The sequence below is a fragment of the Boleophthalmus pectinirostris genome, unplaced genomic scaffold, assembly GCF_026225935.1.
Source record: "Boleophthalmus pectinirostris isolate CB_2022bp ecotype Guang Dong unplaced genomic scaffold, ASM2622593v1 HiC_scaffold_1, whole genome shotgun sequence".
Taxonomy (NCBI): Eukaryota; Metazoa; Chordata; class Actinopteri; order Gobiiformes; family Gobiidae; genus Boleophthalmus; species Boleophthalmus pectinirostris.
In genome coordinates this window covers 21,162,882-21,234,970 of record NW_026570970.1, presented here as the reverse complement: position 1 = coordinate 21,234,970, position 72,089 = coordinate 21,162,882, and the positions used below count along the sequence as shown (strand labels likewise).

General features: G+C 38.7%; 1 protein-coding gene and 1 long non-coding RNA gene across 4 annotated transcripts in view; both read right to left on the bottom strand.

Annotated features, from left to right (window-relative positions):
• Positions 1-19,546, bottom strand: part of ccdc80 (coiled-coil domain containing 80) — a 24,077-nt gene extending 4,531 nt beyond the window's left edge. The window contains exons 1-6 of one of the 2 annotated variants that reach the window (XM_055152950.1): positions 19,324-19,546; positions 6,910-7,107; positions 6,151-6,632; positions 5,254-5,586; positions 4,004-4,160; positions 1,335-1,471 (exon numbers count right to left, since the gene is read on the bottom strand). In XM_055152950.1, the coding sequence (XP_055008925.1) occupies positions 1,335-1,471; positions 4,004-4,160; positions 5,254-5,586; positions 6,151-6,632; positions 6,910-7,096 (1,296 nt within the window). In that variant the 5' untranslated portion in view covers positions 7,097-7,107; positions 19,324-19,546. Of the gene's footprint in view, positions 1-1,334; positions 1,472-4,003; positions 4,161-5,253; positions 5,587-6,150; positions 6,633-6,909; positions 7,108-7,523; positions 9,271-19,323 lie in introns of those variants that run through there. The other variant, XM_055152943.1, reaches the window with a different exon arrangement.
• Positions 19,547-44,066: 24,520 nt separating this feature from the next.
• Positions 44,067-67,467, bottom strand: LOC129408985 (uncharacterized). 2 transcript variants are annotated; one of them, XR_008632214.1, is made up of 4 exons: positions 67,084-67,467; positions 63,634-63,723; positions 59,951-60,151; positions 44,067-44,591 (listed from the first exon to the last, which is right to left on the bottom strand). It is a non-coding gene; the product is annotated as an uncharacterized LOC129408985 (long non-coding RNA). The 2 variants fall into 2 exon arrangements; XR_008632215.1 differs by lacking the exon at positions 67,084-67,467 and adding an exon at positions 63,967-64,088.
• Positions 67,468-72,089: the final 4,622 nt, after the last annotated feature.

The window sequence follows — 72,089 nt, the reverse complement described above, 5'->3', positions numbered from 1 at the left end:
CAAGACATGAACAGTGAGCTCTTTAACAAATCTGCCCCAGAACAGCTCTCTGGTTTACTCTGGCACACACACACTCAGCTGTTTGGCCAATCTCCTGTTGAAGTGAATCGTTGTTTTCATCAAGGCACCCACATGGGATAAAAGTGGCAGGTAGTTGGTCGGCCTTTAAATAGCTGTCCAGACAAGTCAAACATTAAACAGGGAAAGTATTTGGACTCTGTAATTGTACCACATTTATAGTGTGGTGTCTCATCTACTGTCCACTGCCAATGAAGTGAGATGTATCATCAGGTAGTTTTAGTGCTGCTATAATCATGTCTCATAACAACATTAGGATACGAAGAACATGGAGGTGCAGCATGTGATTTTATCAAATTAGAGGTGTTATTATTGTTAAAGGCCCTATATTACACAGCATAGATTGGTGTGAGATTTAAGCCATGTTATAATGCTGTTACTGCATCAAAACATACCTGCAGTTGTGTTTTGTTTCATTCACCCATGTTTGAGTAATCCTTTATTATTACTCATCATATTATTACAGCTCCAAAGCTCTAAATGCTCTGTTCCACCTTGAGATGTCATGAAGCTATAGTTTAAGTTAACAGTTACCTTTAACTGTTTGCTCAGCAGAGATTGACAATTTGCATCGCTGAAATCATCCAAATGATTCTAGTGAAGGTGTATGGTAAAACAATGGAGCACTTCCTGTATTACCACATACCATCACAAGCTGAAACAGTGTGAGTATTTTCTATTGTTTCCTTGTTTTTGACAAGGAAACAACTTTATAACATGGATCAGAGAATAGTTTAATATGGGTCCTTTAAAGGATATTTTTTAAATACATGCATTCTTCTTTTGAGTGGGGTTGCCCCTCCAAAGATCTGACCTGTATCTTGGCCTGAGGGCATCCCTGTTTGTCTCCATGCATGGATAATCTTACTGCCATAAAGTGGGACATTCCAGGCAAGAGACAAGCAAGTGGTGGACCAGAAAAGTGACAAAGTGAACCTTTAAATGACTTGTGACAGAGCAATAATCTGGATTTGAGTAGTTTTGACTCATTGAGTTTCACTGGATTTGAAGACATTTCTGATTGGTTAACAAACAGTTCAGCTTGAATAAAGAAAGTAAGTTTGCAATTTTCTTAAATAAACTGACTTGTAATAAGAAGTAATGTAATGAAACAAGCACTAATAATTTACAATTTATAACAATTTAGGTCTATCAAGTAAAAACTTGTCAAAACAAAATGAATTCAAGAGATATTTTGACTTATCTAGACATTATTGCTTGCACTGTACCTAGTAAATGTAGTGTAAATGTTGTACCTTGACTCTCATGTCAGTGTCAGTGAGGATCATGTAGAAGTCCTCGTACATCATGCTGAACTCTCTCCTCAGCTCAGTGATCAGCTCCTGGTTCACCAGGTCCTCCTGACGCAGGCCTTTCATCGGTTTGTCATTGTCTGAAAAATATACAAATGAAATGGGAAGGAACATTAACACATTTTCTGCTTGAACTTGGACCACTCGGGTGTAACAACACAACCTATAATTAAATATTATATAACTATAATAAACCCTTTCTTTAATTTTGTCTATTTAGTGCTTGTATTCAACCATTTGAAATACAAGATTGTTTCTACAACTAGCACTCACATCGCTTTAGAAGGCTGACATTGCATGCTGATTCTAAAACCCTCACTTGAAAATAAATAAAGAGCTGCTAACATGTAACATTCAGATGAATTTCTGGGGTGTATTTTCTTTTGACATGTTTGTTTAAGACTTTTCTGACTGTAAATAGGAAACAGAGAGAATAAACCAGGGGCCTTCTTGCTGTGAGTGTAAGCCACAGTGCAGCCTTTTTAGTGGTTACCAAAATGATTTGGAGAGTGATGAAGATCTAACATGATGTTAACAGCTGTGTAACTGTAAGTATTTCAGTGTTATTTATACTCTGTTTAACTCTTTTGAAGCGGCCACTATCCATCACAAAACTCAGAATAAATTGAACTAGTTACAATAAAATTGCAGCTGACATCTCAAAAAGCTATGATGTCAGCTCAAACCGAGGGAGGGGATGCTGTAGAATAATCATTTATTTGTACACATTCACTTAAACTGGGCCTTGGGCTGGAACGTGAGGGTGGGACACATGACCTCACTAAAACAGCATTTTCCAATATTTCCATCTGAATAAAACCACTTACAGACTAAAGTCCTTGTTTTCCAAGCATCAACACTCAATTAACTTGAATTAACATCAATGGGTAATGATGACACAATAAAGTTGGATATGTCAGTGACCATAAACCTTATAATTCACAGTACTGTCAGAATGAAGTGTCTCCGTGTTGTGCAAGTGTGAGTGCTGGTATTTCTCCCTCCCCCTGCTCTGATACATGTGGGAGTTTGTGTAAACACTACTGTATTTAGACAGGTCCTGCGCGACTCCACATGAAAATATTTAAAAGATTGTTTTCCAAGTATTTGGTAACCTCAGTACTACTACTACTACTACTAGTGTATTTGTAGTAGTAGTCATAGCAGTAGTAGTAGTAGTCGTAGCAGCAGTAGTAGTAATAGTAGTAGTAGTAGTATTGGTTGTAGTGAAAGTAATAACAGTAGGATAGTGAATTTGATGCCTTTGTTAAATAATAAAGAAACTGAGCAAACTAATTTAAAATTTTGACAACCTCTTGATGATAATTACATGCATACACTTACTTATATGAGACCTGAAGTCTTTTTGTCCAAAATATGACTTATATGAGATGTCTTTTATACCAAAGTCGGTGAGTCTAGTATTACCTGCAGTAAACTTTCCACATCAGGACTGTGGTTTTGGCTAAGTGAGACTGCACTGTATATTTAGAACATTTTCTTGGACCAGAGACGGAGGAGAAAAGCATCTGACATGATGTGAAAGGAAGATAAAACAAGAATAGAACACAAACGTGGCAGATGACAGTTTGACAAAAGAGGTTGAGTGTGTTGTTTTTTTTCTTTTTTTGATTGCATTGTTCAGTAGCCAAAAGATAATGTTTTTTTCTGAGGCAGATCTACATAGCATCAATCTACAATAACTTTTCCAACACAGTGTATACAAATTCAAAAGGACTGGACTACATGATGATAAAAATTGAATTGTGGTCTAATCCCCTGACAACATGCTAATTTGTTTATATTGTTGCTGATAATGTTATTCAATGCTTTTCTTTTTAATGCTCAGAGACACTTTTCCTCACTCAGTCCTCCTATTGGTCATTCGTCATGCTGCTCTGAGTGAGTGACAGGTGGATTCACCCAATCACTGTGAAGTGTGAGCTTTCAGAAGCAGCACATGGTCACCTCTTAATGGGCCCATATTACACAAAAATGACTCATCACTAGAGCTCATACCTCATCAAAAAACATACCTGGAGTTGTGTTTTGTTTCATTCACACATGTATGAGTTATCCTTTATTATTAGGCTGTCTGCATTCCCAAAGCTGAAAATGCTCTGCCTCACCTTGTGATGTCATGTATAGGTACTTTTCAAGTTACCCTTTACCTTCATTGGCATTTCCAGGGCTGGAATCATCAAAATGTTTCTAGTGAAGGTACATTAAGTTTTAAAACACAGTTGAGTACGTTCTGCATTACGGCTTGACATCACAAGGTCAAACAGACTGCTGAGAGAAGAACTCAGGCTAAATGTGTAGGTTTGTGCGTTAAACATGTGTGAATGAAAGAAAACACAACTCCAGGTTTTTAATGAGGAAACAACTATAATATAGATAAAAAGTAATGTAATGTGGGCCCTGTAAAAATAAACTGAGGATACCAGATTTACATGAACTTTGATCAAACTGAACTTGTATCATGGCCCTAACACAATTGTAGTGTTAATTCTTTGGCATATTGTCCTTCTTTTTGCTATATTTTTATTATTAGTCTCTAAATTTGCCTCCATAACTCTACAACATTATACAAAACATAACTTTTTACATACCTAGCTGGTAGTGGTCAATCTTCATGGTAGAGTTTGTGAAAGTGCCAAAGATTGTGATAATTGAGACTTTCCTGATGGCCATTTCACACACAGACTCCAGGTATTCGTCCCTTTGTTGGACATACATACTGTTGTCTTCACTGGGCGTTGTGATGAGCTGAAGGAGCAGAGACACAGCTTTGCGTTAACCTGCAAAAGACAAGTCAAACTCCCCGGCCTGCCCATACCACCACTGTGATAAGAATCTATAGCAGCTGGACCAGAGACACACAGTCTGTTAGCATGCTGCTCTGATGCCCCAAATGAGGCTGCCTGACATAGTTTGAGAAGAAAGATTTTTGGCACCATGGCCAAATTCATTTGTTTAATTGTTGTCAAATGTACATGTAGCTGAACAGTCTTGTTACCGTTCCAGATGTTTCCTGACCTTTCATTCGAAGAAGAAAGTCTAACAAACAAATCAAGTTGATTGCCTTCCTGGGTTTCACATTTTACAGTGAATCTTAAGGAAGTATTGAAAGGTAACGTGTTCCTTTAGGCATCTATCACACGTGTTTTTGATAAGGGAAACCAGGGCAAACACAGATACAAGCACCAAACAAATTCAAAATTTTCCAACTAAAATGTAAAATTATACACGTGTTGATATAAACAAATTATATCTAAACATTACTGATGAGATTTATTTTTTTTTGATGAGAAGTAATTATTATCAAATTTAGAGTATGTTTTCTCCTTTTGTATTCAAGCAACTTAAAGGTGCATTGTGTAACTTTTCCCATGGGGGGTCTGCTACCTATAATTATACTACTTATACTTATAGTACTACATCGCTATGGAGATGTCTGTCTTCATGGAGACAAGCAGATGACACCACCTGGTCAGAACTATGGAGAGGCTACCACACACAGTTTTTCAAGGTATTTAATTAGGAATAAAATCACCTGTATTTGAATAAATCCTACATGGATAGATTTAATGCCATACTGTGAAACATCTCAGTGACAGACCCTACCAGAAAAGTTACATAATGCACATTTAACTGTTAATTTCACTTTCATAAATCATATTTCTGTTAACAGTACTTTGTTGTGCATAGATTTTCTGCATAGTTTCACCTCTCACTACTGATATATTATCCCTCACTCATCTTGTGTATGTATAATCTGTCGAAACATTTTCCACATTTGCAGAGTTATAAACCAAAGGCCGAGTGGTTGAAGTGCTGTGCTGTTATGTCACGCTCTTACCAGCAGCCTTCTCCTGTTCTCAAAGTAATCCAGGAACGTGGCCAGAGAGCCCTTCGGCGGGGGCGTAGGTCTCTTTGTCATCTTTGGATATTCATCTATTTCAGGATACTTTGACAGCTTCTTTCCGTTTTTCTTGCCTCCACTCTTGCCCTCCTTCCCTCCTCTCCTCTCTGATTTCTTGGCAGCCTTGTCAGTCCTCTTCTTCTTCTTGTCAGCTTTATCTTGCTTTACTTTGACTCTTTTGATGGGGCTGGTTTCAGAGAGAGTTTCCTCAAGGTCACTGTCCGTTGGCCGGCTGGGTTCAAACCTGTCTTCATACTCATTGGTTAAGACCTAGGAAGAGATAAGAAAGCTTGAAAGATAGGTTTCTTTTATGAATGTACGTTTTACTACAGGATAAATAACTAAATGAATAGTGAACAGTTTTCTTATCTCTACACTAACCACACTAGACCGGCATGTGATCTATCCACAATTAATCTGCAAAAATAAAAATGTCTTAAATGAAAATACTGTTGAGTAATTTGCCATTCAACACCAAATTGTAACGTATTGTGACGTAAAAAGTTATCAAGTAAACATTTATAGTAATTGGACCCACATAATTCTATAACCTTGAAGTATTGTGAAATAAAAAATACATATATATTACTGATTTTATTATTATATATTTTTTTTTTTATAATTTCAGTATTTTATGCTAGTATTGGCTTAAACATTAACCACACAAACAGAAATCTGGCATGTTGGTAGGTTGTTGTTGTTGTAATTTATGTTAAGAGAGAGAAATAGTTGATTGGATTAAGCCGTTGTTTTGAATCCACAATTTTACATCAAGCTGTAACAATGATGGTTAATACAAATGTGCCGCCAATACAGGTTTCGTAATCTATGTACCTTTTCTGTTGGCATTTTCTTCTTGTTTGGCTTGACCCTTGTTGGTTTATGCAGAGATGGCACCTGCTTACGCCCATGAGGGTCTCTGTTGTCTGTGCGGTTGTCTCCTGCTGGGGTAGTCCTGGTCCTGTCTCTCCTGATGTAGTATTCTTCAGGGTCTGAGGTGGTCCGGGGCAGAGGGAGCCAGAGCGCAGTGGTGTGAGCTCTGGTGGTCCTCTGCGTAGTCGTGGTGGTGGGTCGTCTTGTAGTAGTTGTGGTCCGTCTGGTTGTAGTAGTAGTAGTAGCTCTTGTTGTAGTAGTAGTAGTCGCTTTAGTAGTCGTAGTAGTAGCTTTAGTAGTAGTAGTAGTTGGTCTTGTAGTAGTAGTCGCTTTGGTAGTTGTGGTGGTGGGGCGTGGGGTTGTCATGGTGACGGTAGTTGTGGTCGTAGTTGATGTTGGTTTTCTCCGTCTTGGCGGTTTTCTGTCTTCTGGAGTATCAACAGCTAAATACAACCAAAACAAATAAAAGTGTGCACATTTTAAAGCAGATATAATCCCTTGCCCATACCATTGTAGATATCAGATTAAATTTATACTTATAATGCCTTCACTTTCAATTAATTATTTAGTGTAGAAAAAAATATGCTGGTAAAAAAAGCCAAAAATCAACACCATTTTAGAAATGGTCAGGTGTGTTACTCAGTGAATACAGGTTTTAAGAGTGTTTATTTAAGAAGAAGTTATTGTAAATCCTATTCAATAAACCTGAGTCTTTTGTACCTGTGAATGTGCCCTGCTCCACTTGGCCCTCGACTCCAGCTCCTTTACACTTCTGGACAAATCCTTTCTGTCTCATCTTCTCCAGTCTCCGCACTGGTGACTGGTCGATCACCTCGTACACAGCCTCCAGTCTCACAGGGTATGGGTACCTCTCCTCCACCTGCAGAGTCTTCCTCAGCAGCACCATCCCAAATTTACCTGCACACACACAAACACACACACACACACACACACGTGGAAATCATTGTGGAAAAACACAGGCCTAATATTACAAAGATATTTTTAATCATTAAGAAGCAATAGCAAAGTTCGAAGCAAGGCACAGAATGCAGGGTACTTTAACCAATCAGGGTAGACTGGACATCTAAGATGGGCGGAGCTAACATCACTCATGCTTTAACCTTTATACGGTAATCAATAAGTGAACAGTAGGCTACTTATAGTCAGTAGTGAGACAATAAAGGCAGTGTAAGGAAAGGTCCATCTGGATGCCCTACATGAACTGTAAAAAAAATAATAATAAAATAAAATTGCCCAAATATAAAATATTCAACTTTTCCCCCCAAAATGCCACGATTTAAACGGACCTGGTACTCAGTGAAAACATGCTTTACCTTTCTCCATTTTGAGGAAGCTCATGAGCCTGGGGATGAGCGCAGTGTCCAGCGGCTCCTCTATGACCTTGCCCTCCGTTGTGATCCTCCGTACTTTGCCTCCCAACTCTCCTTCCTGATGAAACATGACGATTTGATGCACGTGCCGCTCCGCCAGCTCACAATACACGTCCGGTTTGAGGAGTGACATCATCAGGCGATAATACCCGTCTGACTCGTGGGGTGCAGTGATCACAAGCACCCTGTTCTTACCAGCGAAACTGGCCAGCAGGTTTGGGGAGCCCGCTCCGCTGGGCATGCGGGCCACTCTAGACCTGGCCTCATCTTGGAGCATGCCGCTCCTTGGCACCGTTCTTCTAAACACAGGGGCCCCTTCATCAGCCTGAACATCATCCACTATACTGGGGCTCTGGTCTGAGGGGTCAGAGGGAAACCTGGGGCGCGCTCGCCCAGTCACACGCTCCTTATTGTTAAAGGCACTCGCTAAACGTCCTTGTCTCGCTCGTCTAGAGAGCTGAACACGGTGAGGGTGCGTTGGCTTATCAGTGAGCCCTGTCCAGCTCAGTGCATATAAAAGCATCAAACTCAACACAAAGGACCTGTGCATTCTGTAAGTAGTTCAAGTACTCACTGTAAAAAATTATGATCCGGGATAGACCCGTAAATCCTGACGCGTCTTAGCGCATTGGAAGGAATTCAATCCAGATGACGCCACACATGAGAAGTGTTCTGACGAAAAGACATTCAACCCTCTCAATAGTGTTTATTACACAAACTGATTAGATAAAAAATGATGCGTAAAGATCCAAAACCTTCATGGCAGAAACGTCTAATTAGAAGTTCAATCCCAGAAGATCATGGCAATTTAATAATCCACTTTGATTTTCCCTCAAAAAAGTTGTTAGAATAACAAAATGCACAAAACAACTTTTCATGAGTCAGCTATCTTTCATTCTCCTTTTGCGCGCATTGGAGCACGAGAATCTTCCAGACAATGTAGCCCAACTAACGTCCAGTTATTTATTTTCCCTGAAGTCGACATACAACGAAAAATGTGTTGATTCGGCCCTGTTCAAAAAAGAAAAACAGAAGAGCGCACAGGAGGCTTTCCCAGAAACACAACCTCAGCGTCCGGACAGTTGGCGACGCAATGGCAGGCCGTGCCCCAGGACTGCGTCTGCCAAAGGGTCTGCCAGAGCTACTCCCCCTTTCACCACGGATGACTCTGCAGCAAAGCCTCTGGTCCTCCAGCTGCGCACCGTAATCAATCACATAAGTACAGCAGACTCGAGAGAAGTTTGAAACATGGAGCTGAGTAACTGAATCTGCCCCCCGCTGGCCGCTGAAGAATCACCATCAGGCTCAGTGTCAAGTTCCTCCTCAACACAGATACGCCCCCGGGCTTATCCCCATCCCTCACTACTCACTGCATATCATCTTTTAGCTCCAGGAAAAGGAACGGTTTTAAAATAAACACTCCACTTTTGGAAAAGAACAACATCTTTATGTGGCTAAATATTTTGAGGTGTATAGCAAAAGTCTTTCTCCTGATCTTTTTATGCAAAGTTTTCACTTCGATTTTCCAAGTTCAGCTTGTAATTACAGTTGAACTGAAGAAAAGTGAACTTGTGGGTTGAAACCACATCCACTCTGAAGAGGAAAACACACATGGTACACTACAGTCATTGTGTGAAGAACAGTGATGCCAGTTACTACAGATAAAAAGAGTGGTTTCAATGTCTTGCCCATGGATACAACATCTGAGCTCAAATGCACTTCCCAAAACACGTCATTTGAAAACAATTAATATGCAACACCAGATGTCTGTTTTGAAATTGTGTCACAAAGATTGATTGCATAACCTACACATAGTATTCAGTACAGCCTAGTTGAGAGAATTTGCTCATTAGTGATGGAATAATATAGTATAGCACTAAAATAAATTCAGCTTTTAAAAACACTGTTAGACAAAGAGGAGGCCTACTGTAACCCTTTGACTCTGATCTGTTTTACCAGTGAATTTCTGTATATATTAACATGGTTTGATAATTGGCAAAGGAGACAGGACAGGCTGATGCTTGGGAAGACAATGAGCTGCTGTATTAAGTCATATACAGTGAGGTTAAAACAGTTTAAAGGTCCTATATGACACAAAATTAACTCTAGTGAGCTTTAAACAACATTAGAATGTTGTTACCTCCTCAAAAACATACCTGGAGTTGTGTTTTGTTTCATTCATATATAATTCATTCATACATAATGCTTTATTATTAGTCTCTCTACATCTCCAAAGCTCTAAATGCTCTGTTGTGATGTCATGAAGTGGTAGTTTTCATGTTAACTGCTACCTTTCACCTTTTGGTCAGTAGAGATAGACAATTCCAGGTCTGAAATCATCCAAATGATTCTAATAAAGGTGTATGGAGATTAAAAGCACAGTGGAGCACTTCCTGTACTACCACATGACATCACAAGGTGGAACGGAATGTTTTCTGTTTGAAACAAAAAAACAACTCTGGGTGTTTGTGAACACAGTTTAATATGGGACCTTTAAGCATTTGTTCTCACAGTCCAGAATACCAAAAACACTAGGGGTCTCCAGTACATTTGACCAACACAAAATATATTTTTACAGTTGAGCCTAATACAAATACTCTTCATTGTTTTTTACTGTACCAGGGAAGGAAACTGCTTGAATCACCAGGAAACTGTAAAAAGTTCATTTTTTCCTGCACCACCCTTCTACTGTTAAACCAGTCTGTACCACATCACACACAGCGCCATCTGTGTCTCATATGTTCTCATCAAAGACCTTCAGCATGTCTGTAACTGTAGCACTGCAGATTGGACCTGAGATTTAGAGCTCAAAGAGTTGGGATAATCCTCAGATGTGCCATAAAACAGCTGCAGGTGTCTCAGGGATTGACCTGCCACCAGTAAAGAGATATGATTAGATGTGATGAGATCATCTGAGGTTAAATTGAGCCTATTATATTTGTATTAATCTGTTGAGAATTATAGTAAATTACTACTTTTACCACCAATCTGACTATCTGCACCATTGCCCCTCTGAATGCCACCAATCACTAATATGCAAAACACATTAGCAGTGGTGGAAAGTAAAAAAAATAAAAAATAATAACTAAATAAATAAATAAATAAATTAAAATAATAGGTATCTGTACTTTACTTTGGTAGATTTTAAAGTATCTGCACTTTCTACTCCACTACATTTTGAACAGGACTGAAAAGTAAATGTATTTTTTATTGTGTGAGACCTGCTGAAAAGTCTACAGGTTTATTTTTAACATGTTGTCTGAGCAAATAAAAGTATACAAAGAAAAACAATAAGGAAAAAACATTTTTCATCAGCATTATTCCACTAGTTTCTGCTGATCAAAATTCAGCACAATTCTTTATCAAAATCATTAGATTTGGATATTTGTTAGATCTGAATATCTGGACACAATACTGTTTACTCTTAAAGTACATTTTTAAGCAGGTAGTTTTATACTTTCACTTAAGGCTTTTTCATGTGATACTTTTACTTGAGTTTTTTTTTTTTTTTTTCTCCAGTGTGTGTACTTTTACTCAAGTAACAAAATTGAGTACCGTGCTTCCATGACTGATTACAAGGCAAGATTGGTGAAGTGTCTTGCCTAAAGGCCTTTCGTCAGATCAGTGCATATGGTAAAATACATTTGTTTTGTGATGTTGTCGCCTTTACTTCACGGTGACATCCTGACCCTAATGAAAGTTGTTGACACAGCACAATCCAGCTGAGGTTAACATTCATAAACAGTGTGACCTTTGACCCCCTCTTCTGACCCCAGCCTTTCCCTTTTGTGGGTGTCACCATGGTAACAAGTCATCAGAGATAGATGCATCCTATGCTACACACATTTTAAATTTTTTTTAAATAGAGCCCATATTATGCTGTTTTCTGATCTATGTTATAATGTTGTTTCTTCATCAAAAACATACCAGGAGTTGTGTTTTGCTTCATTCACATGACTTCAGCCCTGGAATTGCCAATCTCTACAGAACAAAAGGTAAAGGGTAGCTGTTAACAACTACCACTACATGACATCACAAGGTGGAACAGAGCATTTTGAGCTTTGGAGATGTAGACAGACTAGTAATGCAGGATTTCTCAAACATGTATGAATGAAACAAAACACATCTCCAGTTATGTTTTTGATGAGGTAACATTATAATATGGCTCAAACCTCACAAGAGTCAATTTTATGTAAAACAGGATCTTTGAGCAGTAATACTGACCTAAATGACATGGAAAAAGTGCTGACCCAAGTGAAGTTCTGTATTAGGCATCCAGATGTTTGTTTTTTTACATGCTTAGGTTTGCTATCCTCCTCCCATTCTCCACTTGAAAGAAACCATAATAAAATGCCATTCTAATATAGTCAGTGTGGTCTAATAATATTCATATGCCATTATTAGTGGATCTAGTGGTCTGGCTACACCTTTAACATTAAGGCTAACTCTTGACTTGTGTAATAATATGATCTGAATGTTTTCAATTAACTGGGTGACTAAAGAGAAAGGTAGTACAGAGATAGCTTTTACCAGGGTTGCAGATCATTTGAACACTGGTGATGGGACTATTGCCTCCTTTGTGTGATCTGACTCTTTTGGATCGGTTCATTTCCAAGAGCCGTTCAAAGGACTGGCTCTTTTTATGTTTATTTATATTGCAGAAGCCAATGTGAGGACTCATTTGATCTACAAACTAATCACAGAGAGAATTGACCAAAGCTCAGATCTGTTTAAAATGGTTCAAACTGAGTGGGAGTGTGTTTACACTTTGAAATTACGCATAATCTAAATAAAACGTTGCACTACAATAATAATATATAAAAACAGACTGTTATTATGATGCCACATATACATTTTATGCACAAAGGTCACTCTGCTTCTGTGCTTAGTTTTGTGTTGGTTCAGGCATAGACTGTGAAGTAATATATACAGTGTATGATTCAGGGTTAATTGGGATAAAAGTGCATACAAATTAGAAAGAAAAGATTTGGTTCTTTTAAAAAATAAGATCTGGTTCCAATCATTCACTTTAAAGAACCATTCAAAAGAGCCAAGTCATAATAAAAACTATGAATAGATTTTCTCATTTTTAATCAGAAGTTATGAACACACTGCCTGAGCAAATCCAGTATAACTCTGGCCTCATAAAAGCCTTTATTAAGATCTTTTAACAACATTCCCATTGAGTTGTGTTCTTAAATGAAGTTTCCTCTGTTAATTACCCCTAAGTGAGTTAAGTGCATTGGGTGGATATTTAAACCATTATACATGTCTGTAAACTGAGCCCGGACCCATAACCACCTCACCATGACTGGGTTTTACCAAGTCTATTCATGATGTCAATAGGCACTTTTTCCTTCAGGGGTAAACCATCACAGAGACACACGATGACTCAATGACCACATGAGCCGCCTGGACCACAGCCTCTCCAGTGACCCCAACACGTGCTATACTCATTACAGATAGTCCTACTAGCTTTCCATGTAATTCTGCACGCTTACAACCAGTAAATGGAATAATACATTTTATGAATGAACACAGTCTGTATAAAGAAGTGGACTAAGGATGTGTGACAGTCAAATGAAGCTCAAGAGGCTCGCAGTGATAGTAGTGATGAGGAGCTGAATTCCAAATTTAGAATAGGAATTTATTCATAGACAAACTGAAAAATTAAAACACAGGATCATGCAAAGAGGGGGTTACAAACATTTTAAGAACAAAATGAAAAGGCTCACTGTTACAGAGAGAGAAGTGACAATGTAAAGTCAATTGGACCCAGAGTCGATGGAGCCGGAAGCCCCATGAACACTTCCTAAGTCCGTTTATAAATACAGTCTATATGAATGAAGAAGAAATGCTTTTGATGGAGACTGACAAGGGTTTACAAGTTTGTTTAATCCAATCCAATCCCAATCCAATCCAACTTTATTTGTATAGCACATTTTATGAACAAGACAGTTTCCAAAGTGCTTCACATGGCAATGTAAAACATGTTACTTAAAAAAAAATAATCTGCAGAATTATATTTCAACCATGAGGAAACTATTAGAATCAATAAATAAAATAATAATAATATAATCCATGAACAAAAGTAATAAAATCAATACATAAAAGCATTACTGATAAAAATAAATAGATAAAAACAATAAATAAATAAATAACTTAAATAAATAAATAAATAAAAGACACAGAGAACCACACAACTCACTCAGTATTAAAAGTCAGAGAATAAAAGTGGGTCTTGAGACGAGACTTAAAACACTCCACTGTGGGGGCTATTCGGGCCCTGTCCCCCCTGGTTTTAAGCCTCGTTTTAGGCACCATGAGCTGGAGCTGGCCCTCGGACCTCAGAGAATTAAGAATTTAAGAATTAATTGATCCTTATACTCAGGTTTTGTTCTTTCACAGCAAATTGGCAAAACAGCTTAAAGAAATGTCAGTGAACATACAGGCAAATAATCTTAACGCAATTTATACAACTTTTTTCCACCTTGATTTCCACCTTGATTTTCATGTTCAAATAGTTTTCCCTCCTCATACCCACTCATAGTTGTATTTAGAGTGATTTGTACATGTTTGAATAACCTTCGCTATCCAATTTCATTCACTTAATTGCTAATACAAGTACAAAATTTGGCAGCTATCCATAATTCTGACAGTATGGTCTGGCAAAGCGGTGCTTGATGACATTTACTGAGACACTGGCTCCCATTGGGTTCTGCAGATTTGCTAACCTGCTGCAAGTCATCAGACAGTTTCTTTTATTAAGTCATTTTAGATTGATAAAATGTCCAAAATACAACTTAATGATCCTTGCGTGTCATTATACCTATAAAGCAGACAAAAACCACAATATCTTTAAGTGCTTTACCCAAGGACACAACATTATGCAGTAGTGGAAAACCAGATAAAGAGTCCAGATAAATTATTAGCAGGTAGAAATTTAGTACAAGCCACAAAGGGTCAGTAAAAAGAGCATATTTATCATTTTGGGTTTGGATTCCATATGTGAGATGGGAGGTTAAAACTCCCCTTTTATAATTCACAATCCACAGACTACTTTTTCATTTACAGCTTACCAAATGTATTCTTATCTATTTCATCAGCCATAAATAAACAAACCCAGCACAGAAAACTATAGATGGAGGCAGCTGTTGAAGAAGCTTTAATTGAAAACATAAGGTAAAACTTTGACACTGGCACACATCACACATGTTCGGAGTAGCGAGGGTGGAGACATGGTCAGTTGTAAGAAGCTCGATATCAGCCAAACAAAGCACATTCCTCATCACATTCATTTTAAATAACAGCTCAGGAATGCTGCCTTATCCTTGTACACTACAGTAACAATGTGCAAATCATTTCCATATGTACTTGTGCTTTAGCCTTGGGCAGGGGAAGCCACTGCATCTACTCTGAATGATTTTATAAGTAAATAAAGCTAAACACTAAAGTTTTAAAGTCAAGCTGTAAAATGGCTTCCCAATGGTTCCTGACACAATGGCAGTTTAGTTAATGCATTCAGCAGAATATATGTCCAACCATAAACTGACACATAAGTCACAGTATATAAGCATAAAGCATATAGACATGTCATTATTATTATTATTACAACTTTGCATAATTCATCACTTCAGTTCTGTTTCTGTATAATGAACTGCAGATTTCCACACAGATATAATGTAACATCTTGAACTTTGGCTACACGCTGCACTTATAAATGGTTCTGTTGCTGAACTCCCATCTAAACAAATCAGCCCACCTATACTATGGGGAAAATTATATTTAATCAGCCAATTTGTGAAATTAACAACGTGGACATTGCTGTAATGTTGGTAATCTTGTTCTCTTTATATTATTTTGTTCTTTTTGGGGGAAACTCTCTCAAAGTTTATATTGCATTATCACTACCCATATAAATGTGCCATCACAGCCGCCCTTAGGTCATCCTGACTGCTCCACCAAAGGCAATGTGGGTGAAGTGCCTTGCTAAAAAACACAACACTAGAGTGGGAATCAAACCAGTGCACATGAGACACACATCAGTCTTGAGTGTCTCCTCTCTACTTTTGTTAAAGAACTTTGGGTTACAAGATTGTTCTAGTCTTAAAAGTTGCACTGCAGTGTGAAAGATAAGGCCAGGGAGTGAGAGAAATCACAAAAAGCACGAAAAAAACTTGAGAAAGTATGCCTCCGAATTACTGCCACGGAACTACAACTCATCCATGCAGACAGTTCACAAAATAAGACTTGATGCACATTTTCACATACTTGTAGCATTCAGTTATTTCACTTTATGTATTTAAAGGTGCAGTATGTAACTTTTCTGTGGTCTCCATGGAGATGTTACTCCTTTTCCTGAAATGTTCCACAGTATGCCAATAAACTATCTCCATGGAGACAAGCAGGCGACACACGGCCAATTTACAGGAGGTGAAGTGGAATACATGTAGACAGATAAGTTAATGCAACACTGTCTAGCATACCAAGTCGATAATATCTCCTTGGAGACAAGTAGGTGATGGAACCCAACCAGAAAAGTTACATAATGCACCTTTAATTTTTCACCTTGAACAGCTACCTTTTGCCTATAGTTCACTCAAAATTGGCAATTCTCAGACTGAAATGATCCAAATTATTCTGGTGAAGGTTTATGGAGTAAACACAACTCCAAGTATGTTTCTGATGAGGAAACATTATAATATAGAACAGAGAACAGTGTAATAAGGGCCATTCATTTTAATTAGTTGTTTTCAATTTTGTTACTAATTTTTGATATTTGATAATACAAGCGTACATTGTTAGATGTGCACTAATCTTGTTACTCAATCAGTCTGTGAAGGTTATGTCACTCACAGTGTATTGTGCGGCAGAGTGCAGTGAAGTCTTTCCAGGACACGATACTGTCCCAGCCCCTGACACAACAGTCCCTTTGTGAGCGCTCAGGCAGACAGTCTGAGCTGGACACTGTTGACATTTCACAGAGACATCATCGGCTTGGCTATGAGGAGGCACAGCACTTCAAAGCGTCGCTACATAGGCTGACGAGTTTTCCACACAATTACACGCATCAAAACACCCACTGTTCTAGTCCAAATAGTGCCAGAAGTGCCAAGATCTGAGCTAGCAGTTTGTTTGGGTGAGAAGGAGCAGGGTTTGACTAAATGACTTTTCAGAGTTGGACTTTTTTGTACTGATAGATTGTGGATACAGCGGTCTAGCTGTCGAAGACACAATAAACAGTCTATTATTCCCTCTATGAAACTAAACTGGTCTTGGTCGATACAGACAAGGGAGCCCCAAAGTGACCCAATCCAAAAAGTGTAGATCAGCTGACAATAACAACAATATTTGAATACGATTGTTCAGTTCATTCAACTTCAACACAAACAACAACACATATGTCTACGTTAGCATGGCAAAAATAAATGGACCACTGAGAGATAACACAGATGTTTGTCAACTTATTTTGCCCGATTAAATCCCAGATCAAATCCACTGCAGTGCTTAAAGTCAGAACAGATGTTGGCATTTTGGCTCTGTTTAATTATGTTGTTCTTCAACAGGAAGTATTAAAGATGTTATCGAACAAGTGATTGAAACTACATAGAGATAGCTCATAAGTAGCTATGGCCCCCTGTCCTCTGAGAAAATCATTCCTAAAAAGAACAAAGCTCTGTTAAAGAATTATTAAGAGAAATAGTGGAGATAATCGATCTTCTGAGACTCATATCACAGCGAAGGGTCAAGCCTGACACACAGCTGTTTTGGTGGGAGAGCCTTTTAACACGCCATAACATAGAAGTAAGCAATAAACAACAAGAAGTATTATGCAGTTTTAATGCAGAACACAGAACACCACAAGGTCCTAAATATTTGTCATTTCAGTATTTTAAATGGAGCGAGTTCCTACGAATCTCCCCAGAGCAGTTAAGCATTAAAGCAAATTTGTGCACAGCAGTTACTCATTGGAATTCTCTCTGACCGGGATATAAAAGTTGTATTTTTTCTTGTAGAGGGTCTGAGACCTTTTTGTCTCCATGGAGATGTTAATGCTCTGCCTGGAATGTTTCACAGCATGGCATTAAACCTATTTATTTGCAGCTGTTATTACTGCTAAAGTCTGCAGTGAAAAACATGCATTCGTACTGTGAGTGGGTTCGTCTTTCCACAAATCTGACATGTAACTTGGCCTGACTGAGTCCCAGCTTTTCTCCAACATCACCATGAGAGTAGTGACATAGTGTACCAAGCCATCAGAGTAGTTAAATAGTGTACCTTTAAGTCAAGTAGTAACATTTTAACAGTAACATTGTCTTAGTGTAAAATGTATGAAAACAGAGTCCATCTTAAACGTGTCCACGTACTGTATAAAGTAAAAGTTAGTGAACTGAGTCATGTCCTGCTGTGAGAACTTTTCAAAGGAACTCTCTTTTGGGAGTGGGCTGAGGAATTTCACCTTCTCTGTTAGTATCATAAGGAACTCCCCTGACCCAAACAATCACACACAGGGGACAGGCCTCTGTTTTTCTCATTCCTCTGACCTCAATCTGAAACAGGTATGTGTAACTGTGCACTGTAACTCTTCACATGTACATCTTTATTCTAGTGAAGTTAAAAGGGTTCAAACAGATATTTAAAGGTCCTATATTAAACAAGATGGACTCTTGTGAGCTTTAAGACATGTTAGAATGTTGCTGAAAACATGCCTGGAGTTCTGTTTTGTTTTATTCACAGATTGGAATAAATATGGATTATTAGTCTACATCTTCAAAACTTAACATGCTCTGTTCCACCTTGTGATGTCATAAAGTATTAACAGCTACCTTAGCCTTGGTACTGCCAGGGCTCAAATTATACAAATGAATCTAGTGAAGGGATATAGAGTTTAAAAACACAGTGGAGCACTTCTTGTATTACCCAGTGACATCACAAGGTGGAGCAGAGTGTTTTCTGTGTGTGAGAAGAACTTTAAATATGCAGGATTTGTGTGTTAAACATGTGTGCATGAAACAAAACACAACTCCTGCAATGTCTTCGATGAGTAAACATTATAACTTGCATCAGAAAATAGAATACGGGCCCTTTAATGTGATATGATCAGAACACACAAGGAAACACAATATATTAGAAACAAGATGGAAACTACTATTACTCAAAAGATCACGTTTTGGCACCAGTGATGTCAAGAAGATGGCTTTAACAGATTTGGTGAGCATTATCTCAAGAATCCCTGTCCCATGAGATGACCCCACTGTTTCAGACCTGAGTCAGACCTCCTCCTGGACTTTCCAGTGACATCACACAGATTAGGCCTACATTTTATAGCGTTTATAGGCTCTTATATAGGCATGTTGAACAATGTAGTATCAATTTGTCTTTTCTAGAGATTAAGGGCCAGAAAGTGTTATAAAAAGATGATCCCATGTTGTTTTATATACAAACATGTGGCTTCCAACATCTGTCTCGCTGGATCACATTCCCAAGGCAGCGGATTCACTGCTGCAAATCATTAAACCATAAGAACACATGATACTCAAGAGCAAGTGTTATGGATAAGAACTATCGAGGATTTTGAGCAATGGTACTAACTAAAAGAAATGATGGTTTATTAAATTATTCAAACTATATTATATGATATAGCTCTGTATTTTTTTTTAATACAGATTGATAAAGTAGGCTACTGAAGAAGGAAAGCGGTGAAGTAACCTGCGTCTAACCACGTCGACTCACGTGCGCTCACCTGCGTAACCGCTGGAGTCCCGGCGCAGAGGAGAACCACGGCGCTGGGCTTTGAAGGTTGTTTACTTTTCGCAGACATAATCACCACAGGAATGCAGGTCAGAACGAATCTAAAATACATCTGTGAAAGGTCAGTGAAAAACAAAGCTAACTTTTTTGTGTTTTCTTCTGTGAGACAAGCATTTTTTCCCCCTTAGCCTATTTGATATTACAAACAAAAATACGCATGTTGCAATGATGGTTTGAATTTGCACGTTTTCACAATAATGAGCCCCAGTGTTGTTTGTGCAATGTCGCCCTCTGTCGATCTTTATCCCAAAGCACAACTTTTACAATCTTGCCCCTTTGCGGTTAAAAGTTTCCGTTTCCCAAAATGTCCCGCTCTCTGTCCGCAGCCTGCCTCCTTTTGGTCACCCTGAAAAAAAAAAAAAAAAAAGACTCGGATCGTTTTGACAGCTGTGACTCTCTGCGGACACAAGGGGGAGCTGTAAGTCCAGTTATTTTCATGTAACCTTGAGTGACCCCTCTGTAACTGATTTTGACAGGAAGCTCATAAATTCGGCAGATAGAAGTATTCAAATGTAATATTATCGTGCTTATTTCAGATAAATAATCTTAGAAAGCTCAATTTAGTTCAATTAGACTCATCATGTCAGACTGGAAAATAATAAGATGCTGTAATAAGTGCAGTAATAATATCTATATATACAAAAACTAGTACAGAAAGACAATTAAGCAAAATACGCACATACATTTTTACATTAATTAGGATTTACAATTAATTATAAAAACATAGACCTGCTATATGCCAGTTTAATTTGTGTATGCTACTATTAGGACCTCTTTTTTTTTTTTTTTTTTTTAATTAAGCAGCCACATTAAAAAATGCTTTAATAGTTTTGTAATTAATTCATTTTGCTGACAATCGCTTTTGTGTGTTTAGTCACTTGTCTTCTCTCCTGTACCACTTTTTGGTGTTTTGTCAGTGTTTATGATTTATGACATAGTTTTCATTTTTCTCCCGGTGACAAATATAACTCTTTTGTCCTGTTCTGGCTGTGAGTGGCAGCACAGTTCCTCCGCAGTGACAGCGCGCAGAGAGGAGCAGCTCTGATCCATCATGTCGGCCCGTGTGAGTTTTATTTGTGGTTGTCCGTGTTCCCCCTTGTACCCCTGCATTCCCCGGCAGCTCTCTCTCCCCTGCGCTCCTCTCCCCCTCCCCTTTTCCTGAGGGGCCTGTAGTCAACTTTGACCCGTACAAAGAGCTTGTTAAATGCCTGTGTAATCCTAGTGTCTGTGTTTGTGAGCACTTGCTTTAATTCACCTTTTTCCGCCTCTCACCACTGAAGCCCGCGTCTCTGTCTCTCCGCGGAGACATCCAGGCCCCGGACACTCAATCAATCTGATTGATCACACAGGGCCGAGCTATCCACAACAAGGATTTCCTGAAGCCTGGGAGCACAATCCTTTAACTGGGTCAATATGCAAATATGTTTATGTGAACACTTTTAGAGCAAAGAGAGGGTATCGATCAGTTTGGCGTTATACTTTACACTCCTAGTAATATTTTCAGATTAGTTTAAGTTTAATTATGTAACTAGAAGGGAATTTTCAGATTGATTTCAGATTGATAATTGAAGTAGTGATCTAGATCCCCAGCAAGATTTTTCTGAAAAGGTAAAAAGATTGAAGAATAATTATATGATTGAGTTTTGCGTGTTTATTGGGAAAACTGTTTTTTATTTCTAGCTCTAAAGTAATTTATAGCCTATTTATTATACACTAAATACTATTCCTTGGCATTTTTCCCACTGTACCTGTTACAATTAACTTACCATAGGCCTATATAAGGTCTAAATCATATATTTTGTTATTTTTTTAAAAAGTATTAGGCTAAGATATCCATATTTTCCTCTACCTCTGCCTATAGGATCAACCTTTTCTGAAAATATCATCCACACCTGACCTTAACACTATAAGATACACTTCCCAGCACCAAAACACGCCTCGGCTGACCAAAACCATAACAACCCGATGTAAAAATATTTTCCTTGTGTAAGCGCGGCGGCCCCTTTTGAAAAGCGTCAGATGATCTGCAGAGCTCCAGCGGTGACATCCACAGACATGCCTCTCTCTTCTTCACCTCAGCGTGGAATGCACAGGAATGTTCTGCCGATCTCGGGCCTCTGAACCAACTCGCCCTCCTCGCGCACGGCCACACAGCGATGAAGAAGAGACGAGGAAGAAGCTGCTGTGTGCGTGTGTGTGTGCGTAACGGAGAGGGGAAGCCATCCGTGGTCCTGGAAGTGTTGATGGTATAGGGGTAGAGGTATGTGGTGGAACAGTGCAAATAAATCTGTTGCTGGTGACATAAAGTGTAGGCAGAAGTTGTAGTTAATAGTTAATGAAATCTGAAAGTGTAAAAACTGGGAACACTTCATAATGAGCAAGGAGTTTATTAACTAACTACCTATTTAAAGCTGCATTGAGTCACTTTCTGGGTCCACTGCTATGAAGATTTTGTTGCTTTGCCTGGAGTTTTTCCACAGTATGATATTAAACTTATCTATTCCCATGGACACGAGCACCATCCCCAATTTACAGGTCTGATTTGTGAAGAGGCAAGCCAGTTTAGAGTAGAATACATACTTTTCAAGGTATTGTTTGGTACTTTCCAGGGAAAGAAATCTCCCTAAAATATCTCCATGAACACAACCAGGTGCCAGACTTGTACAAAAAAGTTACAGACATACATTACATTTAAAAATGTAGGGTTAGTGGTTATATTTAAGTAGTTACTAAACCCTAAAACAGTTGTTCAAGTCTGTACCACTGTAATAACTGTAATAACTGCCCCTTAATTAACCTTAATAAAGCATGAACAAAGACTCCATAATTATTTTATTAAGAATGATTCAGGCCTAGTAATGAAGGTAGTTTTGTATTTCTATTTATTTATTAAAGGAACAATACATATTAAAAGTCAAGATAATATGCACATTTGTAGTTAAACTTTACTAAAGCTAAATAATTGATAATAAACAGTTAATTTATTTTGTTAATTATGAGTGAAGTCTACTTTAGGTTTCATTGAGACTAATTCAGGTGTGTTACCTGTGTCTTAAGTGCACAGCATCATGGACTGGATCCCTTTAAAAGAGACAGATGTGTGTTGGTAGCAGAGGGGAGTGTTTTTGACAAAAGGGGAACATGAGGTCAGAATGCTCATTGCAATTTAAATTATGATAAGGAATACTTTGGTTGTAGTACCTTGTGTAAAAACTGCTAGCAGCACAAAATAATAAATAAATAAATAGGAAAACATCACCTATTATCTGTTATCAGTTGTGTTGTTTTAACCCTATGTCCATTCAATTACAAATCCAATTTTTCTCACAGCCTAAATTTGCGGTGCCCCTTTTATCTGGTGCACGGTTGTTCCTGAATGTGTCCTCACTCTGACCTTAAGGAAACCTGGAGAGTGTCTCTGTGCTGATGGGAGTGGGTGGTCCTTTTGACAAGAGCCCAGTTTGGTTCCCATAGGATTGAATGGCATGACCGGCAGGAGGCAGAAGTTAAAATTAGGAAAATGGGGACGATGAAAAATCAAGTTTAAAATGATTTGAAACACTGCATAATTCATACTGAAGCTATTAAAGGTGCGCTATTAAACTTTTCAGGTTCACCCCCTGCTAGTTTCAATGGACATTTTACCGCTTTGCCCTGGATGTTCCACAGTAAGGCATTCAATTGATCCTCCTCCACAGAGACAAGCAGATGGTGCTTCCAGGCCAAGTTACAGGTCAGATCCGTGGAAAGGTGACCTCTCTCACAGTAAGAATGTGAAATATTTCTAGCCAGTAAAACACTTGTAACTGAATAGATGTGAAATAGATAAGTGTAATGGCAACTCCCCAACATGAAACTCCCCAGGCAAAGCAATGACATCACACACACTTGAAAAGTTACATAATACATCTTTAAATATACCACAAACAAATCGGTATTGGAGAAACAAATCAAGTGTATAGATCTCTGAAATCTAATTCTATTGTTGCAGCTCAGCCAGACTCCCAATCTACAGACGATCAAATATTATTTCAAACTAAATTACCATCCTTAAATGAAATGAAATAAACGAAGCAATGTTTCTATTTCATTTCTGAAGAAATCACAAGGCCAGTTTTGTCTCACACAAAAGCAGTAATTTCTGTACTTGAGTCACCTATAGAAAAATATAATCCAAAAAGTACCCAAGATAAATTAAACTTTTTCTGGGTAAATCTCTTGTAGATAATATTCTTGTTATTATGAAAGTGTTTCTCTCAGTACAACGTGCTGAATCCGTGTGGTGTTCCATGTGGTACTGACTCCAAACCGCCACAATCTCACCTCGAACAAATGGCTACTACTTATTTTTTAGAATTTGGCAAAAAATTTACAAATGTCCACAAACGCACCACATTCACTTGACAGCTGGTGCATGTTATTTCATCTGTGGGGACAAAAACAGAGACACACGTTGTGAGTCATTTGAATGTGTCACTGCCCTAGTTTAATAGTGTTTTGTATTAGTTAAATTTTTATATTAGTCGACAAGGCAAGCTGGTAAAAGGCTTGGTCCAGAGAGGCAGATTTTTAACTGTCTAATGTTTTTGACAGAAGTAGCAAATAATGCAAAAGGAGGGATGTTGAGTTTAGGCTTGGGCTTTGCAATTAATCACATTTTAATCAAGATTGAGATTCAATCATTTTTTATCATCAATGATCAGCTTGGGTATTTTTAATTGAGATATCTGTTGCCAATAATTGCTTTGTCTGGAAAGTTCCACTGTAATGTTTTTACTTATCTCCATCCAAACAGGTGATAAGACGCCAAGTTACAAGTCAGATCTGTAAAGAGGCTATAATTGCAGGAAGAAGTTTTTCAAAATGCTTTTAGCAGTAAAAACACCTGGAATTTAACAAATGTAAGATAAGTTTAAAGCCATACTATGGAACACCCCAGGCAAAGCAATAAACGTGCTACATAGATCTCCAGGAAGAACAGTTGATAACTAAGGTCAATTAAATACAATCAATCACTGAACCTGCCCAGGGACTACAGATGGAAATTAGCACTGCTGCTAAACCTCGTACAATGCATCTCTCCTGTTAATGTTAATGGAAATTATGCACTGTCCCTGTCTCATGGAATAAATAAATACAATGAAATAAAATTAAGTAAAATGAAATAAATAAATAAATATCTCCATGGAGATTAGCAGGTGACTGACCCTCCACCAGGAAGATTACATAGTGAAAAAAAAAAAGTAAAGTTTGTTTAAAGAGGAGGACCATGCACTGAAAGAGACATTACTAGAGGACAGACCTAAACAATTAAACATACTGACCATCAAAAATAACTGTTAAAAACATAAATGAATAAATAAACATGATTGTGCTGTTTTCCAAAAATAAAAATGCTACTGATTTGTAAAAGGTGATCGATCCAAAGTAATTATTCACTAAAAATGAATTCAACAATTAAAACTAAACCCCTCACTAACCCTAATTAATCAATTGCAACATATTAGTATATGAGATGAGACACATATGTTATGTTGGTGCTAGAGTATCTGACATGAGCCTGTGTGAAGTAAATGACACAGGAGCTGAAGATGACTTATGGTGACTGTCAAAGGAATAGAAACACTTATTATCTGCTAACTAGACATTTTCTCTTTCTGCAACTTCAACAGCGTTATTGAAACCTATGCCTTAAAGCTACAGTTAGCCACGGAGCTCCAAAATGAAATCTATCACTAACTTCCTGGAAAATGGTTTGTGCTAGGGGTTTCCCATTGAAATCAACAATACGCCACTTACAAATGAGACGCAGCGTGATAATAGAGGAGGGCTCCCTTTCCAAATCCTGTCTGCACCGGAAGAGGTCATGTGACATTAGCTTTCCTGCTTGTTTTAGATACAAATGAGGGAAATCCCAAATATGGGAATGGGATACCAGACAGGAAAATCATATATAGTCTATCCTTTGTTTCATTGCACAAATTAATTCTTGGATCCCACTGATGTCTATAGATAGCTTACATCCAGTGTTCCCCGACTTCAGGGCCCTGGACACCTGGTCTTACCTCTTTCTGGTTTGTCCAAAGATGATCTCTGTACTGTCCATTCCACTTTTCCGTTGTCATTCACTTTTTTTCCGTTTTAACATATCAGTGCATTTGAAATGCTAAAATAAGGTGATCCTGATCGGCGGTACTTATCAAAAGAAAGAACTATTTATTTATTTTGCACTTATACAACATATAAAAAGATAAAACTAGATTTAAAACACGGGCAGGAAGAAGCAAAAAAATATATTTCTATATCAGAGCCTCCACCATATGAATGCATAAAATTTAACATGATATCCATGTATTACTTAACATAATTAAATTTATGCAACTTACAGAAAATTTAATTCAAACATGGATTAAAATACAATGAAACTTTATAAAGCATTTCTTTTATTTGGTTCCATATTAATGTCTTAACTATAAAGATTTTATGTACTCATCTCAACATTGAACATTGTCTTGTCTGACAAATAATCCACGTGATTTACCGTACTGCATGATAAGAGAGATAAATATTCATAAAAGTATAATCTGCACTTGATAGCCACTGTATGTTGTTCCATCAGTGGAAACAGGAAAAATTTGCATAGACTGGACTGTATTCAAACTTTTATTTATGTGATTTGCCCCGATCTCTAAACTTCTAACATGTTATAACCAACTCTGCAGTGCAAAGTTTACGTGACATGGCTTTTCCACCTGCTACAGACAAGGGAAACCCCAAATATGGAGATAGCAATGACAGAAAGGTGAATAAACTCTGATATGCAGTTTGCCCTGTTACCTCGGCACTAACTCTGTCATCATTACTCAACACATTACAAGTCAGCCCAAGTTCAGGAAAGAAGCTTTCGCGTTTGGCTGAAGTCCACTGCCACCTCCAGCTCCAGCCCGCTACAGTAGCACTATGAGCCATGATTTTTGTGTTTTTCCGCCTGGAGTCGGCTCGAGGCTTTGATCTGGCCCTAGTGAAACCATATCAGAGACACAAAGGTGATAAAGTCATGCACTCCCTCCCATTCTTCTCTTCTTAGCCTTATCAGCTTGGCCTACATCGCACCGCTCTCAGGTCACAGTGTGGACAGGCCCACGCATGGCCCTTTAAAACACACCTCACTGAGAAATGCCACTGTGTTTTTTACTGCGGTAATAGGTGAAACATCCATTAAATGTGTTTTAAGAGGAAAATGAGTTCTTAATAAGACATGAATCACTCGTAAGTACCCACTATTGGCATAATTAGTTGAGAAAAATAATTTGTCTTGTTCTAATGTGTACGCTTTTATGATGGTTTAATATGGTGTGAAAAGCACTTCTTTGTGACGCAATGCAGGGCAGTTTTTATTTGCTGTACGGCACCCCATCGCTGATAATGATCAAGATCGAGTAAAATGTTTTCCAGGCGGTAACTAAGCAACGGGGTAGACAACCGCGGCAGACTTGTGATTTGAGGGGAGCTACGAGTTGGACTGTGTATTCACTGACATCAAAAAGAGCACTTTCGCAAGCCGCGTGACATCACCCTGTGGTACATTGGTCATATGCACAACATGGTATTGACCTAAGCTACATAACCTCCCAGCTCTTGAGGGCAAAATAACAGATCAGAGTTTGGTTAAGGCCAAAGAATGACACAGCACTTTTGAACAGAAGGTTGGAAGGCGTAAAGGTTTAATTATGTGTCTGTCTATATTCATTAACCAGAATATTTCTATCTATAAATATGTTCCCATTCTGCATGATGCTGTTTTTGCGTCTGTAAAGCTGCCGGCTCTAAAGGTAGGACCTTGAAAACAGAAGTGTCTTAAAGAGATTTTTCCTCCCGAGACACAAGGTCTGTGCAGAGGTTTTTGTTGCGCTGGGAAAAAGCAGAGATGGGAGAGAGACCGCTTCAGCTTTTTCTCCAACAGAAAGTCACATATTTCTAAATGAAAAGCCCTTTTTGCAACAAGGCTGCAATCATGTTTCTGTGAAAGGACCGTCTGCCCTTTGGCCTCAAATATCTCTTATAGCCAAGCGAGGCAACCAAAAGAGTGGGAACAGATGAGAAAAGCATATTGACAACCTTTTCCTCTCACCCCAGCCTGTTTCTGTATATGGAGCCAGTGTGTGCCTGTGCCCCTTTTACTCCTAGGCCATGTCAGTGATGATCAGGTTGGCCTATCCATCCGTTTTCCTGCTATTTAGAAAGGAATTAGCTCTTAATGCCAAACCATTGTTTCCCACGCCAAACATTAAGGGGTTAACTGAGTGGCGTAGGAGTAGTTTCGATCCGTCAGGTAGGTCAGGTTTCTCTGAACATGACTGCATACCTGTGCCAGAGTGTGTCTCTGCAGCAGTGCGTGCGTGCATGTGTGTGCATGCATTAGCAGGCCTGTATTCAGAGACATAAAAGAAAGGGAAGCAATCCGATCATTCCTAATATGTCTGGCAAAAACATCAGAGAAGGCAATTGACAAAATGATCAATACAGTGTGTTCATAGATGAATGAGACAGATGTCCATACAGATAACTCATTGGTCCATGATATATTATCTAATATTTATAATCAAATAAAATATAACAAAAGCAATCTGTGTGTCAAATGCATCAGAAAGTACAAAGTGGAACAAAACAGATTCAACAACTAAACAGAGATGAATTCATTGGGAAGGGTAAATGTTTGTGAAATCACATGAAAACCACTGCAAAAGACAGATGTTTTATTGTGGTGAGAGTATGAATATGATAAATGAATTATAATCAAGTAAGTGCTACTTTATATTTGTATTGCCCTTTGAGCAGAAAAGAGTTGGGAATGGCATAACACTATAATCTAAGTGAATGCAGATGACCTCTGAGGAGCCCAGCTCAGTGCATAAGCACACTCACACGCACACACCTTGTTTAATCCCCTTCATGGCGGGTGGCTGTACAGGCGGATGCTGTTTAAACAGAGCGGGCCCTTGATGTGGGGCTCCAGGGGCCGGCGTTTGTGTGTGTGTCTTTTACCCTGGATGTGTATGTGAGCCTCTCCAAGTTTTCTGGCCATGGGAACAATGGTCCTTTAGAATGTGAGGTTACTAGTGCGCTGACCCCTGGCAAATAAGAGCCATGTTCTGGCATTCCAGGCCTGATTGGCACTTTGAGCCTGCAGAGAGCTCAAAGGAGACACAGGAAATGTGACCAGTGTAATTGGTTATATATTAGCCGAGCATTCTCCCCCGTTTAAATGATGGAACATTCTTCAGTGACACTTAGGTGGAAGGGGCCAGGACTGCACAAGCTCCTGGACTGAGAGGGGGGGTGGCCAAACAGGGATTCAGGGGTTACTCACTTAGTTTTGAGTTATTGTTATTTAGCATTTATTATAATTCTGATATAGCCCCATCACTCCAAAAATCTGTATGCAAGAGAGATTATAGAGCAACTTTTACCTGAAAAAGTGTTTGTTTTCTACAACCAGTTCTATTTTTTTCCTATTTGTGCTTTCACATAATCATAATAAAAGTAATGATGATAATGCTGTCACTTAATAAGCAGAGCAAAAACCTGAAAAAACAATGAAGTTTAGAACAATACTAACAGCCCCCATCACTGTCTATTATCTTGTATTGTTACACTTGCTGTTTAGTGAGCCTGAATGTCATGGACTTTTATTGGTATTTTAGAAACATCATTTCAAATTTGACAATGTGTTTGGAATTGAAATGAATGTGAATCTGCAACTGATGGAGAATAAATGGTGCAGGAGCCACAAAAGAGAAGAAAAAGGCAGAACAAGGAAATAAGGAGGTAAAAATGTGAAACAAAAAGTGCCCTGGTGCACTTGAGAGCAGACACTTCACAGAGGGAGAGGCCGGGGTGTAGACTTGAGGTTGGGGTGGTCCTCTGCCTATGTACTTAGCCCTGTGGTGGTGAGGGGGGGTGCAGGGTCATGATATGTTCCGCAGCCTCCCTCTGAAGCGTGGCCGCAGGGGGGGTCTGTGAGCGCAGGGCAGCCCAATATGGCAAATCAGTAGCTTGACCTTTGACCTGGGGTTCCCGGTTGCAGTTCATAAAGGCTCTATCTCGCTCTCAGACGTCACTCAAAGTACAATTGTGCAATAGACAAACCTAGAGTGCCATTGTGTTTATATAGAAACACCATGCTACTGCTCAGAGATGTATGTTTTACTACTACTAATACTGAGAACAAATCAAACCACAATTAAATATAAATATACTTAAAAACTTAAAGGTGTTATATTACACAAAACTGACTCTTGCGAGCTTTAAGCCATGCTATTACACTGTTCCTCAAAAACATACTAAGAGTTGAGTTTTGTTTCATTTCATAATCCTGTCTTTCTACATTTCCAAAGCTCTTTGTTCCACCTGTTCCAGGGTTGAAATTATCCAGATGATTCTAGTGAAGGTGTATGGAGTTTAAAAACACAGTGGAGCAATTCCTGTACCAGCACATAACATTACAAGGTGGAACAGCCTAAATATGCAGGGTTTGTGTGTTGAACATGTGTGAATGAAATAAAACACGACTCCAGGTATGTTTGTGATGAAGAAACAACATTATAATGTGGATCAGAAAATTGTGTGATGGGCCCTTTAATGATAAATGGGAGATTGAAAAAAATAAGCAAAGATGTTATGAGACTGTTGGAGTTAATTAAGACATTTTCTTGCATGTTGAGCAATTTAAGCTTAGGGTGTAATTTATGGCCTGGCTCACAGCTGAGGTTATGACCCCACAGGCCTCCATAGCAGCAACTTGACACTGTGACGTAATGGTTCACCAATGGCGGCGCCTGTCAGGGTTTGAGAAATCACTCAGGGGAAACTTACCAGATGAAAGTACTAGCAAAGTCATACTTACAAATTAACTATAAGGAACTGCTATAAAAAGGACTAGCTTAAATGAAATAATTCAATCAATAAAATAAAAATAGATATGGTTGATAAGTGATCATTTGGCCAATAATTACACTTTACACTGTTACACAAAATTGAGCCAGACAGGTAATAAATCCATATGAAAATATGAAACAGAGACCAGTTGCTGATGTGAAAGAAAGAAGTAAAGTTATCACTGATCTTTGATGTATATCGCTCACAAGCTGATGTTTCAGATTCACATTGACCGAGGGCCTGAGCCGACCCCACCTCTGCACCACATTTAAGACCTAAAAGGATAATGTCTAAATCTGTGTACTTAGTGCCCGTATCCCCACATCGATCGTTCACTGTGTGTGGCTTAAATTACAAAGCTTTCACTCAAAGTGACTCATGTAGGGAGAATGCACCTCATTCTTCCTTTCTTTTTCTCAATCTTTTTTCTCTGCGCCTTATTGCCCCTCAATCACCTTCTCCATTCATGTGAGGATTTATAGCCTTCGCTATAGACTTTCCAAGGCTCCTTTGCACTCCAGTGCTTTTACAGACTGTAGCAACTACACGTGTACAGTATACAGTATATACTAATACATGGAAAAAGTACTTTTAGACCTCAGTCTTTCAACATAACTCCAGCTGGAGTTTAGGCTATAGTGCATGCACATTAGAGTGTGGATCAGGTCAATTTTTTCTGTCTGAGACCGGCCCTCGTACGACAGAGCAGTGATCAAATCTGAGCCGAGCCCAATATGCATTAAGATATGTGTCCGAGTCCAACCGATCCTGACACAGTTAAAATCACACTATTTCTATAGGCCTACTAATGACACAGGTAGGATATTATTTGTGTGGAAAGTCCAGTTTTATCAAGTCAACTTAAAAAAGGCATTCAGAACATCAAGGCAGATGAGTGGATTGCATCAGAGTATGCACACGGAGCAACAAGTGCACGTTAGCACAAGAGGCTGGGCCCAGTCATGTAGCAATAGACAAATCTTGTGCACAGGAAGAATGATCTTAGGGTAGCCTAATATTTTCTATGTTTTTTTTGTTTTGTTTTTTCCACAAAAACAAACGCTTGCATCAAGTGAAACAGGCATATTGGCTCCCTACATAATTGCCTAAGATGTTTTTAATTTTACATTTCAAATGTCTTATCGCGCTGATGTGTTTGAGTCCAACCTGAGCCCAAAAATAAGTTCTAAAAATTTTCCAAGTCAGACCAAGCCCATCATCCTTTCAGACTTTGGTCGGACTTCGGTCGGACTTCAGTCGGACTTTGGTCGAACTCTGGTCGCTCTTCGGTCGGGTTTTCATGCTCTAATGCATATTACTTTGCCAGCCTCACTGTCCTGAGACAGATTACCCAAATAATTTGATAAATGTCTCTCTCAACTCTTCGCCTCCTTTCATGCTCACATCTATCCTGCCAATAAGGACTGACTTAATTCAACAAAAAGTAAAATAAACAGTCTTAGAAATGTCCAAAGACATAATGTCAGGTGAGGAATCAAAGCCTCGCACTTCCTGTTAGCACCTATCATTCCCCATGAACAACCACTGCTTGCACAAAGTGCTTTAGTTTAGCTTGTATACCTGCAGAAGTACATTTAAAACAAATCCTCTTCAGCATCTGACATCATATACTAGGACGATTGTTTCGAATGAGCAGGTTGCAGGTTTTTCGGGGAAAAGAGCAGTAGAAAATGGAGCTGGTAGATGGATAGACATGTGGATGGAGAGCACAATTAGTCATTGATTTCAAAGACAGCATATAATAAAACATTTCCCCTTAGGTAAACCTGCTGAATACAAACACGAAATTAGCCGCCCACACTGTCAGTGAATAAGGCTAAAAGAATGCATGGCGGCCCACTCATCGAACAGCGCAGAGCCACTCTCTCCTCCTCTCACTCGCGCCCGCTGTCCGCCGACACAGCTTATAATGGCTTTCACCTCCACCACTCTTATGAAAACCATTTGAAAGTAAAATTGAAACATTGTTTAAAACTCAATGATGGGCATGTTTCAAGATTTTTTTCCTGCTTTAATTGACAAATAACAGCACAAAAGCAAAGGCGTGACAACCCGGTGAATAGAGACTGAGTGAAAAGAATTGTGGGTAACAGAAGGATGCACAAAGCAGGAGAAAGCCCCCATAAGAGCTGACAGCAAAAGGGCCTACTCGATGGGATCAAAAATAGTGTGAGCAAGCAATACATGTGCAATTACAATAGAGTGAAATGAATGAATGTGATTAGGTTCACTGAGTGCAGTCCACCAAGCAGCAGCATCAGGACCGGTTACATCTCAATATAATACAACTGAAAACAGCATTGTACAGCTGGTCAAATATTACACAACTGTTTCCTCAACCAGTTTCCTATGTGTGTTCATGTTTTATTACAGAACCAAGCAGAGAGTAGAAATGGAGACAGCAGCACAATAAAAAAGACAGAGTTCATAATGCAGAGTGGATCAATATACAAAACACAGCAGTAGTTTCATCTGTATATGTTATGTTGAGATATTGGATGTTAATGACAGGTGAGTGCAGTGTACATAATTTGTACCCAGGAAGCATAGTCAGTTGTTGATATTAGTTTATAAAGTTAGTTTTTTAATGAAGACCAGAGTCTAGAGCTCCATTTGGGGGAGACATTTTGCTATGGAGAAACCTGAAAGAAACAGCTGATATCGAGTAAGTAGAGTAAGTACAGTTTATTTATATAGTGCTTTTGCAGACCAAAGTCACAAAGTGCTTCACAGATTACCAGAGGTGGAAGAAGTAGACACCTGAGCTAAAAATACTTAAAGTACAAGTATCACATGAAAACATCTAGTTGAGTATAAATATTAAAGTACCTCTTAAACATTGTACTTATAGAGTAAAAAGTATTTCACAAAGATTTTGAGGTTCGAGGTTAGTTTCATAAAGATATGTGCTGAATTTTGTTCAGTAGAAGCAACTGAATCAATTGTTTTTTTCTAGTTGATTTTTGTTTGTATATTTTTGTTTGCTGTGTGTAAAAATAAATACTAAGCCTTCACAGCAAGTCTCAAACTATATTAAAAATACTTTTACTTTTCAGTCCAGTTAAAAAATGTGGTGAAATAGAAAGTAATGTAGTTAATATGATTAACTGAGATTCAGGAGCAGGACCACGCCTCATCCACCCTCTCCTCTCACCAGCGAACCACAACTCACCTCGACCACGCCTCTAACTTCCCTGAAGCCTATATGTAGCATCCTTTCCCATCATCCCAGTTTGTCTCGGCTAACTCGACCCCACCCTCCCATCCCCTATTTTGTCTTTCAGTCATAAGACCCCTACAAGGGGGGTCCCGTTCCAGCTGGGCCAATTGCAGATTGAGACGGAGCCCCCACCCATAGTCTCAACCCAGCCATCTCTGCCTCGCTTCGTACATTATCAATAAACTTCTTCGCACTATGTTGTTGTTGGCGTGGTCCTAGCTAGTGAACTGGTACCTGCTTTCAAATGCAGTGAAGTAAAAGTATAAAGCATCACCTTTAAAACATATTTAAGTAAAGAACACATACATACAGTTCATGCTTAAGTACTTAGATGTTTTTGATTAACAAGGGAAATTATTTAAACAGACATATTTAAAAGTGCAGTACTTTACAACTTTTACTTCATTACCTTCCACCACTGCAGAATAAATACAGTAAAGACACAATAAGTGCATGTATATTTGTTACCTGCTCTGCACTGTACTGTTCTGAATAGAACAAATGAATGAAATAGATTTTTTTAAACCTCTGATCCAGAACTTTTTAAAGGTGTAAATGAGGTGAAATCATCATGTGTTGATGAAGTGTTTGAAAACCAAAACAACAGTGAACATTACATGCTCATTTGTGCATGTTTGTACCAGCACCTGTGTGAATATTTCTGTAACCAGGGCCACGGACGCTTTTCAAGGGCTCTCATGATGCCGTGCTAAACAAGTTGCTTACTTTATTTTGATTATGAGGTTGTTTTGTGTGACATGTCTCTATTTTCCCTCTTTGATCCACCACAGCAGCTGCTTACGAAGTCATTGTCATTTCGTTACAAGCTGACAATCACCAAATTGAAAGAAGGGGAGAAGACAAAGTGGAAAATTTCCAATAGGCGTTTTACAGTATGTCAAATTCATCACAAAGAAAATAGGGGTTAAATCAATGGAGGGGTTGTTGTACTCTTTGTCTGGCATGTGTGGGCAGGAAAAACACAAAAATCTGAAGAAATATCAAGCCAACAGAAGCGTGCCGTGTGTCAAAAATTTCTAACATTTATGCTGTCATTTCGGTGTGAGGAAACGGCATCTGAGTCACTGGATGGTGCTGATAAAGATGCAGGGAAACCACAGAGACACACAGAGGGACCAAAACCACAAGCAGCGATTGAAGGGCCTCTAACACAGGGGAAAGCACGCGTGACATCATACCTGACCTTCTACAGACAAAATCATTATTATTAATACCATTATGCAAAATAGGTGAGTGGTGCTTTTGAAAATCCCCTTTGTCTCTTGAAGAGACTGGAAATGGCATATCCGACGGAACTGGACTTTAGAGAAGTAAGTAAATTTAATGCTAATTTTAGAGTTACCAGTGTGTGAGTTTATGAATAATTGTGAATAGAGTTTACATGTAGATTACCTATAAATAAGTGAAGAACAGAAACTGGCTTAATCATACAGAATGCAACAAAATAGGCTTTAAACAGGATACGTGCAGTATAATATATAAAATTACAAGATTGATATTGTAGTTACAGCTAAACTTCAGTTACATATTAGTATTTCACAAATTACTCCTTTATTTTCATCAGATGGACGTGGACTGACCAGAGAGCGCAAACTAAATTACAACTATTCCTGGTACAAAACTAGGACACCAAAGTTACTTAAGTCACATCTTTTGCACCTCCAATAGTTATGCGATGTTGACTTTTCATTTCTTCCCACCTCCCCGAACTTTCCGACTTGTGTTTTCAAGTAGCTAATCAGCGCCTGGTACATTAGTCACCTTTCCTAGCCTCTCGATCCTCCTGCTCCGTCGCGGCCTGCCTCCTGTTTGCAAGTGTCCTTTTGCCTGTCATCTCGTCTGGGGCCCTCCTCCGCATTCTCCAGCTTTAATGTGTGTGAGTCAAGGTCTTAAGCAATGGTTTTACAGTGCTAAGTGTGGAGGCTTTTTATGTGTCCCCCCAATGTATTTTAGCATGAATTTGTGTAGTAACGCGCGTGTGTATGCAGTGTCTTTGAGTGTGTTCAGTTGTGCATGTCAAACTAATGCCAATAGCTACCATTATCTCCAGGCACTTCATTACAATTAAATGTCAGAACCATTACCTGAGAGCGTGAGTCACCTCTCAGCCAGGTGCTGTCTCTCTGCTCCCACATGCACCAAGCATCTTCAGTATGCAAACACACACACATACACGCACGCATACACGCACATGCACACACACACACACACACATAAGCACACGCACATACCTGAGAATACTTCCTATACCAACACAAACCTGCATTTAGTGGTAGCATCTACAGTATCCATACCAAGAACAATGTGTCAAGTCCAGACACATGGATTTTCAAAAGCGTTTCAAGTGGCACCTTTAAATTGTCCAAAAACTACACAAGAATTAGCAAGGTGAAGGTTAGAACTTAGCCCACTCCACTTAAAATGAATGTATTATTAAAACACAGGGTAAGTACTTATCGAATAAATTAGTTTCCTCTCTCAAAGACATCTGCAAAATGTCTCAATGAAGAGGACCTGGTAACCGAACTTCAACTGTCTTTTATAGAGGTGAATTCTATAATTAAAAACAAGATGTACTATTATCTTTATCTAACTGTTAATCTAATTTTATGATAAATGAATATAGGACTTTGTGAGCTAGAGGAAATTAAAAGAACTCTAAAGAAAATGTGTCATCTGCCATATCGTTACGATGTAGAGAAAAAAATACTTAAATGTTAGAAATCCAAATAAATTTCACATATAAATTAAATCAGGGACCCACAAAATGAAACTGAAGCCAAGTAGGCCCTAATCAAGGAAAATTTGCCCAATTAAAAGGAGGTATGAGTCATCGCTGCTTGGTCATTACAGCAGAGAGCCACTTACCAAATCGTAATTGTAACAAACAGCCCAATAAAACATATTAGCCCACACATAAACACATACACCTTAAGATTTTCTAACTTGAGCCAGACACAGTAGATAATCCTGTAAAGACTTGGACATACTGAAGCCTTTTAAAACAATGTGAAGGTGAGTGGATTTGTGAGCGCTGCTTCCTGTCTGTATGTCACCTTTTCCCACTTTGTTCCAAACTGAAGTGACATTTTGAATGTGCAGCCCTCACAAAAGATAAACTAAATGAAAAATGCGTCTAAACTCCTTGACAGCTGGCCAGGGTGAATCTACTGTGGACTTTTCCATTCAGACACAGGTGTTTACAAACATTTGCTTCGTAATCTTGAATATAATTAAAATATATTAGATTCATTTAAGGACTAAAATGGTCTGTTTACTGCTGTACTCTCCAACCTGCTCAAAATTTGCCTTTCTCAGAAATTCTTCTAACACAAAAATGTACTTTACCTTCATCGGCCATGGAGCCACATTTTAAAGCTGCATTATGTAACTTTTCTGGTGAAGGGCCAGCTGCTTGTTTCTATGGAGATCTTATTGCTTTGCCTGGAATGTAAAACAATATGGTAATAACCTTATCTTTTTCTGCGGGGACAAGCAGGTACAAATCAGATCTGTGGAAAACGACCATTCTTACAGATACAATGCACAGTTTTCAATGTATGTTTGAGCAATAATGAGTGGAATTTAATAAATGCAATGTAGAAAACTTTAATGCCATACCATGGAACACACCAGACAACGCAATAACATTTCCATGGAGACAAGCAGGTGGCTGACGCCGAACAGAAATGCTACATGGTGCACCTTTGCGTGATGTTTAACTGTTGATTAAAAACAAAAAAAACATAGCATGACATAAGTATGTAATGTTAATCAGATTAAGCGGCCTCTCAAATCTTTAAAGAAAAAAGTAAGATTATATAACTGGACTTCCATCATAACATTTAGGCTCTACTGTAAGTCTGTAACTACTGACAACCAGCACACTCATAAAAAATGCAGTCAATTTTTTTTTATTTTGTCCAACAATTCCACCACATTTACCAATATTCCACCCTATTTGCATTTTTACAGTGTAGCAATCACCAAACCTGCTTCATCCCTGTCCTCCGCTAAACCTCTCACAGCGCTGCTCAGATCTTATGCAGCCCCCTCAGCGTGTAGTGGCTGCCTGTGGAGAGGATAATTATGGGATGTTCAAGGATGGACCCACAGCAACAGAAGAGGTTAAGACGATCCGGCCTCACCTTATTCTTCTATCACTGCCTTTAAATCAATGCACAGATTCTCCCGCTGTTAATGTCCCTATATACCCTACCCGGTAACACTGCTGCCAAACCTCCTACGCAGTCATAAGGCCACTCAGCACCGGAGTCCTTCAGCACACCAAACCATAGCATTAAATGAGCAAGCTTTTACCGCCTCGGGTTTGCTGTTTTCTGTACATTTCCGAGTGTATTTGTCCGACCTTCAATCACTTGTTTAAAGCCCCCAGCTCTGTGTACACCGGGTTAGGTCTCTCTCTTACTGTAGCTGCTGTTGGGGGGCAGAGTTAAAAGGTACAGATCTGATTGAGAGTTGCTGGAGTTTTGGCAGCGCAAATGAGGCAGAAATATGCAGTCATTATTACACAACACATCATTGACTTCTCCCGATGCTTGTCTCTCTCTCTTTCCGGCAGTGTTTTTGTCAGTCGCACTGGCAGACGCATTTGTATGCTAATTAAGGGGCTGGGTGTATACAGCTCTACATCCACTTACAGTGATAAAGGCAGAGTAATCAGGATGTAAATGTAAATAGTATGTAGGTTTCAACAGGCCCTAAATGACACACACCTACGTCCCTAATGGTTAACCGCAAGTTCTTTCAATATGATTGGTGCTGAAAGCTCCTATGGCTCTGTGTTGTATACATTTATGTTATGTGGTAAACTACAGAGCATTTTAAAGACTCAAGCTGTTCAAGAGTGTAAAGTTTTATGACTTTGTAAAGCATTCTGCGAAATTGTGCAATTATACTTCATATTAAGTTTGTCTTTACAGCTAATTACACACAATTATCTGTGTCTGTGTGTGTCCCCTTCAGGACCGCACAAATCAACTGTTCAAGAAGTTCCCGATTCAATTCAGAACCCAGAGGGGAAAACCTATACCACAAATAATGAGCAATTTCTATCCTTTTTGGTGCACATAAAGATGTAGATGACTCCCTGGGTTTAAGGAGTTAAATTAGCATCTTTTATCATGCATGCAGGCTGCATGATTTGGGAAAAATATCTAACTGGGATATTTCTGACAAGAATTGCAACTGTGATTCGATTTGCAGATTATGTTTTAAAAATAGGATTCGTTTTCAAGTTTACATTTTAAAATTGTCCAGAAAATTTGACTAAAAGACTGATAGAATATATCTGACAAACTAATACAAGTATTATTTTTCAGGTAATGTTTATACAAATCTAAACTGCAGGGTTAGCAGTTTTTATGCAGAATAAAATAGAATATTTGATTGTTTGTGAGAAAACTATGGCTTCAAACATTGCAGCCTTTTCAATTTGAAAACTGTGATTTCAATTCGATAACAATTAATTGTGTAACCTGAATGTATTTATTTTTTGTTCTTGAGTTTGAGACAACAGCATGGACCATTTTTCTCAAAAACACCACAAAGTTACAATTATGCTCAATGTATAATTTAATAATTAGACTAATAGCCAGTGGTGCATGTTATCACCAAGTAACTGCAAATGATGTGTGTGTATATGTAATGAGCTCTATAGGTTTATTTTCACACATGGACAAACACAAAAAGTGCAAAAGCTCGAGCCCACCTCCACTGTGTGTTTAAGAATGATAAAATTAACAGTTTAAGAAAGCTGCGCTGAATTAATCATAAATAAGCAACACCTTAATCCACAGAAGTATATACTGAATAAATTAGACCCTTGTATAAATAAACGATATTTAAGTTATTATTGTTAATCTCCACAAAATGTCCCTTAGGGCTGTATTTCCAGCCATTTCTAATCATCAATGATCAGCCTGGGTCTTCATTTTAATCAAGAGGTCTACAGCCACTGCTCCTGTCAGTCCTGTCAGAAAAAACATGCAATTTGGAGCAGAGTTGAGACTTAAGAGGAATACATTTTATTTTTTTTATTTTTATTTTATTTTTTTTGAATTGCACTGATTAAAAGTCGGTCTTGTTTGTGTTCATAAAATTAAAATGGAAAGAGATATTTACTTGTTTGAATAAGAAGAAATAAAAATCAAACCAAAAAATGTGATTGGTCAATACAAGCAAATAAATCATGATAAATTTAACAGCACTAATCCTCTAATTACACCTATCACTTTCCTACTTAGCCACTTTCCCATGATGCATTGGGTATAATATTTTCATAAGTGTTGCTAAGTTTCAGATGACATCACAGTCACACATGTTTGAGTAATCCTTTATTATTAGTCTGTTCACATCTCCAAAGCTCAAAATGCTCTGTTACACCTTCTGATGTCAAAAAGCTTAGTTTTCACATTAACCACTACGTCTTACCTTTAGTTCAGTAAAGATTTGCAATTCCAGGCTGAAATTATCGTAATGATTCTAGTGAAGGTGTGAGGAGTTTAAAAACACAGTGACGCACTTCCTGTATTACCACATGACATCACAGGGTGGAACCGAGAACAGGTAAAATATGTAGGATTTGTGTGTTAAACGTGTGAATGAAACAAAACACAACTCCAGGAAACAACATTACAAAATAGATCAGACATTAGAGTAATATGGGCCCTTCAATACAGAAGAGGGCAGCTAAAATAAATATTGTTAAAATGCTGGTTTCTGTTGTAATAGTGAGTTTCTGGCTCTAGACTGGGGTGACCGGATTTAAAGAATTCAAACCTGGGACATATCCAGGTTAGGATGGTTACTATAAACAAACTGTGAAAAGAGCGTAACATTGCAGTCATAATCTGAGTGACGTCTGTTGCTGCATTTTTTTTTTTTAACTTTATGGTCATTTGCAAACATGGTTTTCTGTATTTTGCCTAAACAAATGACAATTTAAGCTCCTCTTTACTGGTGGTGGAGATTAAATTTGTAAAAAAAAAAAAAAATGATAGTCCTGTTTAAGTCCTGGTTTAGATCTGATGCAGTCCTGGTTTAGTCTTAGTTTAGTCCTGGTTTAGATCAAATTGGTCCAAAATAGGGACACCTGGGACATTTCTTGTATAAAACTGGGACAAATCAGTGGTTTTGTATGAATCTGCTGGGACAGGGGACACAGGGCTCAAAACGGGGACTGTCCCAAGTAAATAGGGACGTCTGGTCACCCTACTTCAGACACTAATAGAACTGATCAGGTTCAACATTTGTGAATTTACCTTTAAGATTTTCATCGCAAATACATTGAAATTCAATGGGGAAACTGTCACATTGTAGAATCTGAAATAGGTTCTGCGCACAGAATCACGCTAGCTAGCTCACCGTGTCTCAAAGCGAACAATCACATTTATAAAAAAAAAAACAAAAAACATAAAATAAACAACATAATACAATTCTAATTCATTGAAATAAAGACTACATAATTATTGTAAACTTCTGTTTGGGACTTGGAATTAGCATTAGAGCAGTGTCCTCAGTGTACAACGCTAACATTTGTGAGATATGCTAGCGGGTGCTGTTGTGCACAGGGCCTATTATCAAATGCAACAGGTTTTCTTTATATGACTTGAGTACTGTATTGCAGTCTTTCAAAAGCACACAGCTGCATTTCCACGCTTTAAGCATTCAGAACCGTCATCTATATTGTCCATATTCTCATTCTAACAACTGAAGGAGCATGACCCATAGCTATGCATCTGTTAAAACACTGCTTTTTTCAGCCATTTTTATTCAAGGGCGGTGCAAAACAGCTCGGTTTTGATTATCGCTGTGCTGAATAGAATATAGCGCAGTAAAACAAAAGATTCACAAATACACACTACTAGAGGCTCTGTCAGAAAGCTAGTGCACACTCCTACACATACGCCCACAGCACACGCACAAAACAAACACACAAGCGCACAATGGCCCAGGGGCTGCTTTTGAAAATCTCTTCAGCAGAACCATATGGGAACGGGGAGAAAGAGAAAGAGCAGGAGAGGTGCAGGTTATCTTCATATTTATTCATCCAAGTTCATCTGGATCCCCATAGACACAAACTGAGCATCAGATGGAGCAGACTATTCTAAGGCAGCCCAAAGGCACTGCTGTCCTCAAGGTACTACTGGGGCAAGTAACCTATGGACTTGTGATAGGGCGGATGGATACGGGAAGGAAGAAGGGTTGTGAAAAAGGAGTAGCTATAGTAGAAAGAGATTTGGCATTTCTGTGATGTCTTTGTTGTAATGTTGGCCTATGACACACAAATTTAACACAGCAATAATGAGAAATGCAAATTGAATTACTAATGAAATGACTTGCAAATTGAATCCTGCTGACTCCATTTACATTATCATGCAGAGTATTCCAATAAACAGGCCAAGTAAAAAATAAAAATTGAAAACTGAAATTTTTACAAGAAGCACTTAATGAGTGTAAATGCAGAAGTATTCAGTGGTCACACCAGGAATTGAATCAGTAATTTTCAGTCACCAATGACACGCTAGAAAATCTTACATACAAAACATGAGACATCTAGGGCAGTCTGGCCTTTTTTGTGAAGTTCTAAAGTAAAGTATACTCATTTATTTGGTAATGGTATGTATGATTGTATCCCCATAGCCTACACATAAAGGGCCTATGTTACGCTATTTTCTGATTTATGTTTTATCATCAAATCATACCTGGAGTTGTGTTTTGTTTCACACAACTCTGCATATTTAAACTGAGTCCTTCAGTCAAACAGAAAACACTCTGTCCCACCTTGTGATGTCATGTGGTAATACATGAAGTGCTCCACTGTGTTTTAAAACTCCATACACCTTCACTACAATCCGGATAATTTCAGCCCTGGATTTGTGCATCTCTACTGAACAAACTGTAACTTGAAAACTACCGCCTCATGACATCACAAGGTGGAACAGAGCATTTTGAGCTCTGGAGATGTAGTCAGACTAACAATGCAGGATTACTTTGACGTGTGAATGAAACGAAACACAACTCCAGGTTTGTTTTGGAGGAGGTGGCAACATTCTAACATGTCTTAAAGCTCACAAGAGTCAGTTTTGGCTCATTTAGGACCTTTAAAAATGCATTAACCAAAATCTAAAAATATCTAGGGCCGATATTTTATTACAGCTGCCTAAACAATATGCAACAAAGAAGAAAGAGGGCACTGCACAAAATGTGATTATACAGTGCTGTTTTATCCAGTTAGTAAAACCGGTTAATAAAAATTTGTTTGTTGTAGTTAAATTATATCACCTGGGGGAAAGAATCAAAATCAGCTCTACATCTCGTTCCGAAAAGATCACCAGGTTATTCCTTTGGTTGTTCTGGACATCAACAACTGATATCTGTATTAGCCATGAATCTCTAATCTATACACTCTCACACTTACAGAGATTTTTAACAATCAAGATCAAGAGATGAGATTGCATTTGAATCATTTTCCAGAACTCTAATATTCCTACGCTAATATTTTCTACAAAGGATGAGACACTAACAATCATTGATTTAACTGGTTAATGCTATGACCAGTATTAAGAGGGGCTATGTGCATTAGCTGTTGCGTTGCTCGTATACTAGTTTGTAAATGTGACACCTACCAGCTCATTATTGCTATGGTAATTAATGTAAGCCTTATAAAATACATAATTGAATAAATACCATGTGCGTGTGTGTATGCATGTGTGTACTGTGTGGGCATGAGTGGACGTAGCTGGAGAAGTGCCGTGCTAGTCGTGACTGCCCAGGCATCTGTAGGAGGATCTGACTAGCACTAGCTCCCTTATATAACAGAATGGAGCAGATTGAGCAGTGATTATAAGGGCATAGGGCACCCCTCTCTACACCTCTGCAGTAATGTGTGCATCGTTTAACACCAGTGCCAGGGTGGGTGAGTGAATGTAGCCAATGTAGGCACGGATGATGGCTACTGTGTGTGCGGAATGGAGAACTCATTCAATTAACTGTACTTCCACTATAGCTGAATATTAATCAACAGATGTCACTGGTGTGTTCTGTTTAGGCTTCATGCTGGAGGTGTAGCGGGATCAGCAAACAACAATTTAATTACACTATTTTCCCTAGCATTACATTTGTTATGTTAGCACCATTTGTAAAGGAAATAGCATTATCCGCTAACCAGAAGATTTCCAGTTGAAACCCTCTGCTGTACACTGCAACTGCATCCATGTACTTAATTAGTCAACCCTTTAAATACTTCGACTGCCCAAAGCAGTAGAAATGGATCATTTATACAACAGCAATGCATATAGATCTACAATTTATTTTTAGACAAAGAGAAATAATTACAAAACCGTACAAAAAATGCAAAAAAAGAAAAAAAAAATTGCCAATAAGCTGCAAAATGCTTATTTTCTCTGTCTGGATTTTGCTCTTGTTACCTGGTAGTAACTCTTTCTGTTGTGATCCCATCATCAAAATAAATTATTTTCATGTAATAAAACAATAATTAAGTTTCAGTACTTATTATCTAATGCATAAAATCTAAATCTAAATTTAAAAAAAAATTAAATAAAAGAGAAAAATTATGAAATACTGTTCAGGATTGCAAACTTCACATTTCTTTTCATAACTAATCCAAAATAACTATACCATATAATAGCAACAATTTTTTCAGTTAAAATCAAATATATAAAATACATTTTTGCTGACAGCCACAGACCTACAGCCTACTTACTGTGACTCTAATGTGTCATTTTCAATCAAAAACACCCACTTTAATACAACTCCTGAAGATCAGATATTACAGGTTGTTTTTTTAAATATTGGAGTTGATAATCTCACCTCCCCTCCATGTTTCACACTGGTTTTCACAGTGAGCGGGTGTCCAGATGGAGCGCGTACCATGCTCTGAGAGGGCCTTCTGGCTGTTCTCTCCCCAGACACCTCAAGCCTTCACCCCATCAACGCCATTTCCTCTTCCTCTGCATCTACCGCAAATATAAAACAATTAGCATCACCCATAAAAATACACTGTTTGAATGAATAATGAATTATTCAGATAAGAATGCCTGCCCTCTGCAAAGAACTAAATAATGTGTTTTTTTAATATAAAAATCTTGCACCTGTTCTTAAATACATGCTCTTAAATACATGGGATTCTTGCATTCATTTTTCAGTTCATATTTCAGTTTTTGTACAAATTGGTCCTGGAGTTGTCTACAATGTGCACTCTCAACGGAATCTTACTCTGCAAACACATATCTCAAATCTAATCGCAATACTTGTCAGAAAAATTGCATATTTTTTTCCAAAATTGTGCAGTGCTATGATCATGTAAAACTAGTACACATTTCCGTAATAAAATTTTTGTAGTTTACTAGAAAGGAGCATTTTGCCCATAGTTATTTCTCTACCATTACCATTACACTGGGGGGGTTGCAGATGATTCTTTTACATAGTTATTAGAAGCAGTTTATTGATGTATTTGTTTAGATTAGGAGTGCCCAAAGTTTTTTTTCCCCCAAATTTAATGACAGTTTGCATATAGAAATGCAAAGAAATGTATGATTAAATGTACTTAAATATTAGGAAATAAAGAGTATTGTCTCCCTTCCTATCTCCTGAATCTTTTTAGTACAAAATAGAACCAAAACTGGTTATTCTTAAAATCTCTGTGCCCACTCGCAGCCAAATTAGACCCCTGGGAGGGCCATTTTGAGCACCCTTGGTTTAGATATTAACATAGATTAGTACCACAGTAAAAAAAAAAAAAAAAAAGGGAGAGAGAGAGCTTAGACAATATGAATAAAATTCATAGGGGACTTGGTTTAATGATCTGCCTATATAGGCCAGAATATTTCATAAAATGGTCAACTTTGTCAATAACGTTGAACTATTGACTCCTATCCTAACTAGTATTACAACATAATCTTTATAATCTACAACTCATAATATTATGTAATTTTGATTTTCTTTTGGTGTAATTCTGAAAAGGCTTTACAGTATCACCTTTGCTCTTGACTCTAGCCGTTCGAATCAAATAAGTGTCAGTGGGTTCTCGTTTACCTTAGAAATCAACATTGGTATATTCAGACTGCAGATTTCTCTCATGACAAACTACTTTATTTTCAATGTGCACAGACTCTGAAAGCCTTTTGAATAGCTCTGTCTTTATTGGCAATGCTGTCTTTTGATTCGCTGATCTCTTCACAGGAATTGACCTTGAGGAGGAAGTCATTTTGTAGCTTATATCCTGACTTCTTTCCTTTTTTTTAAGCAGAATATTCTGATCTTTACATGAACACAAGAGAATGTATAGCCTTACATCTATGTATTTGTGTCCAAGGCTGTACCTTGGAGATGAAGAGGGAAGAAAGATTTGTTCTCATAAAAGGGCTTTTCGATTACAGTGAGCGGCAGTGATTGTGTGTTGGAGGAGAGGGTAAATCCAGACGTATTCAAAGGGGTCACAGGGGTCAAATTCCTCAGGAAGAGAATGTGGAGACCAAGGCAGAAACATGGGAACTCCGGCCCAAAGCACTCTGCACCAGCGCTGCTAACTGTTGCTTAGAAACCAAACCGCTCTTCACACGTTTTTCTCCTTCGTCCCTTTTTATATTTACTGGTAACAAAACCTACAATTTTCTTTATGATTTGCTTTTGAGACTGGCATCGCTGGCTGAGCTCTTGAAGTTGAATTTACATGAAAACAGTAAGCTTTGGAACAATGTATTCTGATTAGCAGACATCGATGTCAGGAGAAGTGGGCAGGACGTAAATAAACAACTAATCATTTGGGTGAAAAGTTAAAATAATTTGGTAAGAAATAAAACGTGCAGTGAGTTAATACTTCTATCACCACAATATCTAATTCTGGCAATAGCTGTTGACAAAAATGACTGGCCCAGTGAGGCAGAAAACGGTGTCTTTGTGATTTCTGCAGTGAAAAATATAATAAAAAATACTCTCACTGTAAATATATATATGCACAGTATGTTCTATTATGAATATCAAGGTCAGGTTTACATGAATTGAAACTGCGCTATAGTGAAACAAAGTCAGATCAATTTGAGAATCGTACATTGTCGACATTTCTCTCCTTGTCTCTTTGTTGTTAAAGCTGTGAGGTATTAAACAAGAAGGAATCATTTAGGGAGGATTGTGAAGGCGACCCAGCTCCTCCATTCACACAACCAAAGTGGCCTTGAGCAAAAAATATAACTTGTCTTTGTGTGAAATACAGACAGAGAAATTGTGAAATGTGTATGAAACAGAATCACTATTTACCACTGACCACGAACAAAACAAAACTACAGCCCTGTTAATTAAGCCTGTGGTTGTACTCTTTCTGAGTAAAAAAAAAAAAAACACATTTTATCGCATCACACAGGCTTTTCTGAAATGATTGAACGAAATTTTGCTGATGGAAAATAATTCTCCTCAAAAATCTTTTCTTAATATTTTTCAGTGTCTCAAAATAATTATTAACTTCAAAATGAAAACTTTTTTAGTTTATTGTTGCAAAGATATTAAGGATTTTGCAGCTTACTTTTAAACAACAGGCATCGGTTGAAGTAGGATGGTAACTTTTGTTCAATCTTCCACATATTAAAGGTGCACTGTGTAGCTTTTCAACTTTTTTCTCTGGATATGTCATTGCTCTGCTTTCAGTATTCCACAGTATGACATTAAACAGCTCTGACTTACATTTATACAATTACATGTGGTTTTATAGCTAAAAAATACCTAGAAAAACAGGCATTCTGACTGTGAGCTGGGCTCCCATTCCACAGATCTGACCTGTAACTTGGTCTGGTTTAGTTTCCATGATGACAGCAACATTTAATACTATACTGTGCAACACTCCAGACCAAGAGGTAACGTTAAGAAAAGCATTTGACGGACCCTGCACCAGAAAAGTTACACAATGCACCTTTCAATATTTTACATAATCATGCTAAATACAGAACAAAAATCAGCACGTATGGCTACATGCTGAATCCAAAAGTAGCGAGTGATGTGATGTTTCAGTGTATTTCCCTGTTTGAAGTGAATTCAGAGGGACGGGAGTGAAGAGGAGGAAGAGAGCAGCGGGCCTGAGAGACGTAGGTGTGTAAAGCATCTGGGAGAAACAGGCAGCTCTGACACACCAAAGCGAACGGCGATTTTCTAAGCGATGCTGATCTGTGCTCCCTGCTCCCTGCTCCTCCTCCGTTTAACAAACCCACCCAGCGGCTCCGGGATAGCGCGGGTGGGACACAGCGAAGCCTTGTCCATGTTGACTCACTCAGAGCGCTCAGGTGAGACGCAAGGTTAAGTATGTGGGGAGGAAGAGAGATAAGCACTACCGAGCGTACTGGCAAACCTCAAAAGGCATGGAGAGGTAAAGGGGAAAGTGAAGCTATAGTGTGTAGGTTTTAAGTGTATTATGTGTGTCTTTAAAGGTGCATTGTGTAACTTTTCTGGTGTAGAGTCTGTCAAATGCTTTTCTCCATGGAGATGCTATTGCTTTGTCTGGAATGTTTCACAGTATGGCATTAAACTTGGCTTTCTATCTTCATCGAGATGAAACCAGGACAACTTACAAGTCAGATCTGTGGAGAGGCAACCCCACTCACAGTCACAATTCCTGTTTTTCTAGGTATTCTTGAGCTATGAAACCACCTGTAATTTAATAAATGTAACGAAGATCTGTTTAATGTCATACCGTGGATCATTCTAGGCAGATATACTCAACTAAAACGTTATATAGAGCACCTAAAATATCAAAAAATCTGTGCATCATGATACTAAATGTCTTGATACAGTATTGTTATCATGGGCTGCTGTATCGATATCAAGATTTTTTTTGTATCTTTTATTTATGATCTCTCTCTACAATTTTGTTGTTTATGCAATACATTTGACATATTCACTGATTATCAAATTTGATGTATTTCATTAACTTAGCACAAGTAGTGGTTTAACAAAGAAATATTGTTACTAAATGTATTCGGTTCTTTAAAAAAAAATACCGGTCAAAAGTTTTAGAAACCCACATTTTTTTCCAGTTTTTTACTGTTTACTGTTTACCAGTGACCAAAATGTATTCTAAACTTCTGATTCATGAAAGTAGCGTTTTTACAATACAAAATCAAATATTCTTCAGAAAGTTCTTCCCAAGTCTGCTGCAGAAGTTCCCATACTTGTAGGTTGCTTGTTTTTTCGCTCTTCTGTCCAGTTCATCCCAAACCAGCTCGATGGGGTTAAAGTCTAGAGACTGTGCTGGACACTCCATGTTTTCAAGCTCACCATCTTGTTCTTTTTTCCTGAGGTAGTTGTGGCTTATCTTGGACTTGTGTTTTGTTATGTTTTTAATCTTTTTTTTTAACCCCTGGCTGTTCAGTACTTACCTTTATTGCCATTTCAAGCTCTTCATTGGACTTGCACAACTTGAATTGCAATAAATATCTGAAAAATGCAGGTGTTCCAAAACATTTTGACCAGTAGTGTATCACAGAGTATGATTTGCAATTATTATAATTATTGCATGGATCACCATATTGCGATAATATTGTATTGTTTTGAATCGTGAGGAACCCTGTGATTCCAAGCCCTATTAAGTGCAATGTGCTTTGATCTTTTTTCTTTGGAGAAAAGAAAGAGGCTATAAATGTGCTTCTCTTATATCAAACATCTCATGCAGGCTGCAAATATTGTATAGGAGAAATTGGCAATGATTCAGTGGTTTATTATGCAACTATACTACCCTAGCAACAGTTCGGCTTAAGCAAGCTAAATTTTAACCAAAGTTAGAACAATGCATAGGCCCACAGACATCAACAGACCTTTAATCCAAATATGCATTAATATCAAAAATAGTCATGCACAAGTCTTGCACGGTGCTTTTTCAGATGCTCAGATACACTTCTTTTCAATCTGCACCAGTACGGCCCTTTTAACTACTGACTACCACTGTGCACTCACTGACACCCTGAAACGGTAAAAGGAAAAGAGTACGCACTGTTCAGAGCTGGAATCAACTTCAAGATATTTTTGCTTTTGAATGAAAATAAAGACCAAAACAAACTCAACCTGCTTTACGGAAATGTTATTACTTTACCTTAAATGTTCCACAGTATGACATTAAACTTATCTATTCAATCTATTCAAGCCAGTAAGAGTACATGTTTTTCAAGATATTTATGAGCAATCTTTAATGGAATAAATGCAAGATTGCCTTATTGTTGAAAATTCCAGGCATAGCAATAACATCACCAAAGAGGCGAGCAGGTGACAGACCCTTCACTAGAAAGGTTACAGAGTGCACCTTTAAGGACACCATACAAAAAAGGTCTGGGAGACAAATACAAAACATGACAACAGACAGATTCAGACATGATCAGTGAGCCTGGGTACTTAAAATCTATCCACATCCAACACCATTATGTCATGTACTGCTTATTGCACTTCTGTTAACACACCATGATAATTTACCTGTTTATCTTGGATCCACGCCAACTTGGCTTGTACATCACATTGCATATATTAGATTCAGACATGCCTTTCTATAGGAACGGCATACTGTCACCAATAAAATAAGCTCTGTACTTCTTTAAATAGGGCTTACAATACTAGAATGAGTTACTGGCACTCCCATGGACTCCATTTGTACCTCTCCTGCTTTAACATGTTATTAAACCTGTCTATATGCACCACAAGATCTTTGAGATGGATGCGGTATGTAATTTATAAAGACGCCAGTGCATTTTGCTTGTTGACTCTTGGAAGAGAGGGGCAAATGGAAATCGGCTCAGGTCGCTGCTCTTCATAATCAGTAAATGGCATGTCTGTAATTGCCAATTTATAGCGTAGAACAGGTGTGAGCTATTACCTTGTACAATCACATATTCACCTCTGCAAAGACAAGAGGAGCACACCCGGGCTACTGACATTTTTGTTAAATGTGAACTATAAGCAGCTCATCAGGCACAGCTACTGTTTTTGCCCTATAGCGAGCTTTTCAAACCAGCGTGATATAGAAAATGCAGTTGCGCGAAAGCTGGTTGAACTTAAGATGTCTGTGGAACTTCGATGGCGATTCACGGAGGAAAATATACAGAAGGTCAGTGGTCTACAATGAAGAGATGTGAATACACGTCTGGCATTGAGGATTCATTCAACTACCAACAACAAAAGGGAAATTCTCAGGAGCACTTTATGTGAAAGAGATAAAAAGTTGGGTGCTTAGTCAGTTAATTATGGTCAACCAATAGTTTTGTTAGCCAACTAATTGGGGTTATGTGAATTCACATGTACCACAGCAGAAGGACAGGGCGTGGGATAGGTTACATGAACTGACTGTGTTTCAATGCAATAAACACAACCAAAAAAAAACAAACTTTTATCTAGTATATTTTTAAAAAGTTACTGTATATACATTTACTTTATTAGTACTTTTACACTTTTTATTAAAATAATTTGACCATAAAGAACTGATTTAGCTGGAACTACAACAGAGCAACAGGTGTGATAATTTGTACTGTAAGTTTATATTGTTTTCTATATATATTTTTTCTTTTAGACCTTTTCTTTTCAGACTATGTTAAAACTTATTTGGTTGTGTTTGCTAATGTGTGCATGTGTCTCCATGGTAACTGGTAAATATACCGCCAGTACAGGGAACTTGCATGCAGGAAACCACCAGCATGACGTCGCTGTGAAGTATCAATAGTATCAACAGTCCTAGTGCAAGTATTTGTAGGGCAATTAGTGAAAGCAAAATTCTATAAACAAAAGAATACAAGAGGTAATAATGATGTAGTCCTAGTTATAATTAATAGAAGATGAAGAACTTGAAGATGTAATAATCATTGGGGATGTAAAGCAGGGAAATGTTGGACTGGTTTTGTGTCATTTGATTTAAAGAGCCCATATTGCACTATTTTCTGATTTATTGCTTATTAACACACAAATCTGCATATTTAGGCTGTGTTATTCTCTCTAACAGAAAACTAACTAATAATAAATGATAATAGAATTACTCAAACATGTCTGAATGAAACAAAATTCCAAGTATGTTAGGAGGTAACAACATTCTAACTTAATGGCTTAATGCTTACAAGCATCATTTTTGTGTAATATAGCACCTTTAATTGTATTTTAGCTTTAATATTTTAATAAACAGCTACCCACTAAATATTTAGAATATCTTTAATTCAAAGTAATGACAACATAATACTCTTAAATGATTAAAAAAAAATAGTCTCAAAGTAAAGGTGCACTGTAAGAGTATAGCTTTTGTGTATGGGTTTAGCTCATATTGTATGCGCAACAATAGTAATAATATAGGTTTTGAAAACTCAATCTGTTCTGATGAATGATATGAAGTAAGACTATTATCATGAAAGTGTGTCACTGCTAGCCTAAGGTCATAAAAGTGAATTTGTGGACAGCTGAGACGACTCAAAAAGGGAAATTCCAACTAATACAACAGTTGCACCTGTTCACCTGTTTCAATCCATGCTCTGAATTCACTAGCAAGGACTATAAACTCAGAATACAGTGTAAATGTGAAGAAAATGTTTAGGGAAGAAAATAGTTGTGATAGATCAGAGATATCCAAGTTTGAGCACATGTAAACAAGAAGAAAGAGACGAAGGCAGCGGGTGGGAAGAATTGCTGGGTTTCAAATGACGTCACGACAGTCTATAGGCAATAATATTTAACACAGAAGGAGGGCAGTTAAAATCAATACTGAATATTGAATGTATAAAAAGTACTAATACTGTTACCGAGTTACAGGGTCTACAGTCCCTGACAAAAGTCTTGTCGCTTATCCATTTTGTAGAAACAAAAGCGTATAACCTGACTTTAAATTAATCGATTGGTTTTAGAAATGTCTCATATGAAAGCTAAAACCCTCCCAAATTATGCTCAATATACTAAAATAAATTTGCTTCACTGAAGAAAGATTGATCATTTAATGAACACAGAAAGGTCAGATTTTGGCAAGACAAAAGTCTTGTCGCCTTGTCATATGATTCACCCAATCCTAGATTACAGCCTCACCTGTGATCAGTTACTGATCAATCAATTAGTGGGTGTGTATAAAAAGAACCCAGCACACTAGACCTTCACATCAACTGCAACTTGACCTCTGACAACATGCCCATGATCCACCCTGAGACCAAAGCGTTAATTATCAAGAGGCTAAAGACCAGATCCACTGCTGAGGTGGTGACACCTTCAATGTGTCTCAGCGTCAAGTACAAAGAATAAGAAAAAGATCTGAAATGACTGGAGATGTTTTTGACAAGCCCAGGTCCGGCAGACCCCGCAAGACAACTGCTCGGGAGGACCGTTTGTTGATTCGAAAATCCAAGGCCGGCCCCTTTTCCACTGCAGCACTCCACCAGGTCTGGTCACCTCAAGTCCCTGTGTCAACCAGAACACTTTGTAGAATTCTGTCTCGAAATGGCCTCCATGGTCGAATCAGTGCACAGAAACCAGCACTAAACAAAAGGCAATTAAAAAACCGTGTGGCATTTGCCAAGGCCCACAGCCTGCTAAAAGGATGGACACTGGAAAAGTGGCAGAAGGTGGATTTCTCAGATGAATCCTCGGTTGAAATACATCACAGCCGCCACAAATATTGCAGGAGACCTACTGGAGCCCGCATGGATCCAAGATTCACCCAGAAAACAGTTAAGTTTGGTGGTGGAAAAATTATGGTCTGGGGTTCCATCCAGTATGGGAGTGTGCGAGACATTTGCAGGGTGGAAGGCAAATATCAATAACCTAAAATATCAAGAAGTATTAGCTACCTCTTACATTCCCAACCATAAAAGGGGTCAAATTTTGCAGCAGGATGGTGCTCCATCGCATACTTCTATCTCTACATCAAAGTTTCTCAAGGTGAAGAAGATCAAGGTGCTCCAGGACTGGCCAGCCCAGTCACCAGACATGAACATCATTGAGCATGTCTGGGGTAGAATGAAAGAGGAAGCATGGAAGGCAAAACCAAAGTATCTTGATGAACTCTGGGAGGCATGTAAGATGCTTTCTTTGCTATTGCTGATGACTTCATCAACAAATTGTATGAATCATTGTTGAACCGCATGGATGCGTCCTTCAAGCTCATGGAAGTCATACAAGATATTAAATATGGATCTCACAGCACCACTACTTAATTCACTGACATATTTTTGTATTTGAAGTAAATTATTTGTTCAATTTTCTGTAGGCGACAAGACTTTTGTCTTGCCAAAATCTGACCTTTCTGTGTTCATTAAATGATCAATCTTTCTTCAGTGAAGCAAATTTATTTTAGTATATTGAGCATAATTTGGGAGGGTTTTAGCTTTCATATGAGACATTTCTAAAACCAATCGATTAATTTAAAGTCAGGTTATAAGCTTTTGTTTCTACAAAATGGATAAGCGACAAGACTTGTGTCAGGGACTGTATTCATTCATAGAAATGATCAGGTTCAACATCTAAGAATTTTCCTTTTAAATATTTTGTTGCAAACTACAATATAATTTACGTATAATTTACGTTACATTGTAGTTTGATATGATACTATGCAGTTGATGTCATCAACATTTCTTGGGAGTGTGAAGCTAACTGAGGCACAGCTCTGTCGGAGGTTTTGTTACACTTTGATCTGAAGTTGAATTTAATACAATCTGACCATAAAGAACTGACTTATGTGGAACTATAACAGGTGGGCTTTACTGTTAAGCAAGTCCCTCTCAAATAACATTTTTCAATTAGTAATCAAACTTCAGAACAAGACCACGAACACTCAAATTCATCACAGGCTCCTGAAAATGTGATGTTTAAATCTACTTTGTAATATTTCTTGAATTTCAGACAATCTTAAAACTTGACAATGTTTACTATTGTGTGCATTGTGTCCCCATGGAGACTGTTGAGCATTCCACCCATACAAATACCGTACACGTAGAACACCCCCTGCCTGAGGTCATCGTGAAGTATCAATAGGAAAAACTGTCTCTCATCCGCAGTTGCGGTTATGACATCATTGCAATCTAGAATCTGAAAGCCACCAATCGAACAGAGACAGGAAGAGGCGTGCATGAGGTGTAGTCTCTCTCCTGATCTGAATATTCTAAATATTCAAATTTTTGTTGCAATACATTGCCTTATAGGGTCTAGTCATTAATTATCTTTAGGTTATTTCACAGAAAACTGCAATGTAATCAACAAGAAGCACTGACTCTCACCCCCATCTGAGATTGTGACATCATAGTAAACACATATACTTTGAATCCTGATTCAGAGCAAAGACCGTGTGACGACAACCATAGCATTCAGCTCAAGTCAAATGAAGCTCGAGCTCAATATTAGGAAAGGGGTGTTATTTATGGAAAAATAACAATAATAATAAAAAAATAAAATAAAATATTTAAGACCAAAATGATGAGGCTCACTACAGCAGTTATAGACCGAGGGGGGACAATGTAAAGACAATTAGACCCAGAAGCATCCCCATGCTCACTTCACTTTGGACATACAGTTTATGATTCAGATATATTTGCGTAAATTCCAAATATGCCAAACATGAACTATTGTTCACATGCATACAGTTTCTCTCCGTTTTATGTTCGCAGCCTTTGTGGAAACACTCAGCACTCCTCAAACCCAAATGTCACGCAGGTTTGTGAAGCATCTCTTGGTCTGTTCCTAAAAATGGAGGAACATCCCATTGACTTTTCTCTAGTGCTGTTCCCATCAAAGCGGTGAAGGTTCAACTACTGCTCCATAATGTGCTTGTGGTTCAGTGGGGACAAGAACACTCCATAGAGACACATGGCAAACAACCTCTGTGCACAAGCTATCCTAAAACTTGCTCATTTGTGGGTGAAACTTTGGTAACATAAATACACCCAGCGCTACAGTATTTGTGTGTTCATGTTTTGATCTTTCACAAAGAGCACTCAAATAATACACTTTAAAGGGCATACGTTTTATCTTGCTGTGATGACACTCATGTTAAGGGGTCAGGAAAGCAAGCAAAAAATCTGTTATGCTACACAAAGATTGACAGTTCAACAATTGCTGTAACTCTAGGCAACAGTCTGTATGAATAACAAAAACACCATGTTAATATTATGGTTCTATAATTACAGAATGAAAATCAAAATGAAATCCAATATGCATGTGTGAACTCGTCTGTCAATCACTATCGCTATAGCAACAAGAAGGGGCTCAAAGTAGCTCCTATACTGTCCCAGCTTCACATCGAACTCCTCACCTGCAAGACACCAGCTCGCACTCAAGTCCAGCATCAAAAACCTGGCACTAGATTTTCTTGCAGTTATAGTTTGAATAAAACAGAAGAAAATGGAAAAAAGAACAAATACTCATTGCTTAAATTTTTTTTTTTTACATTTTAATCTTTCTGTTGTATGTTCAGCCTTTATTTGCCCCAAAGATTAGAGGGACAGTCCGGAATTTTGGACATTGGACGTCATTTCCTAGTGAGCCAGTGTTGGAGATGTGTGGAGACACTTTTTTAAATATTCCGTTCAGTCCTTGTATTTGCAGAGGTCGCTGGTGCTAGGCTAGTGCATGTCAATGGCCATAGTTAACCTGACACTAAAAACAATCTTACCCACTCCACAAAGCACCCAAAGCAAATCTATTATTATACCAGACTGTTGATGTAAATGTCTGTGTCAAAAAAACAACATTGCATTTGAAGGATTTGAAGGATTTATGTCTGAGCAGCAGCAGCAAGTTGTACTTCCTGATAGAAAGCTTGGCAGTGGCAGACTGATTTCACCTAGCACCATTTTAGCAGCAAAGTAAAATTCTGCTGCTGCTGAGAAAATAGTCCCTCAACATGCAACGATTCACGGGATGCAAGGTTAGTTTTATTTCAAACATTATTCTGCTATCAACACAGACATTTACATCGACAGTCTGGTGTGATAACAAATTGTTATCACACCAGATTGTTGAAAGACTGTTTTTAGTGGTAGGCTAACTATGGCCATTGACATGCACTAGCCTAGCACCAGCGACCTCTGCATATACCAGGACTGGATTTAATATTTTAAAAAGTGTCTCCACACATCTCCAGCACTCTGGCTCACTAGGAAATCAGGCCCTATGTCCAAAATTCTAGACTGTCCCTTTGAGGATTCACCCGGATGCCCTTCCTGAGTATAGATCACAAAACAGCATCTTAGCTCAATGTTGGATCATAGAATAAGGGTAGTGTGAAGGGTATTTTGTTTCAGTTTTTAGGTGGTCTAAAAACGGAACAACTAATTTTATGAAGTCTGTGGTAAGGTCCCATTTAGGTGGAAATGTGACTAATTGAAACTGCTGCCTAATGCTAACTTGTAACTTCAGTGATATTTGAGAGGGACTTATTTAACAAAACAAATCTGCTCACCTGCTCTAGTCCAACTAAGTCAGTTCTTTATGGTGAGATTATGTAAAGGTGCACTGTGTAACATTTCTGGCGGAGGATCAACCAGTATGACCCAGTATGGCATTGTGTGTATCCATCTTGCATTTACTAAGTTTTTTTCTAGACCTAAAAGCTTACAGCCTCTGCACAAATTTGACATGTATCTTGGCTGTCTCCATAGAGATAAAAAAGTGTAATGCCATACTGTGGAACATTCCAGGCCATATCTACATGGAGAGAAGCAGGTGATGGACCCTCCACCAAAAAAAGTTACACAACTCACATTTAAAACATCTTAAAGTGCCTCCAGTTAACTTTAACCCCCTCCCTGAGTAATCTTGATGGCATCACATTAAAATGTGTTTGTTATTTGTTTGCTGTTAGTGAGTCAGCTGAAAGATCTATTGTACTTGGCTGTATGATTTTAGAATAAGGTATTTTAATTGTGAAATAAATAAATAATAACTGCCTTTTTACTTTTTGTAGCATGACATTCAACAGCAGCCCACGGACTACGGATGAATAACAGCCATCTTAATTGATATGCAATGTCCCTGAAATAAATAAATGAATATAAATAAGTATCAATACAGTATAAAGTTTGCCCTATCGCACAAAATAGTACGCAGTGTTTTCCAATGAGAGGTGTGTCGTGTGCAGGGACAGCAGCGTTCAGTCCCCTTTGCAGAGCTAAAGCACAGGGGCAGTCCCAGAGCGCAGGGGAAGCACACACATATGCATAGATACACTGCGTACATCAGACTCACTGTTTTGCTTTCCCACGTTAGCCTGAGTATTTCACTGTCTGTGCTGAAGCCTCACCAGTAAAAAGAGGGCAAAAAGCTGTGTACTACATGATACAGTGCACAGGAGGTGAGCTGTCGGTATTTTAAATCTTTTTAAGATTTTCAGAGCGGAAGAAAACTCATGGTGGTGCGGGCTTCCTGTCAGTGACAAATCATTGGGACCACCCTCATCTCACAAGTGAAAGGAAAGGGCAAATCAACCCCTGGATATTTATTGAGCACTTTAATGCTTAGAAAATTTGCAAGTCCTGGCATGCAATTCAATTTCAATTAAATATAAACTAAAAATGCTAAATTTTAAATGTTTATTTTTAACTCATATGAATATGTAAATTATACTTTCTGTTGTACGCTTTATCTTAACCACAACAAGAATCTGGGACAATAGCTTAAAATAACAATTCTTTATGAGTGGGCATTTCTTCACAACTATTTACGTCTTTGGTGAAACCTGCTTCCCTTTCTATTTCCGATTTGTGTCATTCACAAAAACACAGTCTAAAAATGTGTCTGCTTAAAATTCAGTCCTTTAAATGATTGACGCTGTTTATGGTTTACCAGAAACATCCTAAACATTCCCACGGACAATCCCTCATGTGGACCTTTACGCCTCAACACCAACTGTCAAAAGTACCTGTGATTTCTGTACCTACTGCACTATACTCTATCTGATTTCTCTGAATACAATATTGTTCTTGCTTTTACTCCCCTATTTTGAACAACATTCATACTCAGTCCTTTTCACACTATCAGAAGGGGAAAGCAACGTACAATCATCTCTGGAAATGCAGATTTTTGACAATAATTTGCACTTTGATGTGTTTCTGAAACACAAGACACTCTCTTCTTTTGACTAAGAACAGAAACACTATATTAAAAACACAAGTGTAGTCTTACTTTCAAATTAAGTGTTTCTCATGAACAGGCATTAATTCTTCCATCAAATTCTTGAATGTCAACGTGACCAGTGATGCAGCTGGCACTGAAACAATTAAAGCATTTAACAGAAATGTCATTTTTGAAACCACCAAATTTGTGTTAGCAGCTTGTCTGGACGGCTGCCTTCACATGCACAAGGCTATTTCTCTCTCCCACAGAGTCAATCTATTCTCCCATTTGTTTGGACTGGAGTCAAGCTCAGACACTCACACACTGCCACCGTCGAGGAAGACAACAGGCTCACAGCTAAACAATTGTTAACAAAGATTATATCATCGTTAATATCTAGACACTGTTTACTTACAATAAAAGTCAAAAGACGGCTCCCTAACTGAACTATTCATGGGTTTCAGCTTCCTGTTATAGGCAATGTTTTTTCTTGTTCTGAAGTTTAGAACTAAACCCATGGATAGGCAAAATTATACGACAATGAATAAACAAATAATGTAGCAAAGCCAAATTATATTATTTATATTATTTGATCCTCCAAGCATTCTCCTTGGCATTTGACACTAGCTAGACATATTGTCTTGGTAATTTATCTCCTGCTCTTTTGTCTGCTTGTCCTATGTATGGAGATATTTGTGTTTGTGTTTATTTGTGTCTTTGATATTGCTATTGACATTCATAGGAAGCTAATATTGTCCGGCTAAAGTTGTTTTAAATGTGTTATATAAATAAACTTTAGCTGAACTGAGCACAATTCAAATCAGTATAGGTCTACAGATAAAGGATTATTAAGGCCACTTATATAAGACTGATTAATGAAAGGCTATGCATGTAATGTTGATTGAGTAGAAGGATGTAAAGGGGAGGGTAATGTCAGCTTTATGCAAAGTAAATCTTTAAGAAAGATTTAAAAGTGGCTAAACTTATATCTCGCTGAAAGTTACTGGTATGTCAAACCTTTTGCACTTGTTTGTAAGTTCCTCTGACATTAAGTTTTGCATGGAATTGATGTAAATATTGTGTCCTTTTATCCAATTTCTATCAGGAGCTGATTTCAATCTTTTTGGTACAAATACACAGTGTTACAGCACTAATGTCCCGCTAAGTAGCACAGTGCGCTGGCTGTAAAGAAAAGGCATAAAAATGAGTGAGGAAGACAGAGAGGTGTGAGGTGGCCATCACATCGCCCACACACGTTTCATCCACTTATCCATCACTCCATTACCTCCATGTAAATGACAGCTCTCCATGTCCCGCTGGGGGCAGAAAAAAGCCCTATTAGCACGCAGCACAGAGCGAGCCTGAGCTGTGCTTTGGGCCCACGCACGCTGCTCCTCCTTCACCTCCTCACTCCCACCAACTCCACACAGACGCACCGCTGGCTGCACCGCAGAGTGGCCGGCCATCCACCCTGGTCAGTGCGCTCCTACAAAGCACAAAACAACATGAAATCACTTGTGCTGAGTTGATTGTCAAAGAGGACGTGGGCTGGAGCAGTGGGCAGCGCGCCTCCCAGGTAAATGAGAACTCCAAACCTGCCTGCGCTTTTGGACACTCATCAGCCCCCCCACCTCATTCTTCTGATGGAGCAGTTATATAACCACAGTTTTACTTAAGCTATGTGCAACTGTGATTATTCTATGATAAAAAAAAACACCTTATACTCATATTTTATGGGAAAGATTTACTTAAGAAAACTTGTCACTGAATATATTTTTACTCTTTTATACTACGCCAATACAGACAAGAAACCGCTGCAATAGCTCCTTAAGAATTTCAATGTGTGTTACTATATTGGCTGTATAGTGAAATAAATATTGCACATCTTCACTTAAATGTCCACAGCGTTCATAGCATATTCATTTCTTCTTCCTTTAAGATTTCCCCTTCTGGAGTCATATTTTTATAGGTACAGATATCTACACAGAATGAAAAGTAGGTTTGGAAAATGATTTTAGAGGGGAATATTGCCTCACCTTAAAAGTACGGACATAAGCAATTTGTGTCAAAATATAGGTAAACTAACTGACGGATTCCATGCTTGTTTGTCGACATAAGAAGTAGTTTGTAGAGGAATGCGTCTGCTTTCCTGCCATAACATTTTGGAGCTGTTGGAACATGGGATAATATTTGGAGGGGAAATGGAAAAGACAACGGTAAAATGATGGAGAGTATACATTCCCTGTGCAGCCGCTGAGAGGTGTGTTTGGGCTGCTGCCCTCCTAAACCACGTCTGGAATTTCTGATTACAACGTCAACACACGTACGTATGTGTTTCCCCGCTCCCTCCACGTCCAGAATGAGGAGGGCTGAGTTCATACACCTTCTCTGTCAAATACATACATACACGATATTCAGGACTGAAACTAATCTCATCTGTATGTCTCTCCTAAAGACTTGGCATGATTTGGGAAGTTTAGCCCAAGCACACAGTGACTTCAATATATGATAAATGTTTATATAAATAATTCTCTCAGGAGTATGCATGGATGTTTTAAGTGGGAAATTAATAAGCTAAACATTAAATTAACTATCTGTATTAAATTAAGCAAGAACTGAGAGTATTAAATGGATCCTATCAGGAAAATCACAGACGAAGCATTTGGAACAAGACGTATAGAACATTTCTAAGTGCTGTGAGTGGCAGCTCATATGATTGGTTCCAGAAGTCATGTGAGGGCAGTATGGGGTGGCAGTAGCTCTGACGGTAGAGTGAACATTTCCACTAACCCACAGGTTGGAGGTTCAGTCCCATCTCCCACCAGTGCATACCGTTGTTGTGTCCTAGGGCAAGACATTTAACCCACCTCGCCTCCAGTGTTTGTGTACAATGATGTATGAATTCCTTGATGTGTTCACAGCAGAGGAAGAAAAGAGCTAGATAAATGCAACCGTTTAATGAATGAATACTGAGTTTTATGCCCGAGGCTGATAAAAAAAATAAGTGATGCTTTGAAAAGAAATGGAGCTGCTTCCAATGAAGTATAGGCATAAAGCTACCAATATTCACTGATAATAACTACTGCTGTTTAAACATATAGACTTGTGGATGGTATGGCCGGCATGTGTTTTTAAAATTAGTTTCTTTAAGTTGTTTCTTTTTTCTATTCGTGTCAGTCCCAAGCCAGCATAACTGAAGTGTTGCTACCAGGGCAACGGACACATTTGCCAATCCAATCTTTCCTTGCACAGCAACAGGCAGACCATTTTCCCTGAGTGCTGAAAATCTAAGAGGAAGGTAAAAGCCAATTGGATAGAATCGAAGGTTACATTTGTATTTTAATACAGTGTGTTTTATATGATGTAGCTCATATAGCAACACTGATGGAGGGAAGTCAGTCTGAGTGGCGGTGGCATATATATTCCATACTGTCCTATTTCTTGGCACGTTCTGTTAAAAGAAGGAAACATGTGAAGGTTTCCTTTTGTAATGGTAACCAATAGACTCTAACTGTCCTTGAAAGCTTTTGTCCCTTTTCTCTCGTCCTTAAATAGAATCTTTGATAATAAAATGAAATAGTGATCTACACTCATTATCAAATTAATATTTTAATGCAAAATTTCAAGAGAAACGAAAGAGAGACTAATAAAGAATATGAGGAAAATGCAACAAGGCATTGGTGTGTGTGTAGTGAATGAACACACAGAGTCAGGGGGAGGAGGAGGAGGGACACTGGTTAAGACTGCCTTCATGGATCACTCTCACTATCATAAGGACACAAGCAAGTTTACTGAGAACAGGAGCGCAAGACGACGGCGGTGAGGTGCGAAGAACTGCTTTTGTATGTTCACAGAGGAGGAAAAAAATAATTAAGTTTAAAGAGAGAGAGAGAGAGGGAGAGAGAGAGAGAGAGAGGGAGGAGAAGAGAGGAGGGAGGGAGGGAAAGGAAGGAAGGGTGAAAGACAAGAGTGAAGGGGACAGACAGACAGATGGAGGGGAAGCAAGCAGCGGACGGAGAGAGGAGGAGAGACAAAGCGTGTTGACTGAGGAAGTGTGCATGCCATGTGGCCCATGTTGCCAGGTAAGACCCCCGTACTGCTTGTGCTATAACATCTATCAAACTTTTCTTGCTTTTCAGGTTGTTTCTGCGCAAAAGTTAATTTCCACAACTTTTCTATATTGTCATTTTGATGTCGTGTTGAGGTGCTAAGAATATTTTGGAAAAACTATTGCATTGCTGTCACATGGGGTGCTAAATGGACTTTTTGAATCCCTGTCTTGTGCACGTGCGCTTGAATGTCTGTGAATGCCTCTGCCATGATAATTTACTGTACATTATCCGTACATTCCCCAGACTTGAGGAATGTTCCTACTTTTTTTTTTTTTTTTTTTTTTTTTTTTTTACATTTTCTTTGTTTCATTTTTTTCTCTCACACCACACACAATTAAGCGCAGTGTCAAAACTAACTCCTGCCTCAAACCAGTTGAAACTTCCCACCGGCAGGACAGAAATCTCTGGAATGCGATTATCACGTATTTGTGTTTATTTTATCGCGGCGGCTTCGCTCACAAAAGCAAAGAGGAAACCGGATCATGATGGAGCGAAGAGAGAGGGAGGGAGAGAGGGAGGGAGAGAGGGAGAGGGGGGAAGAGAGAGAGAGAGCTATTTGGCAGTGTGCACGTGAGTGTGTGGGTGGCTGTGTGGGTGTCAGGGTGAGTGGGTGCAGAGCTCTTTGAGTGAGAGCACATGTGACTCCGAGTGCATTCGTGTGGGCGTCTGATTGTGCGCGAGTGTGTGTGTGTTGTGTGTTTTTGTGTGTGTGTGTGTGTGTGCATAGGGAAGGTGAAAAGTATGTGTGTGCAAAGGTAAGGTTGCTGCTGGATTCCCATTGAGCACCTCTGCATCATAAGAAAGACTGGAGAAATTATCGTGTGTTTTTTTTCAATAGCAACATAAGAAATCTCACCTTGTTCTGTTCAATACTGGTATTTGGGCAGCCGGGCAAATTGTCTTGTATAATTTCGGAATGCCATGTATGTTGATGTAATGGAAAGACCTACGAGCATAAAAAAACAAATTAATATCTGAAAATTGTGATAAAGAGACAGGTGTTTCAATTATTACATTCTTCAAATTACATTCCTGTTGTTTCTCCTCTGCAGGGTCACTACCCCAAATCATTAGCATGCTTTCATTTGCATAAATTGGTTTAACTCTAGTGGGGTGTTCAATTTAGCCAGGCTTAGGAGTGGCATAAAGACTACACTTGTAACTACTTGTGGGAGAATTTTGACTTTACCCAAAAAACATGTGGTCAGTCCCAAGCTTAAAAACTGAAGAGGGTAAGGAAGGGCATCCAGGGTAAACTGTACTCTCATGCAAATCAATAGGCATTACTCCGCAGACACCGCAAAAGAGCTGCAAATAAAAAGCATATTTAACATATTTAGCAGATGTTATAATGCCTGTATCAACATGTGCCACCTCTAATGTCACGAGAAGACAAGACAGACCAGTCCCACAAACATCATTGCCACAGTACGCTTTAGGATGAGAAGCGCTCCCCTTTCTCCCCATTTACACACACACACACACACACGCACACACACACACACGCACACATTGAGGCGCCTGTCAAACCCAGCGCATTCCTGAGCGCTCCGACACACAGCGGCTCAATGGTGGGATGAATGCGAGGGAAATTCATCTGAAACGTGAGGACAAAAGCCAGGGGGACATTTAAGAGGGTTTAACTTGGCAGGACCCTGGGAATGAGAGGCAGAGAGGAGGAGAAGGGGAAAAACGCACATACATAAACACATATGGAGAGCTGTACATGGACTGCGCATAGATCCGCCGCATGTACACACGGATACACTCACACACTTCCAGCTGCGGCTGCAACAGGCTGTTAGAAATGGGAACAGAGGGGAATTCCCAGGGAGGAGACACTGAAAACACACACATTACAGAGTACATACACCTCTCCAGCCCTATGCACGCACACTACACCCCATATGCATTATTGTGGTGCTTAAACTTAATGCAAGTCAAATTAACATTATTATTGATGTATTATTTGAAAGAGAGATTACAAATAAGACCAAAGGCAAAACTCAGAAAACTGAAATCCCCGCACTGCACACATAATATGATGACAACAGTCTAGCTGTGTTATCTGAACCCTACTGTGTTAAGGGTCTTATTTATTTATCAGGATTAATAAAACTAGTTTGTGAAAGTGTATTCAAGAAGTTTTGACATAAAAGTTGTGTAATGTAATGTGTTCACTTTTGTGCTTTTTAGATTATTAAAATGTAAAAATGAATGCATGTGTGGCACTGTAAATGAACGTGAGCGTTAATGCAAGCTTCGAACTTGACTTTGGTTTTGCGGATCTTGAAATTGTGAAAAGTGTGTGCTGACTTTTCAGTATCAGAATTAAATGGTGATGGTCTGGTTGTGCTTAAAATAATTTGCAGAAAATGTCATTGCATCTATGTAATGTCTATTTTAATTGATGTTGAAGGTGAAGCTGAGTAGAATACTTTTTGTAATACCAAAATTCATGCAGAAAGACTTGGAAAATTGTAACTTAAATTGCATATTGATTCAAAAGCAATGGAGACAATGTTGAGACTCCAAACCAAGGACAATCTTTTTAAACATGTTTCATCACTGGATTTTGCTGTCACTAAACAATGCATTATCTAACTATGCTGCCTAAAAACATGCCCCCCAGCAAATAGTTTTATCTAGTCACTTCAAAGCCCGGCTGGTCCGATAGACTGCGCTGGTTTCGTCAGGTGTTTGTATTGTGGTCAAAAGCTTATGGAGGGGAGGACAGGGGTTCAGTGGCCAGGTCACCAACTCTCTGATGTCCAGCCTCCAAAGCTCAGCATTACAACTGAGAAGAATCAATCAATAGACTTTACTTGTACATGGATCAATACAGATACAAAACTGAAAGAAACAAATCTGTGCGTGCAGGGGAATTTAAGCAGTTGTGCGTCGTTTTAATATGTTACCTCGAGAGCAAAACTACAACTTAGTAACTATTTAAAGAGCTGAAACAGTCTGAGTATATTTCAATGAGCATTATTTGATCAATCATGCAAGATCATTTGATTTTGATAAAGCAAAATATAAAAATTCTATTGTTATTTAAATATAATGATCCAAGTGTTCAAAAGCATGTATATATATTTCTAGTTAGACTTTATGGGAAGTTAACATTGTAGAAATACCCATCCCAGATACCAGAAACACCGCTCATCATAACTGTACTTCTAAACCCGATAAGTGAAAGAGTGGGCACTGTAATTTATTCAGGGAATTTCACAATATGAATCTGTAGACACACTGCTGGTAATATTGTCAGTGTGTGGTTTTGATAGACCTATCTATGTCTAAATAAAATAGAGAAAATGCAAGTTGATTTCCCAGATCACTCTCACTCTCAAAGTGAAAGTGATGAGGCAGTCTGCAAATGAAAAAAGGAGAAGTCAGGAGGGGGGGGGAGGGTGGTCGGGCAGGTGAGCAGAAGCATGACATCTAACACATTTGAGGGGGATTTATACAGACGGACATGTTGAACAGGTACCGTCCCACCACTGATGTAGTCACAAAAACACACAGGACATGAAGACGGCATTTACACAGAAATGATAGGAGTAGTTTTCCGAGTTGACGAGCGTTTTGCACTTTTTAACAGTTAGAGTGTTTAGTTTGTTCTAATGTTTCTCTATTATCAGAAATGTCATTAGGAATGAATCATTGACAGATCATTACAAAACTGAGAGGTGTCTAGACTAATGGCAATTTTTGACATTTCCCATGGTTTTAAAAGCTACTTGAGAGTTATTAACTGTTATTCACAAGAAAGAACAAAAAGGACTACATTTGCATGAACAATCTGTAGAGAAGAAAATACAGTAGGATACAACGTGTGAACGCCGGTTAACTAAAAAGTCAGCTTCGTTGTTTTTTTAGGGCATCTTTGACAGTCTTAAAGCTTCATGACGAATATTTTCACTGATAAAAGCGTATCAATCAGTAATGACAAAGTAGAAAATCACTGTAAATTGTACCATGATGATTCTCTTCCGTCTTGGCACTTATTTGAGCCCATGTTGTCGAAACCAACGCTTTACCTGGCTGCACCGCAACCATGTGTCATAATAAAGCTAAATTTAAGAAATTTGCATTCAGACTTATCCTAAATATAAGCTTATAAAATGTTGAATACTGGAACTTAAATTAAAATACTGCCTATATTTTACCATAGATGTTGTGCAGGGTTTTATTTTGTGAAGATCTGTCTCTGAAGCCTTTTTAATCTGGAGTTTTCACCTGTTCTGATCGTTTTGTTTTGTTTGTTTTTTTTGTTGTTGTTTTTTTGGTGTTCATTTCTTACTTGTTGCATACATCTGATATCTTCTCTTTAGCATTCACCTCAGTGCGCTGTGTCACCTCCTTGTCGCCAGTAGCGTCTTGTAGTGAGTGACTGTACTCGTTGGCCCAGAGTGCACTGCGGGGACGGTCCCTTGGCGAGAAGGGGGCAAAGGGGGAATTTCACTCTTTTTTCACGTGTGGAGAATAGCGATGACGGTTGCGCGGCTCTGTTTGATGTTTGCTGTCGGACTTGTAGCTGTAGTCAGTCGATGTGAGGGCAGCGAGCGGAGTAAGTGGCATTTACGAGCGCTCGGTAGAAAAAGCCCCGCTGGTGTTAATGAGACGAAGCGAGATGTTCCTCTTGCCTTCCCCTACGCCGTTACGCACACACTTTTTCGCCTCTGGGTGCTTCGGGGCTGAGCTCGTGTGTTTTTTGTTCCGGTGTGTTGTGTTGGACAGATGCACCAGCGCTGCGCTGATGGACTGTCGGCAAAGCAACCTTATTTACTCGACCGACTCGGCTTCAGGTAAGAAAATGAGCACATGGCGGCTTTACAGGCATTTAATCTCACTTTGGTTCAACGCTAAAATAAATTCTGATTTTAAATAGCCTTGCACGGGTTAAATAATTAACTCATTCATTTAGCCTAATTAAAAACAAAATTTCAACTTTTAGAAACAGTTTGCCTATTCCATGATTGAGACTGATTAAAATTGTGAAATGCAGACTACACACAAAATGTTAAAGTTTAATTTAAAACAAAAGTTTTGAAACCAGAAGGTCGAGCCTATTTTTGTTTTATATGGAACAGATTAGAATTGAGGATTGGGTTAATTTTAATCCCAAATCATCATCAAAAACATTTTTCTCCAAGGTACCGATGTGCACGAGGTGTATGGAGCATAGACATATATGTCTATGGTACAGAGGGCACCGTCCCTGGACAGGTCCCCATACTCTCCATAAACAGTTTTACGCTCCGATTGAAGTTGAGCGTTGTTTATGAACGCGTCCTGCGGCATTGAGCGCGCTCCCTGTGCCATAGCAACAGTGTGTGGTCTCATCTCCTCTGGCTTTGGCATGGCCATTGTGTGTACCGTGCGCGCGCGTGCGCGCGTGCGTGTGGGAGCAGAGAAAGAGCGAGAGAAGGAGCGATGCATGCAGAGATGTGGTATGTGAGTGGAGCTGGAGGAAATTCTTGTGTTTTGGAATGCGTTTACCCCGGGGGAGACCCCGTGACTCCGGGACAGACAAGAGGGTTAGGCAGAGATACGCACAGTTTGTGAGAGGTACTGACCCACTGAAAGTGCTCTCGAAGAATTACTTCATGATAAAACACGTAGATCCTTTCATGTGACGATAACAATAAGCCAAATGAACATTTTTACTATTCTTTAATTTTATTTTCACATTTGTTCTCAGGAGACTGTTTTAAAGTCATCCAACAGGGGGCACCTGCGACACGTGTTGAACATTTAAAGCCCACTATTAAAACCCATTGGAAAACGGAGACACGGGGCTGCTGTGGACGATTTAAAGTTTAAATGCCACGTTTTCATTTTATATTTTACCATATATTGGAACCATCACCATCTGAAGTAGGCTGACGACAGCAACAACAAAACCTGTTGGTTTGTATTTTTAGATTCAAAATTGGAAAAATAGAAAATAAAATGTAGGCTATATATTTGTTCTGACATTTCCATCATCACAAGTGACTTGACTTGGTCGTACTTTGTTAATTGTGGAACACTTAATTTCAGTGCCATTTTGTAATTGCCTAATATTCCATTTAATGTGCTAGCACTAAATGATTTTAAATTTCCAAGAGGATGTTCTTTCTATTTTCAATAATGGATTTGAATGGAAAAATATGGGTCTACATTCTTGCAGAGGTCCAGATCATGTATTTTATGTAGCACAGTCAAAGGACAGGACTTGAATGCTGTGTTCATGCAGTGTGTCACAGACTCATACACTAGCAGCACAAGTGTGATCTTGGATTTGTGTTTTTTATGGACAGACTGGGGTTAGGATCCCGCTTGGTATTGGACTCAGCAGGGTGTTTCTGGAACAGTGCTAGGACGACAGGGAGAGGGACTGCTAAACGCTCGCCCACACACAAATGTGAAATATTCTAATGAGCAATCTGGCCCTTTTGAATATTATGATTTTTCTCAGCACAGACATGGTACAATGTGTGACATTGTGCACACCAATAGCAACGCTGTGAACATTTCTCTAAGTGGTGTTCAAAAAACAGTCTGTCAGATTTGAGTGACGCGCTCCTTTGCTACCTGCTTTTCACAGGTGAGAATCAACGAGGACATAAACAAGGACTCTGTCACTCAAGAGCTCTCCTCCTGGTAAGAAACTGATTTTAAGTGACATTTCTGGGCCTTTTGGTCAAAGATTGAGCTGTTTTTGCCAAGTTAAGAAAGATGTTCTTGTATTATTTTCTCCAAATGTAATCCAGTACTTATTTGCAGTTGACAGTTCATTAGATGTATCTCCTCTATAACCAGAAATAACTTGAACTTATCGAGCTGGCCCGTGTTAAGGCATGTACTGGTATAGTGTATATGTACATAAAACATTTTAATATCAGGATTTGCCAGCACACACATAGCTCCTCACATGGGACGGCCCACACACACTCCCACGTGTTTCCCCTTTGCCTGCGCTCTCTTCAGATGTAAGGCACATGACATCATTAAAGAGGTGCTCCGAACAGTCCGAGTAGAGCAGGAGCGAGTGGGTAGACTGTGTGTTTCTGAGTGGGTAGACTGTGTGTTCGTGAGTGGGTGAGGGGAATGGAAGTCAGAGCTCCAATGCGGGCTGTGTGTGCGCTGAGTGTGCCCAGCCTGGAGGCTCTGGTGCTGGGCCGCGGTGCCTCCCACGCTGGGGTACAGCGAGGCGAGGAGTGGGAGGGAGGAAGAGGCTGTGAGTCAACGCAGCGCCCCCAGACAACGGACCACCAAAGGAAGAGCTGCTCCATTCTACACGCATTCAAACTCACTTTATTATTGTGGGGAGAAGAAGCTGCTGAAAAGTGCTGAAATGGCACTTAGGATTAGGAGGAAACAGTTAAAGAAAAGTTTGTGGGTAAAAAACATGCTCCCTGAGGTGACTCCCACGCTGAGAAAATTCTTAGAATAACTCAGTTTCCATTTTATATGCCTCATAATGTATACAATTGTGGTTTATGAAAGTTTGAAAAAGGATTTGTACATTCTGTTTGTACATTCTGGTTCAGAGTTTTGCTTGATTTTGAAGCTTTTTTACATAATATTGCAATTTTGTTATAGATAAGATAAGAACCCTGCCCTTTAAAGTGTCTATGCAAGTTTAGTCATAAGTTATGTGTGAGTGGCTTTAAGGAATACTTTAATATTACACTTGATTCTACAGAATTCACTTGGGAAAAATACTTTTTCTATCAGTATCTACTTAACATCATTTACATTAAACAACATTATGAATATGGATTTGATGCTAAACCTTGTGTCTGTACTGATCCCAGCTCAGTGTGCTGTTGGTGGGACAGATGGCTGTCTCAGTCCCATCTGCTGGATCCTCACTCTCTCACTCCGTCTGCGCCCTGAGCCCAAACGCCTGGCCATTTAGTCTTCGTCAATGACATGCCCGCATTCCTCGCATACACAGGCATACATGCACATGGATACATATATACACACACATACATACATAAACACACATACATACATACACACTTAAGTACTTACTTGATCATAGAAGTTATTAATTCAATCACCTTGTATGGCTCAAATCTTATTATAGGCCAAAAAAATCATCCAAAACACCTGAGTAGTTAAAAAAACACACAATAAATATTGACCCGAAAAAAATTGTTGTTCCATCATTCATATATTGATGGAATAGTAATTATCAATATAGTAATTCTTGTGACATGGCCTACATGCATGTTTTCCAACTAATCATTGGTATTAAAAAGTAATGATTTAAAAATATATATTTATTTTTGGAATAAATCACAATTTGGTATTAAAGCCATATAAATGGAAAACAGTTTTGTAAAGGTGGGATTAGGAAAAGACCAAAGATGCTATCTTCACTTTGTCAAAGATGAAAATGAGTTGATGTCAATTCTTTACCATGGTGATTTATAATGGAAAGTGAGCAATGACCCCTAGCTATGAGGTGTCTCTCTTGAGTAATTTCATTGAGAGATTGGGCTTTGCAGACTCATTTCACCCAAAGGGCAAAGGGTACTTCTTATAGTACTATTAACATTCAAATGTTCTAGACAAACACTGATGACATTATTATTATCAGCCCATATTAGTGAGGTCACTGTGCAGTGAGCTCAGAGTTGGTTTTGGGTTTGGTCTTTCTCTTTGATAATAGAAGGCGGTTCTCCAGGAAGCCCACAGGGAGTCCTCCAGTCTGAGGCGGGGAAAACGTCCAGGCGATAGAGCTGCACTGAGAGGCAAGCCCACTGAGGTGGGACCCAGTGGAGGAAGGCGGAGGGAGTGGTGTGAGGGTTCGCACAAGGAAGTGTGGAGAGGAAGCGTCTCGTGCATGCCAAAGGGGGAGAGGAATGTACTGGTGTTTTAGGACCACAGCATCCTCTACTCGGGGTTATGTGTGACCTCTGACCTTTAGGGCTGGGTGGAGTGGCTTAGCTGAGTGTCAGCTAAAGACATTGTCATTGCCTAAAAAGCCCTGCTCTGACGTGTGTAGAGGTACTGATGAGGATAGGAAGGGACTATGGGATTTTAACGCACTTTGTTACTTCAGTTATTCCGCTTACATGGAAAAGCACATGACCAGGAAATGGCTTATGCAGATCCACGTTTGGTAACACTTAGGGGACTCACTGTTCTTAATCTGAAAACACAATAGAGCTTAATATACACTGTCAGCATCACTGTAAGAGGAAGAAGTATATGACAGCATACAACATTAAGGTCAAATACTATATATTACCTAAGTAGACTTAAAATAACTTTTAAAATAATCATTGCCTTACTTGGTTTGAAAAG